The sequence below is a fragment of the Atractosteus spatula genome, chromosome 14 (genome assembly GCF_055471065.1).
Source record: "Atractosteus spatula isolate fAtrSpa1 chromosome 14, fAtrSpa1.hap1, whole genome shotgun sequence".
Taxonomy (NCBI): Eukaryota; Metazoa; Chordata; class Actinopteri; order Semionotiformes; family Lepisosteidae; genus Atractosteus; species Atractosteus spatula.
The window spans coordinates 35,365,423-35,437,511 of NC_142719.1; the positions used below are offsets into that span (position 1 = coordinate 35,365,423).

The 72,089-nt window shown below is 34.8% G+C and overlaps 1 protein-coding gene across 1 annotated transcript; it reads right to left on the bottom strand.

The window, feature by feature from the left end:
- Nucleotides 1-10,853: 10,853 nt before the first annotated feature.
- Nucleotides 10,854-40,488, bottom strand: trpc7b (transient receptor potential cation channel, subfamily C, member 7b). The gene is made up of 11 exons (XM_088932425.1): nucleotides 39,736-40,488; nucleotides 34,528-34,710; nucleotides 29,880-30,044; nucleotides 25,194-25,410; nucleotides 22,943-23,176; nucleotides 18,532-18,796; nucleotides 14,053-14,248; nucleotides 13,263-13,484; nucleotides 12,144-12,224; nucleotides 11,568-11,643; nucleotides 10,854-10,993 (listed from the first exon to the last, which is right to left on the bottom strand). The coding sequence occupies exons 1-11, from the start codon at nucleotides 40,486-40,488 to the stop codon at nucleotides 10,854-10,856; spliced, it is 2,532 nt and encodes an 843-aa protein (XP_088788551.1).
- Nucleotides 40,489-72,089: the final 31,601 nt, after the last annotated feature.

Genomic DNA, 72,089 nt, shown 5'->3' on the forward strand with positions numbered 1-72,089 from the left:
GCTATGCGTTATCGTTGCCTATGCTGAGAAATGTTACTTAATCCCAAAGGAAACGATTGCGATTGCTTTAAATTGTCGACGTTCACAGAATATAATTAAGAGTATTCAATTCTTAAAACAATAACAAAATACAAATTACATTTCCTTCCTGTCTCCTACTGCGTTGCTGTTATTTCAATAGTTTTTCGAAGACTGGAGAAAGTCCCTCAAACGTTTTCCGTGTAGCAGCACGAACAAATCCAGAATCGACTTTGTTGTAATAAAGTGTTATCATGAATATCGTTCTTTCTTTGCAGTAAAACATGTAGAACGAGAAAGCACTCTGGTATCCTGTTCGGTCCTCTTCTCATCTTTGTTGCACAGATCGAAGTCCGATGCCATTCAGTGAATTTCATTCCTGAAAGTCCTTGTTTTTTATTCAGTGTATGCAGTCACAACAGACCAACCTAAAGACTTTAAAATATATGTCCCTTAACTGTCTCTGTTTGCGGACCACTGGCTAATTTGAACTCTGTATGACAGATATCAAGGGAAACATGAACTGTTCATCCAAACAGAGAGCCTTCTAGGAACACCGATGTGTGAAAGCATGTGACGACATTGTTTTTTACAGCATCTCCTCATTTGAAACAAAGTGACTGGAACAATATCAAGGCTGTGCGGAATGTCTCAGGGAGATGAAAAAGGCGGATTTTCCTTTAAACTGTTCAGTTAAAGGGACCGTTTCATGGGCGAACTCACATTTCCGATTAATATGCAAACCAAAAGCTTTTAAGTTTCGTTTAAAAAATATACAGTAGCTAGCCTATTTTAAGATGATCACAGAGGTACGGTAACCCTCAAAAGAAAGAATCAGTACCAGTACTATCCAGAAGCTAATCTTCAGAAATATTATGGAAACTTTTGTGAATAGTATGTTTTATTTTACCGCATTGATGAACAGAGATACAGTTTGGAGGTTAATATTTTAGCGATTTTTTTCTTTTTTTTGCATTACACTGTTTTCAGTATGCATTTGCATTGTATTACCTCTTCTTTCACGAGTCTAACTACAGTACTATCTCTAAAGACCAAACCGTTGAGTTTGATATATTCTACGACTTGAGGGCATAACGGCATCACACACTGAGTTCTGTATTTCAAAAATTACAATTACTGACATGGGACCATACCAATTCATTGCCCTTGTGGCAGCTGAAATAATTGTTGTTAGTACTTTGGAGAAACAATGGTTTCTTAATTTCAGTAACAAAAAAAAAAGGAATTTAATTTGTGCTAGAATATTTTTTTTTCCTGTGATGCCGGATATACAGTTTATGCTGTATGTAAACATGCTCGAATACAGTATATCACCATTCTATTTTTAATTGTTTATTGCTTTTCTATTTTAGGTCATACTGTACGTATCAAATATAACTTCTGGAGGTAGTTAATAAAGGATTAACCTCACCTCAGTACTTTTTTAGGCTCTTTGTATAAATATGCTCAAGGTGTTATCTATGAAATACATGCTGAAATCCACATCATTTGTGAAAGTTTTAGGAGTCATCTGGGATTTTTTAGAGCTTGGATATTAGGTCTGCCATGAGAATGTTGCCAAATTCTCCCACAAATTGAGGCTTATAGCCTTCTCATTTAAAATATTGTAGAATTTGCACATTCCTCGATTTGAATTATACATTTTAATTATATACTGTATCTTAACATTTTGTTTGTTAGACACTATTAAATTGAATTATTACAAGTCTAGTTATAACTTCTTGTTACCCGAAAGTTCTTTTAAATCCTTTTAGCTTTCTGTCAATGTCTCCATTTCCAGACTGAACAGATGTTTAATAAAGTTAATTAATTTTGTGGTCTTATTCAGCAATGTTTACCTCTGTCTTATCTCAAACTACAATGCAAGAAGATAATTACTAGAGACAACAGACAAATTCCAGTTCTGCATATAAGCATTTCTTATTGGCAAAAAAAAAGCATTCCCATATATGACTTCAATACTTTAACTTCATCTCTGTGGGTATTGCAAATTTATTCTCCCTTCAGGGAAATAATGTCTTGCAATTATCTCACTACCAGGCAGAGAGGGTGATCTGGGATTAGCATCCTCCTTCATTTACTGTGGACAATTGAAGGTGAACATGAAGGCAATCCACTTATAAATCTGAAGATAATGGCATATGACTATTTTTGTATAGATTTGTGATCTAATTTATTGTGTGTAGATTGATTTTTCCCAATTTTTCTTCTTTGCTTCTCTTTATCGTAGTCCCCATATCATGTATAGGGGACATAGCAGCGGGATACTCCAAATATACTCGAAATCAACATGCCACTCATAAGTTTTTGTAATGATATTCGTTTCATATATATACTGCATATATATGGAAAGGCTATTGAGTTGATATAATTTAAAATGAATATAGGCATTGTAAAAATATTTTATTGAGCAATGGTGTCATGATAATTCAGCCTGTCTCCTGGAAAAAGTACAATACCCTTAGGTTTGATGTAAACTTATGTGCAGTGTTGACATTTAGCTTGTCATCTGCTCAATATAAAAATGTATCTTAGAGCTGATCTAATTTTTATCTTTTAAAGGTTAAACACAAAATATTGGATTTCTTATAGGTGTAGAGAACAGAGACTTAACCTTGTATATCAAGGTTTTTGTCGCAACAACAATAATAATGATGTATTTCTTATCATTTGTCATAATGTAAATAATTCATGCAAATAGCTAACTTGGCACCATAACCTAGAAAATAGTATCATAAAATGAATGACTTTAAGTAAAATGAATAACTGGAATGAATGACCTTCAGTAAAATGTAATGGACTTGAGGAGCATTTGAATTGACCTCAAAGCTGTCCGTGAATATTACTTTTTCAAAAGGTGGCTGGTAAATATGTAACTAGGGCTCTTAGCATAGCTATTTCCTCCTTGAATAGATGAAGCCGTCTAATGAAATTAGGTCCTGCCAACCAACCTTTGGTTTAATTTATAAGGAGGATTCCAGCTACTTCAACTACATGACCAGGTTGTCATTTCTCAAGTCAAGTGAGTAAAGCAATCTGTAATGCAATATTGTTGGGGTTTGTCGAACTACATAAAAAAAGAGAACTAGAAAGAAAAAATGTAGTTCGAGTAAGATTTTTTATGAGTTATGATATTTTTTAAACAAAATAATTTGGAGATTTTTGATTTACCGAATCAAAAATAATTCAAATGACTGTTTCAGTGATACTGCATTACTGCTGAAAGGTCATAGAAATAAATTTGACTTATTCAAATAATTATCATCCACACCAGGTGGACAATGTTGTAAGGAAAGCTCAAACAATGCTTGTGTTTAACTTGCCTTCTCTTATTTTTGCATGTATTATATTTGATTTGTATAGGTCTGAGGTAAACATAAAATTATTAATTACAAACACTGCAGTGTGATATTTCTTTGGTTATATGAAATTAACTTAAGAGGCAATAGTATAACCAGGCAAAAAACATTATTCCATTGTTAAAAAATGGAATAGGTTTGAAAACATAACAGGTGGCAAATGGCACTAGACAGTTTATACAGCAACAGGCCAACAGATAAATAATAGAAAGACTTGCTGTAAAGGTTATCCCAGTCTGCCATGTTAGTTGTACCAGCTAGCAGAGTGTCAGCTGTACAGTATATGGAATTGAACATGTGGAAATATTTCAACCATAATTTTAAGGCTCATAAATAAAAAAAATAAACTTGAATTGGCCCCACTGGCCACTGTATCTATGATACATGGGGAATAGGCCAATGCTGTTGTGTTGGTCATAACTACTAGAATGTTTCTCAGGAGAAACAGATCCATATAAACAGCCAGCTCATATATCATCTTCAACAGACTTCAGAGGTGTTCTGACAGTCATCAGCTTGAAAATGCCTTTGTAGCCTAAACAAAGACAGCAGTGTTTCTGTCATAGCAGCAAGCTATAGGGCTCTTAGACTTCTTCTATAAATGTATTTTTTATTTAACAAGTCCTTCTGAGTATAATTTTAAAATGGGTAGCAGAGTTCACTTTATTATCATCATCATTAAGCAGTACTCTGTGTTGTTCTTTGTTTTGGTGTTTGGTTAGAAAATCATTTGTCATTGTCACAAAGAATTCCAGGAAGAATACATTCAGTAAAAATGCCTTGGAGCTAAATGTCAGGGACAATAAAAGAGGAAATAATTAATTCTACTCCAAACTGAAAAGTCCAATGGTAAGAATCAAGACTTTGTGCTGGTGTATCACTAATATATCATTGCAATTCAATGTTCTAGTCTTGTCTCTGCTGAGAAATAGTAATTTGCTTCTGAAATAGATATCCTTGTATTTCAAAGAGTAAATTGCAGATGTAAGCAGATATTCCTGGGCGATTAACTTTAGGAATGAAAAATAACACTGAAAGCAAAAGAACAAGAAAGAGTGGGAATGTAAAACATAACATGCATAAATAAGAAATATTATCTGTAAACTGTAAAACAGTAGTCTAAACTGCTGCAAGGCATTCAGTGGGAATCCTTAAAATCCCTATGCGACAAATTTACAACCCTCACAGTAAGGCTCACTTCGACAATATCCTCTTTAAGGAGATAAAGTTTGAGGAGGAATTACTCTTGCCTGGAGGTCTACTTATACGATTCTGTCACCTCAAATGAAGAGTTGTTCAGTCTCGTTTAACATAGGCAGCACTGCACTGACCTCATTCAGGACCAAAAGTCTAGATTTCTCAAGGTGTTGAGTTCAATTATATTTTAAGATTGGTGTAGGGAGTCTACTGAAGAATGAGTTGAAAAAAACACCGTTCTATATTTTTCAATTTAGTGTGAAGTTGTAATTTCACAATATACTTACTGAATCGAATCAACCTTCAATTTGACGGCGATTTGGAGAATCTGTTATAAAAAAGTTTGAAGAAGGTAAAAAAAAACATTTTAATCATTAATGCCATTAGTATTAAGCGACAACTAACCATTTTCAGGATTTTTACCGCTTCGGCAATCTCACCTAGACACTTTTTATACCTGCAACAGTCTTGTGATTATATTTTCACACATATTTGAGGTTGTGGATTTTGCATGACAATACTTTATTCAGTGCTTTTTATTGTAGTGTGCCCAGGATTGAAAGGTTGACAGTCTCCAGTGGAGCATGCCAAATCCCTTGCCTTCCGAGGAAATTAAACTGAAAGAAGAAATGTAAGTGAAATATTAATGACATTTTCACTAGTTTACGAGACAGTAAAATGTTTTGTTTGGAAAGAAGCAAATCTGTAGAGTTATTGATAATACACACTTTGTACACACTTATTATTATTATTTGGAAAGATAAATAAAGATTCTTCTTGTATTAATGGTTAAATCATGTATATAGTGTTGTGAGAACAAATTGGTTTGCTTTTCAATTTTCAGATGTTTTACAACATGAAGAATATAGGGTGCAAAGGCATCTTTTCTTTAAAATAAAATCCAAGAATTGTCTCACATACATTTTTATCAAGCTTTAGATGCTGAAGGTGCTTCAGAATTGTAACTGCATTATTTGCTTCTGTGGATGGGTATGAAGAAAATGCTATGCATCGACTTAGAAATCAATAACAGAGAATCTAATAGCTTTATGTTTCATTTTCAGCAATTTGTATGTTGTGCATAAGCCATTAATGGAAAAAGACTTGCTCAGGAATGGCAATAGAACTGATCATGCATTAGGAGCATAAGCCTTTTGCAAAGTTATAAAATACAGTTTTAACATCTTTGAGTCAATATATTTTAATGCTTTAAATATAAATAAATGCACCAGGAAGACACCTGGGGATATCAAGAAAGCTATTAAGTATACATCAAACTCCCTTTTGTTTCATATACAGTAGGTGTCCTGAGATTTTTCTGCATGATTCACACCAACAAAATTGGATCAATCACCATGGTGAATGTTTGAGAACAATTTCCACCTTTTATTGAAAGTGTAAAACTATTCAATTATGTAATATTATTCTTTGTAGCCATGTAGATTTGTAATATAATAATTTGTATAGTAAAAAGTATCATAAGTGTTTTTTTATTCATAAGGTATTTAATAAAAATAGTGGCCTATCACGGAAACGGTAGCTGTGTCTGAATTAAAAAGAGCTCTTTTTTGTCCCCTCTACATTTTAAAACACAGACAACACACATTTAGGTATAGTTTCCCAAAGGGAAAGAAGGAACAGCTTCAATGGAATATTTAAAAATTTGCTATAAGCGATAGGTGACACAGCAGAACTGCAGCTCTTTGTTCTGTCTTCACACTGTTTAATACGTATAGAAATAACCGTCACTGGGTATAGCAGATTTTCATGTTCATCAGCTTCATTTTATTGTATATAATATCAATCTTGGAAAATGATATAAAAACATTATCAACATCACTTTTGTTCAAAAATTACAAGCAACATGTTTTTGTAATCTTTCCACAGCAGGAGTTAAATGTTCAGGTGCAGTTCTTCATAGAATCCTTATCATTCAATTTAAATTTCTTTTGTTTTGAAGTGGAGCAATAATGGAATATGTCAACACCTCGAATTTTGTATCATATCATTATCATTTTGTATCATAAAATGTTGCGGACATCCGCACAGCAGAACAAAAGAAAATATTTAAGTCTGGGCCAAATCAGGAAAGAAAATATAATATATTTCTAAATGCTTTTCTTATTTATTGATTGTAATTGGACTCTACCTATTTACAGACAACTAAAGAGGCCTGACAAACCAAATGATGATTTAGAGGTATTTTTAAATATTGTAGGATACCGAAAGGAATCTAAATATGAAAGATTTAGCAGAATGTTAATATAACCTAAATAATTTAATTGCTATTTTAAAATAATTAATACATATGTTGAAATGTTTTTACAAAAGATATCTCTGGCGCTCCTGCCTTGAGCCCATTGATGACTGTATTTGACTGTACCTCAGCTGGACCATTGCTTTAGTCTACAAAACTTGTAAGAGTTCTCTGAACAAGCAACAGCGGCATACGAACAGATCATAAGATTTGATAAATTCGTCATAAAAGATTAATTCTCAAATTACATAGAGTCAAAGTAACAATCTATTTAATTCTCAAAGTACAGTAAGTACTTAATCAAAGTGCTGTAAGTACTTTGATTATGAATTGGCTAATGGACTGGAAACAAAGGGTAGAGAAAAGAAACAAATGCTTAAAATGTACCCAAGGGCACTGTATTCAGACAACTGTTCTTCCTAATTTATATAGTATCAATGATCAAGATTCTGGTATAGATTGCGAACTTTTCATGCTTGTAAAATTATATTTAGCTATGAGGGTTAAAACTCTTACAAGCTCCTAGAGGGTTAAATCTAAAAAAATAAAATCCTAGAAGTTACAGATTCAGGACTGAGCAAACCCATGTCAGGTGATATTTAATTTACAGTACAGTAAATAGGTGCAGGTAGTAAAAACAAATGACAAATAGAAGGTGGGAAACACTAGGATTGAATAAGCTATTTATGAGAAAGACTATGTTTAAATCACTTTTAACTTGTAGGCAATGTTGAGAAGCAATAAAAAAGGCAGACAAAGTTAGGCTATATAGTTAAAAGCATAGAACTGATATTAAGGGACCTTGTTTTAACATTGTGTACAAATTTGATCTCAAAGGTACAAGATAATACTGTTTCTCTGGAGTTCAGAAAAGAGAAACAGGGTGCATTCCTGGACTTAAAGGGAATGTCTTACACTGACAGGCTAAATAGATTTGAACATCCTCTGTCTTGAATAAAAAGGACTGTAAGAGGACCAGACTCAAGTATTCGTAATATCCAAAGGTTTTGAGAAAGTCAACCGCACAGACGGTAAAGATGATACAAGTGAAAACTGTGTTGAAGTACAAAAGGCACTTCTTTATACCAGGGGAAGTGGGGAAGTATAAACAAGCTGCCCAGTTGTGGTTCTGATGCTGATACAAATGCTTCCTTCAAAAGATGGCTGGAAACTATGAAACCCAACAATTGCGTTGTCTAGCAAGCAAATTCTTGTGTTTTAGGAACGTATGCAGTCAATTATCACCATATAACTAGTAAACCACCGTGGCTAAACAAAGAGCTCTCCTCATGACATAAACTGCTGTTCTTTTTATCAGCTATGAATATTTAAATATCCCCTTGCACATATTAGTATCAATGTGCTTTAGAGCATGTTGTTTCTTTTCTTAAAAGAGAACTACACCACAAGACATTCCTGAAACAGGCAAGTGAAATGTGAAGAGATAGTAGTGACAGTGACAGTAGTAGACAGCATTGTTTCCATGGTTGTACAGTATATGAAGTCGTTTTAACTCTTAACACTAAAGTACACTTAAACTACAGAGGATGTTATAATTCTGCAATTAAAAAGAAGGTCTATTATCCATCTATCTGTTGTCTAACCTCTTTATCTAATTCAGTGTTGCAGGGAGTCAAACTCGATCCTGGCAAGCAATGGGCACAAGGCAGGATACAGACTGAACAGGACACCAGTCCATCGTGGGCACACTCAGAAACAAATACGCACACCCTCATACCAGGGCCAATGTTCCCAGAAGCCAATAAACATACCAGTATGTCTTCAAATTGTGGGAGAAAACCAGAGGAAATCCACACAAACACAGAGAGAACATATAAACTCTAAGCAGATAGCATCCCGGGTCCAGACTTGAACCCAGGCTCCCAGTGTTGTGAGGCAGCAATGCTAGCCAATGAAACATTGTGTCGCCCAACGTTTATTATGTGATTTTAAACTTTTGGTTAGAAATATCACAGGTACTAGAAACAGCATATTATTTTTATCTAAGAGAAAAATACAGCATCAGAAAATAGTCTGTTTAATCTCGGTCTGAGTATATGATATATATTTTACAAATATGTCTGCTAGCAAATACCATCTTCTACAATTTTTTGGGGAAAGATAGTATACACATAGAAACATAAATACTCACACACAACCTCTACTGAGTACCCAAAATGACATGAAGAATGCTGCAAAACAAAGAGAGACTGCTGAAGAAAACGTTACTTTTTGACATTCTGTACTTTGGAAGCATCCTGGAAGAATGAACACTCTCCCAGATGAGTAATTCTCTGAAATAAAACAAATTCTTGGCAGAAACCTAAAATATCTCACATAAGATGTGTTACTATTTTGTTGGAACTCATATTTATCCTGTGAAGAATCAAATAAATGCAAATCTGCAAAATGAAGATTTACTATCTTTTCATTCTGTTTGCTGTCCCATGTGAACAAAAGATAAAAGTAAATGAGACACACCTTGAATAAAGAATAAAAAATCATTTTTTTGTGTTCCACCTTCTGCTGTTTACAAGTAAAAATGAAATTGGACAACTGGTCTTATTAGAGATGAGTTTCAAACAAAGCTAAATAATTAATTTACAGAGTGATTTGAATTTGCTGTTAAAAATTATTACAGACAACGTCTGCTAGAAACCTCAGCTTTTTTATTATACAGGAGCAAAAGTGGGTAAAAGTGGCTTCAAGCAAACCTCAATTCATGGTACATATTTCATATTAAAAAAGCAATCACGCGTTTGAGAGAAATAAACTGACAGCCATGGACAAATCCATATTCAAACACAGACATGTGCAAAAAGACTGACATTAAGAAGATTTTCAACAACACCAAATGTGCGGAAATGAGGTCAAGGGAACAGTACAGATTATACTTTAGAAAGATAATAAGGAACAATGATAAAACATCTTTGTAGATCGGCAAAAAGAAGAAACGTTATCTTGGCACATAAGGTAATGTGTTAATTAGACTGCCGATTTGGAGGCTGGTGTCCATACACTGGTATACTGTATGTTAAATTCTTAAAACTTCTCACCTTCCATAGTTATTCAGAGCTTTACAATTTTGTACAAATTGAGCTATCACAGTGTTTGTCTCACTCTCTCTTTCTTCTGTTTCTCAAAGACTTGATTTTTATGATAAAACAGTTAGAATTATTCTTTCACATCCTGGACATCAAAATCAGGCAATTTAAACAAGCAGCAGCTTAATTATTCATTATGGATCAGCCTTTTATGATTCTTCCACGAACCTTCTAACAACTGGATTTTTGTTGGAATTTTGGATGGTTTTTTCCTGTGCATCTTAATTCTGTTCTAGTGAGAAAACTATATTGGAATATAGAAAAAGTGTCCTTGCTGTATATTTACTATTTTTCAGTGGCATCAGATGATGTATGAGAGAGTTATCACAATAGAAATGTATGTTCCGAAGAAATCTAAACTGAACTTTCAAGGTGAGTGTCTCCTCAAAATGATCTTGTTGTTTTTATTTTCTCATTGGGTGACACTTATTTCCTTGGTTATGTGATCAGTCATGGTATGAATGAAGGTATAATTTAAACTATATTCAAAATATTTTATTAACCCTATTTTTGTGCTCACTCTGCTTACATGTTTTTAGAGAATATATGCTGGATTTTACCAGCTCCTACTAAAATGTTAAAAAAATGAAACTGACACCATTTTTGCCCGGTATCAATCTCTCATTGATAGACAATTTCCCAACAGCCCCTTCAATGTGGTTCAGGCTCCTCAGAAAAAAAAGGTGCGAAGTCTTTATAACCCTTTCCTTTTTTAATCACACACACATCCAATCTCAGAATCCATTCAGACAAAAGGGTTTTCGTAAGGCGCATCAGAATGTCTGTTTTTTGATGTCATGTTTGGCACTTATGAGTGCTGTACCTGCAGATCGGATATGGTTATGTTTTAAAGGTCTGTTGTACAGTATTTCCTTTAAAACCTGGAGCTGATTCCAGTCAAGGTTTCTTCATGTTCTTTCCAAATTTGTCACTAAGCTGTTGGATGAGATCTGCGAGTTCACCAGTGGCTTGGGATTTTTCCTCCAGCAGCTCATAGCGAAGGCTTGAGATGTCCTGCTTTATCTCCTTCAGCTCACCTGCAATGCAACAACATATTCTGTGGTGGCAGGAACACTTCACTTTTATTTCAGACTTGAATTCAGAGAGACATCTCACATTGCTGTCACAGATTTTGAATGCGTTTTTTTTACTACATATTAACTTTAGATTATAATGCATTCATGTAATATTTTTGCATATTTTAGTAATCCTTTAGTAAATATACAAGACAGAAATGACTACTTCTGTTGTTTCCTTGTGTCTAATAGTCAGAATTATTATAGGCAAGCTTTAACTGAATGATCAATCCCACTAAATTAGATTTAACTGCATGAATTTATGAAAAAAAACAAAGCTATACTGATTGTTTCTCGTTATCAAACAAGAAATTACATTAATTTTCTCACAATAACATAACAACAGCTGTAGGCAGAAGGGATTTTCTCAAAATTCATAGAGTACCCGGAATAAAATGACAGCGTTTCATATAATCGAAACATAAGCCAAAGACAAATTTGTATTTCAAGCATGCACGTGTTCAGCTTTAAATATGCCCCTGAGATAAAGTCATGTAAATGCAAATTTTACATAGAACTAATGGGATGATTTTACCTTCATTGACTTCATCATTCTCTCTATCAACCTGAGCCTTCAGAACATAACGTTTAATGAGCCGCTTCATTATTTTCTGCCGAGGAGGAAATAAGTTAGATGCACCAAGATAGACAGACCATTTGAAGGAAAACAGCATTACATGGCTGGAGTCTAACCTCACGCCATCTTGAACAAGACACACACTTTGACAATCCATTCTCTTCTGCTCTTCTCTAGTCTGTGCTTGTAAAACTTAAAAGCTTTTAAAGGCAGTAAGTAAAATCGAATGTCAAAAATGTTTTCTTCAAGGGATTAAGCTGACACTCCCAGAATGATGCTTTTTTCTAGACAAAATACAGTTTTTGCAGCAAATACTACCTACAGTACATAATTTCTTTATAGTACATTCAAAGCAGTGAAGTGCAAAGCTTTGTTAACTCATCGATATAATTATTAGTAGTTTTAGCATCATATAACCTTTGTTTCCAAGGGCCAAAAAGTACATGTATACAAGTACATGTATAAAATATTCCTGTTTACAGTCAAAATATGGATAACAGATTCATTCCTGCCTAAAATGGCAGAATTACTCACCTGATACCTGGTTGGGTTTTTAATAGGCTTTCTCACACCAAAGCTATCCAATGTCCTCGAGCTGGATTTGTATCGATCTGGCTGATATATGATAAAAAATAAAAACAATTGCTGAAAAAATGTATTATTGCCTTAAAAAAGAACAAGGAAAATGAAATATCTTGTGTTTTCTTAAAATTACCATACTGTAGCTATCCACTTAGGGTACATACAGTAAATTACCAGAGTGAAGTTTGTACAAGGTATCCCTGAGGGATTCATCACTCTTCATTTTAACTTTTTAAAATAAAGTTTTTGAATTGTAATCCCAAGAACATACAAATATTTTTTTAAGTAACGTCTTTATCATTAGAATGAGAGCCTAACCGAGCCACAGAACTACAAGGACATCATCCTAGATTATACTGTAGGTACCAATCCATTGCAGAGTTAATTTTGAGAACCAGTTACCCTGGACAGCATGTCTTCAGACTGAGGTAGAAAAGCGCAGTATACCCAGACAAACAAGGGGGGACCATGCAAATAGCAAACAGAGAGCCAGATTTGAACCTAGAAATTGCAGTATTTCCCACAATTGCTTACAGTTACATAGCGCTTTTCTGGACACACCACTCAAAATGCTTTACAGGTAATGGGAACTCCCCTCCACCACCACCAATATGCAGCACCCACCTGGATTATGCAATGGCAGCTGTAGTGCGCCAGTACACTCACCACACATCAGCTTTCAGTGGGAAGGAGAACAGAGTGATGAAGCTAATTCATAAATGGGGATTATTAGGATGCCATATTTGGGGTAACACCCCTACTCTTTTTGAGAAATGCCCTGGGATTTTGTTACGACCATAGAGAGCCAGGAACTCAGTTTTACGTGTCATCCGAAGAATTGCACAATTTTGCAGTATAGTGTCCCCATCACTATAATGGGGCGTTAGGACCCACAAAGACTGCAGGGTAAGGGCTCCCTACTGGCCCTGCTAACACCACTTCCAGCAGCAACCTTAGGAGGTCTCCTATGCAGGTACTGACCAGGCACACACCTCTTTAGCTTCAATGGGTTGCCATTTGTGAGTTGCAGGGTGATATAGCTGCTGGCATTACAGTCTGCTGTATTCTTACCTTTGGTTTGGAGTTGAGCATTCCCATTTCCACATCACTGTCAGACTTCTTGGCTTTAGCCTTACAGAGACGGATGAGGCAGGACTTGGTGTGGAGGATGAGATAGTAGAATGATTTTGGACTGGGCACTAGGTTAAAAGGGGCAGGCAAAGTCCTGCCTTCATCAAAGTATGATAGCCAAAGTTTTGCACGAGCAAACTTCCATTCCACATCGGCATCTTCCTGTGAACAGGGAAACTGTAACCAGCTTCTATTTCTAAGCAAAAAGACAGCCTTCTGGACAGGGAGCTACACGATTACTTGTGGAAACCCCAGTAATAACTTAATTTAGGACAGTGTGGGACCACAAAGCTTATAACAATACATACTGTTTAATGGTGCAGACAGTGTTTATGAAAACCAAATGCATGAAAAAATGAATTATAATTCATACAATTTTCATACAGTATATACAAAGAATCTGTAATTACAAATTGATTGACAGTTGCTTTTACTGCAAAATAAATCATTCAACAGAATGATTCATTCAGAATAGCTCAGGCCCCAGGTAGAAAATTACTGTTCCTAGCAATTATTTACTTCAATAAGTTGCAGAATTGGAGCAAAATTTCTACTGAAAGAAAGCATTAGACACAAACCTATATTTTGCAATTCCCTTTCATCCCACAAAAATCATAGCTTAAGTGCAGTTTATTCTTGATTTAATTAAAAAACAATAGGAAAGCAGTTTATATGTCAATTCAATAAGAAACTTAATATTTAGAAGCAGTACGCTTGGTATCTGTCTCACCTCAATCTCCTGGTAGGAATTATTGATCATGGCAATCAACATGTTGAGGAGCACCACCACCATAGTAACATTGTAGACACCATAAAGAACATAGCCTATGTTCTCTATGAATTTGTGGTCATACTTAAGGACTACAGAGATCACCTCAGACAAACCGAAGATGGACCAGAAAAGAGTCTTAAAGCTTTCTTCGACACTGCAAATAAAACAAAGAATCTGATGAAAAATAAGTTGTGAAAACCACAAGAAAATGAATTCTATTCTTTGTATGGCTGCTACCTAAAAAAGTTAAATTGCAACATTTGTTTGAAATTAAAGCATACAATGAGTTAATGATGATGACGGAAAAATTGCACTGTTTGAAAAACCTGATCATATACTGTACTTACATTCTTCATAGAATAATGTTTTCAAGCCAATCTGAACACTAAATTTACATTTAAGGTTTTATGCTTGGGCTGACTTTGAAAAAAGGTAACAGATCTTATTACAGACTTAAGCTCCTTATCATTTGATTAGTTCCTGTATCTAGCCTTTATGTGAGATTCAAACACATATAAATGAGCTTATATACGCAGGCAATTTTTCAGGAATTTAAAAACTTTAACTACTAAGTTCTAATAACTTGTCGTCATCATCATCATTGTTAATTTCTATGATATACAGTATAATTATACAGGATTTAATTACAAGGAAGCACTTCATTTGTATTAGAAGTATCACATTTTATGTTGAATTAGAGTTTTAAACAAATTGAACAAATAGATCTAATACTAAAAATACAACTAATAAACCTCTCTTTAAATGTTTTACCATGAGAAAGTATGTGTAAATTTGTTTTTTAATCATAAGCTAACTGTGATCACCTGCCTTCTAAACATTCACAGGCACTTAAAAAGTGTTCAGGGTAAGGCTGCCATCTTTTCCCCCATGTTTTTGAGATGTTATTCTCTTACAGTGTTGTTTAACAAACATTGAATGACAATTAAGACTTTTTTTTATACAATAACAATAATAATAATAAATAACAATAATTATAACAATAATTATAATAACAAAAATAGTTTAGGTTACCCTAAGTGTGGGTACTTATATGCAGACAGATCTGAGGTCCTGATGTATTTCTGTGTTGTTCATGAGATGTAATGTGCAGAATAGAAAAAAAAAACATCAAGACTTGGATTAGGGAAGGAAACTGGCTATAATGATAATTAAAGTTATTGGCTATAACACTTTTAAAGCCTTGCATTGGAATGGTCGTGTGCAGTGGTGTAGGTCATTGCAGGTCATTTTTCTATCGTCAAAACAAAATACAAACTAAATCCAAAATTATTATGTTTAAATCGGCACACAAAACTATTCCCTTTTATGTTTTATTTAACAACACAATATTTTGACACTAGCAGGGCATCATTTTTGGCCTGGTGATCAAAATGTTTGCGCATCATCAAGAAAGTTCTAAGTGTTCTTGGTTTGGGCACTGTCACAGTTAAGGAATATATGTTCAGCAATTTCTTTTCAAATTGGGCCTGTCACACACAAAGTACTGAAGCCAAAACCCCTGAGAGTAGATTATGACTCACCTCTTTTGTTCCAGATTTTGAAATGAGCAAACTAAATTATATCTGTACTGCCTAAAAGGCGAGAAAAGACTCATCTTTTTATTTCATACACTGGTATTGGCCAATCTATAAAATATTAAAACATTGAATTTTTCAGTACCTCTACAGGGTTCCATCATAGGGATTTTATTTTAAATGTTAATCTCCAATTTAACGTCTGCACTGCACTATTGCTCCTAACCAATAAAATTGTACATCAGGCATTTAAAATATAGGAGTAATTATGGTCCCCTGAAAGTACTTTTGACCCATTCAAGTTAAAATTAGAAACAAGTAAAAATGATACTTATCCCTATAGAATCACTGTTACCACATTGTTAACAATACTGCACTAACAATTATTCATTATTATACCAACACAGGGTATTTCAAATGGGTTCAGTAACAGGAGTAGAAGACGATTGCAATAATGATTTGAATACTTTATAAACCAAGTTCTCTATTAGGGATTTTCCACCAATAATACTGCTGGTATCTTTGTATAGCCACAGACAAATTAATTGATACAGTAAATCACCATTGTTTTTGTTTTGTTATTTGATCTTTCTTTGTATTGATATTCGTAATTTTTTAGTCATTATTCTATGTTACTATCAACAAGTTGGAAATTCCTGAGTCTTCTCTCAAGACAGAAATAAAAGTCAGAAATAAAACTGAGGGTTAAATGTATAGAGGAGAATCAAGAATATTGCATGGACATCAAGAAAAAATCCAACATGCACGATTCATGTTCAATTCCAATTTCATTTCTCAATACAAAAAATCTCTTATTACCAAACTTTATACCAGCCAAAGATCTTTGGAAATAAGATCCAGTTTTTGTTAAACTCAATTATTCAACGCACATAACCTTCATATCCTGATTAGGTAGGAGAGATTCCATAATCATATCACATATTGCTCATTCTCCTTGTACTAACAATATCTGATTAAAAACAAACAGATATAAAATACCCTTTTTACTTAATCTAATTTTAGAGATTTCTTATATTCCTAAAACATTACCTTATTATATCTCTCAATATTGCTCAAAGGATTTTCATTTGCATTCAAAGATTTGCACTCACTTTTAAATTACACTGCTCTTCCTATGAAATATTTCTTTCTCATAATAAAGGATCTAAGTGCCAATTGATAGCTAAGAGCTTCTGTCACAGCCTATATACAATAGATACAAGTTATGGAGATAGATGATGCAATGAGAAAACAACATTATGCAGAAAACATCCATTTTTACAAATTCCCAGGAACTGATGATACAAAGGATCAGAAGCATTAATTGATTTTTTTCTCATTATGTATCATTAATCAGAGTCCTTAGCTATATATTCCCATTGGATATTAAGAATTCTAAATTCTTGAACTATTGTAATTAGTTTCCTACAGTAGGTCCACACAAGACAGGACTAGAGACTGTTTTGTTGCCTCTGTCTTCTGATTTTCATAATGATCAATGTCTTGATTCTCTAATTTAACCAATTATTATTTTTGTCTGTTGACACCTATAAACTCTGCAGAACTGCAGAATGTGAGATCCAGGAATAGCCATCCCTGTCTTAGACTGTCATGCAATGCTGGGTTTCACTCCACCTTCCCTGAAGAGCTAATTATTTGCTGCAATCTGTTCAAATATTGCCAAGCTATATCTTGCTTTTGATAAGAAGCCAGCATAAGTGAGAACTGAGAATTGATTTATGATTGTATTTTTTAATGAATAAATTAAAATATTTGTTACATTTTGAGGCAATTGACACCCATCTTTTTTCTCAATGTTATTTTTAGTTCACAGCTAAAAAAATCTGTAATCAACAAAATCAGGAGCACAAATGCTTGCTGATTGTCAAACTTTAAGTACTACACTGTCCTCTACTGGAAGTACCGTGAAAACACCACAAATTGTCAAAGAGTTTCTAATCCATTTTTTCTCTGTAAATAAAATATCCCACTAATGTAGATGAGCACTTAAATAATCATTTTAAATTTACTATTCACCAATTAACATCCTTAAGAACTCACTAAGCACTAAGGCATCTTAGGAGTGTGTGCCAGATGTAAAGGGAAACCACAATTAGGCTCCCTGCCAGGGAAACATTTCCTGGCTCTTGACATTGCTTCAGCAGTTGAAATAAATGCATGGATACATATGTCTCCACAAGATGAATCAAAGACAAAATTAGAGCTAACAAAAACACTCATTTCAGGAATAGTCACAATCTACTGTTTGCTTGTGTATAAGCTTCTCTGTCTAATTCTGGAATTAAAATATGTGCATTATTCCCCTCCAATTTAAAATCAGATATTGCCAATCAATGTAAATCAACATTTTAACACTTATAGTCCTCAGGTTTTACTTGTTTTTAGGCTCTGCAATAACCACATTAATATATTTTACCCTAAAATTGTGTTCTCTAACATAATCACAGAGTGTTAATTTTTCAATGGACTTTTAAAAGTTTCATGTTCTACTATTTTGGGTGAGAGTATCATAAACCCTTAAAAGCTGCTATGAAAGTCATTACAGATTCTAAGGTTTCTTTTGTTTTCAAAAGCGATAGGCTTGATGAGTATATGGCTTCTGATGCATTTTACAACAGGTTCTACTGCAGAGATAATTAAGAGATTCCTAAATAATTACCCATGCTATATGTTAACATTTATTGTACTTCATCAAATTCATTAAAACAAGATGATCAAACAGAGGTATTTGAAATAGGGTAGGTATAAGAGGGTTGGTCATTTTAAATACTATATAAAAACCACAGGCTTTGTCTTAAACTACCACTTTCCTGCATCAGGACCTGTTCTTAACCAAAAGCCTCCCAGCTCTTATTGTGAAGAGTAGGTCAAGCTAACTCACGTTGTGAAGGCAGGATTGTATTTTGCACCCAGGTAGTAGGAGTACAGATTAAACATTCCGATCATGAAGGCCACAAACACCATGATGAAGATGACCATGAATTTGAAGATGTCCTTCACTGTCCGGCCAAGAGAGATCTGCAGGGGGCCAAAGCTCTCATTCGCTGGCAGGATATAAGCTATTCTGGAGAAGCTAAGGACTACTGCGATGGCATACAGCCCCTCTGATATGATCTGTGGGTCTGAAGGAAGCCACTTGTTTCTCGCTGAAAGAAAGAGAAAGGACACTTTAAGGTGGAAGAAAAGGTAAATTATATGCTGCATCCAATGGAAAAACATACAAAACAAAACTAAATACAAACTAAAGCACACACCATAGATTTTATTTTGCTTTGGCACTAAAGCTTTAGCATAAGTGATGAACGATATACTTCCAAAGGTAAAACATGTTAATAATCACTTCTGTTTACAAAAAAAATGGAGTAAGAATAATTCCTTAAAAAATATTTTTTTTCACAAATGGGAACAAGAAGTAGAGATGAATATAGAATGAAATATAAAAATTACAAATACTGTACAGCAATGAGACAGCTCACTGGTGCTGCTTTGAAGAACATATTCTGCAAACTGAACTAAATCTCTTTTTTATTTTTCATCTGCAACAGATCAAAGTATCTTGTTTGTTGGTTTCCATCAATACCATGTAGAGTTAGCACCTGAGAGTATAGAGCTCATCTAAAAGCTTTCATAAATATGTCTCCTAGACATTACATCACTAAATCTATCTGAGTTACTGATTTAGGATGAGTCACTCACATCAACATGTAACTCTGCATGAGAGTGGAAACCTCTTCCTCATGAACAATAAGTTGCTCTACAAGAACATATAGCACAATAAATCTTATTTCAAAGGTTCAAGATCTCATCATCTAGTTTTGATTGAAATTTACTCCACAAATTCTTAAGGACTGAGGGAGAGCAGGACATTACATACTCCTTGTATTTATTTTAAACAGGACTAAGCACGTGTCATGGAAAATCCTAAATAGGAAAAAAAAAAACACATAATATTGTGTAAGCTAACCCCAAAATACTAAAAAGGTCCCAGTTCATTCATCCATCCATTTTCTAAGAGAGCCAGAGCCTATCCCGGTAAGCAACAGGTACAAGGCAGGATACACCCTGGATGGGACGCAAGTCCATCGAAGGGCAGAAAGACACCAAGCACAAACAAGTAAAATGTTTATTCCATGCTGAAAAGAGAAGAAAGGAAACAACCTTTCGGCTGTGGAATCTTCTTCAGTTAGACACCCGAAGAAGGCTCCACACCCGAAAAGTTGTGTTTCCTTTCTTCTCTTCAGCATGGAGTAAACCCTTACTTGTTCCTTTGCAGCTGACGCATGCTGACGCAGCTACCTACAGTACTTGAACTACAAGAACAAACATGCACACACTCACACAAGACCAATTTTCCCTCAAGACAAACTTTTCATATGTTTTTGGACTATGGGAGAAAACTGAAACACCCAGAGGAAACCCACGTAAACATTTGGAGAACATACAAACTCCATGCAGATAACACCCCAGTTCCAGAATTGAATCCTGGGCCCCAGTGCTGCATGGCAGCAATGCTAATCACTGTACAGTACCACTGTGCAGCCCAGGTCACTGTTTAGTCATTTTTTAATTTTGAATGTTTATGACATATGAAATGTTTTCTAGATTACTTTGTCTAAGGGCAGTGAAGCTCCAAATGTTACCTGGAATGTAGTGGACTGTGAAAAGATGACAATTTTAATTGGCCTCCAAGGTATATTGTGTCCTATGCACTGTTCTGAAGAGCTGAAATGATGCCGTAAAGCTGTGCACCCTAAAGAAGTCCAAGCTCCCAAACCAGATGTTAATAGCCAAAAATAGGCAATTAAAAATTCAGTTTTACAGTTGCTTTTCCTAATTCAGGCAACCCAAAAATAATTAATTCTGAAGCAACTACTACTTCGGCTTTTCTACTTATTTGCAGAGTACATCCATCATTCCCTAGATCTCATATTTCAATGTCATACATTGTATGTTGTAAAAATAATTACTACTAGTCCAGAGTCTGAATTGCTAAGAAGTTCTTTTGAAGTTGATGAATAACAGTTTCATGCAAACTTCTGGAAATTGAAATGAAATCATTGTGCTTTACAGCAAATCTCTGATAGATTAAAACCTAACTGAAAAAAACAAAAACATTTACTAGGAGTTAGTCCACAGCTCAAGAGTTATATTACTAGCAGACACTTTTGTGGGTTTGCCTTTGTCATAGATAAATTTGCCCCACTGTAATGTTTGGTGTTAAGATCCATCTGGGTCTCACACTGTCTTAAGTATGGAAAAGACTATCATAACACTAACTGAAGTAAAAGTTTATTCATATTTACAACCCTATCTCTATCTCTGCCAAAACCTTAACTCTTGTCTCACTGTGGTATTAACCCTATAAATCAATACAGAACTGACCTTTGAGTGACAAATGTGACTCAAAGGAAGAACCCAAAATAGAGTAGGTCAGTTGTGAAAATGGAGGTTAAAATTAATCTCTTAACTTCGGCTTTTAAAACACAACCATAGCACGAAATGAACACAATTCTAACTCCAAGGTTTTCTAAATCCAAGTTTTACATAAACCTGAAACTCCTGTTTTAATGCTGTTTTAATACAACTTCTTTTTCAAGTACTATAAGTAGAATTGGTACATTAAAGACCAACACATTACTTCGGAGTAAAACATAGTGGTATCTATTTTGAGTTAACATTTTAATCGTTTAATTGAATTATTTATATAGCTTGAGTGATCATTTATTCTTACCTTACATTTTTTTAATTAACCTGTATTTGAAGTAGATTTGGTAGTAGGCCTAAGTGTCAGTACCTCAAAGCGCCAAAGTTTGAAGCTAGCAATCCAAATAATATCCACTATGTTCTAGTGCTAACTTAATGCAAGGTTTATTGATATTTCTAACTTTAGCCTTAGATCCACCAGAGCCCCAACTCCTGTGTTAATTACAGCCCAGTGTTATGTAGAATGAGAAAATAGGCTTTACAAGAAAAAAAAGCTAAATTTGGTGTTAAGTTGACGTCTCAGATATTGTTACAACCAATTTTAATTGCAATAAAGATTCAGATAGCCTATGGATTTGGGGTATTGTTAAGATGAAAATTCCATTTAGAGTAGAATAAGCTTTAAAGCAAAATTGAAAGAATTACAAAGTAATTGTTTTCTTTTTTTATCTGCAATAAAATATAGTATAAATGAAATCTGTCATTTTTTTATAATATTTTCTATTTTTCTATTACGTTTGTTTTTATTAAAATACCATTTAAATTAGATTCGGAACTTGCTTTTCATCTGAAGATTACCAGAAAATAAATTATTGTGCTGTGGTATATCAGCCACAAGATGGCGCCCTCTATAAAGTCTTACATTCTGGAGACAAAGTCAGCTGAGTTCTGAAGATACAGATATACTGTAGAATACATAAATATTAATAATGTTTCAGTTGCATATGTTATAAATTCCCTTCCTTCATCTGCACACATAGATACATATGGAAACATCAAAACTACCTTTACTATTAATATGCCAACTTTGTATATTTAATAGTCTCCAAGCAACAACAAAGAGACAACACCAACAGTTTACAACAACAATCAATTTTTTCCCCCCTAGACTGCTTTCTTGGACACAAATTGCAGCTAATAGATATTTTTCCACTCTCACCATTAATTTGTACATAGCAGGTGCTCCTCTGTTCATTTCAGTAAAATGGCCAATTACAGTAAAAGCTGGAGAACGTCTTATCCTTGCTATCTTGCATTAGAATATCTGTGATTTGTTTCTGTTGGTGATGCAATTTTAAGTTTCAGAAGGTATAATGTCATATCAATACTTCTACTTTTCCTTCTGGTAAACTCAATGCTATTTCAAGCATTCTTTCACAGCAGCTAAGTGAGGCAGCCTGCATTCTGCATTTCCATGCTAAGCTTTATTGCATGTTAGATCTCAAGAGCACAGCAGAATGTGCTCTCCAGAACCAGATACTGATCTCTGACCAGCTCCAGTACTTTCAAGTACAGGCTATCGATTCAGCATTACCATACCACAACACTTATTTTAAAGCAAGCGTTACCTCTGCATACTGTACATGCTACCAGTGTGGCTCCCTGAAGCACACTTAAAATGCTATTCTCAAAGTCAAGGAGTTTTTTTTTTTAAGTTTTACTCATCCTACTGTAGTTTTGAAAACAAAACATGCCACAACAGGGCACACAGAAAGGAGGGAGTCACATAAAGTTGTTGCTAAGCAAGAGCAGAGCAAAACCTTTATCATGAGGTCTCATGCCTAGTTAATCCCTCACGGCCATCTTACCATAAGTGAAATACGCCACCTCAGCTGGCAAAGAGGCATTGCTGAGGTCGTTGTTGGGCACGTGAAGATCGACGTAAAGCTGTGCCTTCGAGGCCTTCAGAAAGGCCATCAGCCTGGCGGTGAATGAGGCCACAAAAATTGACAGCATCCCGAAATCCAAAACATTCCACAGGTGCATGACATACTCTCGTGGACCGTCAGCCCAGATCTCCTTACACTCTGACCAGATCATCCCTGCAGGCAAGAACAGATTCATAGACATAGGCGGGCATTAGTAATGGGAGAGGCAAATAGCGATTACGTTTCTGACATAAAAATAAATGTCACGGGCTTACGAAAAGTTGCATTGAGCAGGTGGAACAAAATGTGACACGTTGCTTCTTGACATCAGTGACAAAATGCTATTGTTCTTTGACAAAGTGCACTCAAATGGCAGAGTATTCTTACACACACAACAAATAAAATTCATTTAAATGAACAGAGTGCAGTGAAAAAAAACTTGTACAAAACATTACTGTTCTGCTTTTTTATTCTATGATCATCAGGCCAGGCCTCATCTCGATTAGCATTGAAGGCATGTGCATCCTTTTATGGATCAAATGCTAGTCCATCACGGAGATTATCTCTAGCAATGCCAGACCCCACTTATACAGCTGGGCAGACTGGAACCACTGGTATACAGTACCTTATTCCAGAGTAGAGAGATTCCTCTTTCTGTAGCAGGGACTTAAACCCAAAACATAACAGTTATGAATCCAGAGGCATACCCACTATACTATACTGTCTCCAGCTTTATACAGTAGATACTATCACTGTTTAATTTGAATACACACAAATAAACATACAAGAAAAAATACTTTATTACAGACTATTACAAATTTTTGTCTTGAAATTTAAAGAGCTTCCCTCTGTTGACGTTAACAAAACACTAATTTTCAAGCTATGCTTAGTTATTGTTCATTTCATGTTGTGCAATGATTTTGTGCCTTTGTATTTTGAGTGATAAACATTTGCATCATAAACAAGAAATGCGCTGGGGAAATTAAGAAATGAAGCCACTCTCAGTTTTCTCTTTGTCTCATGATAACTCAGAAAACATTGTCCATACATCATTTTCATTATCATCTCCTCTTCACCATCTTCTGCAGCAGCACACCTGATATTCCCCATGATGATTCCTAGTTGATTCAGCTCAGGAATTTTTAGTGCTCCAGATACAAGTACAGTATCATTTATAGTTCTCATTCAGCCACTTGTTAGATATAGCCTCTGATTCAATTCAAAGCCAGTTATTACATGTCATGGTCAGAGCTGGAATTCTCTGAAATTGAGAAAATCACCCTTACTGAAATGTGTTTCTAATCGGGCTCCCAGCTGCACAATAATCATCCCGGCTTCAAAGGACAGGATTTAGAATATGAATGAGATTATCTCTGGCCTTTTCACTGTCATTCAAAAAGGGCTTTACAGTCTTAACAAGAGTTTGAATGCCTTTAACTTATACTGATCAGTATGCCATGATATGAATGACCAAAATCGTGGACTAAATAACAGTTCTTATATTTCACAAATTAAAAAAAAAACACGGTAGTGCAGTGGTTAGCATTGGGCTCAATTCTGGACCCAGGGCACCTGGGGAGTTTGTATGTTTTCCTTGTGTTCACATGCGTTTTCTGCAGGTTCTCCAGTTTGTTCTCACAGTCCAAAGACATAATGGTAGGTTAATTGCTTCTCAGAAACCTGGCTGTAGTGTGAGTGTACATGTTTGTGTGTGCCTTGTAACAGACTGGCATCTTGTCCAGGGTATATCTCATCTTGTGCCTTTTGCTTTCTGGGAAAAGCTCTGGCTCATCTTTGACCCTGAATTGGATGAGGTGGTTGAAAAGGAATGGATGAAAAAGACAAAAAAAGCAGTTTTTGCAATACAGAGCTAAATTAATTGAACACAGCTCACATGCTCCAAAATAGCGCCTAAAATGTCTGTATTAAGGCTATGGATGCATCATTATCATAATAAGCACAGTTTGTAGTAATAAATATTGAACGTTTACCTCCTCAGTGGTAGCCAGCTTAAAATGGACACTTTTGTCATATTGTACATAATAACAGAGGTATGAAATCCATGACAAATTCATACTGTGCTGTTTGTGGGAGGCTACATCATATGGAACACCATGTTCAATGGCAGTATTCTGTCTTGTGAGCTCTGGAATAATGAACTTCTACTCAGGTTACAAAAATGCCCACTTACCCAATACCCACTTCATGATCAACATCTCTGTCCAGGAGAACTGAGTGGTCTTCACTCTGAAAATCTGGCGAGGATGGTCAGTAATGGTCTCATTAGGTAGGTTCTTCACCCCTTCAAAACGGTCAGAAGCATTGATAACCAACAGGCCCAGGAAGATAGTGAAGGAAACTGCATGTGCAACAAACTTCATAAAGGGACTACGGAGTATCTGACCCAGCTGCAAGAAACAATTCATAGTGAAAAGTGTTAAATGAGCTTTTTAATGCAACAGTGTTGGGTTAATCAAGGTTTCAACCACTATTGCTTTCAGTCTAGTTTCAAAATGTCAAATGTTAATGCTGTAAGTCAGCCATGGAATATAGACTTTCAAAACTCAGAAAGAAAACTCAGTACAAAACCTGACAATCTATTATCTGAAACAGATGAAGCCTTGCACTGAATCACTCTGATTTGAATCAGATTATTAGACAATAGGCAATTTAAATTCCTTTTGTGCAGTATTACCCTGCATGGTGAATATTTTAGTCCAGCTTGATTACCTTAGGAGTTTCACATTTAATTAGGTCCGAAATATTCTCTACAATAAAAATGCAGTCAACCCAAAATAAAAAAAATAACCCTAAAAAATACTAAATGGTTGCTTTTGGGGAGAAAAACAAACAAAACAATTCATAGAAATATGTAAGCTATCGGAACTCTTGATGTACTCTTTAAGTACAAAATAGCTTGGATTTCTTTTGAGGAAGAAACTGTACTTGTGCATTTAAGTATCAGTGACAGCAATAATCAGCAATAATCAATAATGTAATCAAGTGTTTCTTACCCATTTATCAAGTTATAAGAAAAATATCATCAAAAATAAATAAATATTTAAATATAAGAAAAATACCCCAAAAGAATTTAACCGTTTAAGAATTTAAAACAGGATGCAAACACACAACATGTTGTGGTGAATAAATAAATATGGACTCTCTTTCAAACATGTTGCCTTTGGCCCTATATCTTTCTCATTTTCTCACATTGTGTAATGTATCTTAAACTCAAATGCTGAGTATCCTCTTTCTTTTGGATTTTGGATTGTTAAAAAACTTCTTAGAATTACAATAATGCCTTAATAATAACATATTATGTTGTATAATGAAGTACAAATATTTAAGAAAAGGAATTTTCTGGGTCTTCCAGGAATGCTGCAATATGCTTGTGTTTGCTAATGAGCTGTGCAGTCATGCTACAAAAGGAGCAATCAGGGAACAAGTAATCAGGGAATAAACTGGCCACCATATTTTCATCAAAGAAAAAGGTAATTCTAATCTTAAATAACTGTAAAACATCAATGTGTTCCATTTGTATATGCAATACTTCAAAGTTGATAAACCAGTCTTGACAAACAGAGGAAAGTGAGATTGATGGTGCATGCCCAGGTAATAAATATGAATGAGACTGTTAACTTTACTTTGGGCTCTTTAATTTCATGCATAATGACAGAAACCGTTTTTCTTTTTTGCTCACAATTCATTTTTGTCACCCTATGATTTAACATTAGTGGCGTGGCTTTGCTATGATAGGAATGCTGTGAAGGACAATTCAAGGTCAGCAAATTTTTCACTTTGCTCATCTCATACTCCTTTTTACACTTATTCTTCACTATCTCCTACAGCACACCTGAAATTTCAGTTAGAAATGCACAGATGCAGTTTACTTCTTTTATCGAATATCTGAGTGTGAAGTTGAGCTGAAATAAACCCAAAAGGCTGTAAAGTGTTTTAATTTAGCTGCATTTCTTATTTTTTTGTCTTGGTTTCATTTATCTGAATGAATAATCTTTCATAAGAAATGTTCCTAATAGGATAAATGTAATGCCCTTATTCTGGTGTGAGAAAACCTAGCAGAAGTGAATTTGTCATGAAAAAGAATTTGAAGCTTAGTCACAGAACACGGCAGAAGCATTTTTACAGCATCAATCAGGTAATCCTTTCCATTTGGTAAGTGTGCTATTCAGAAACTGTGTTTAATACCTGCATTTTAATTATGGAAGCAAGGCAATATTTGGAGCTGTAATTAGGGAAGGCAATGAAGCATTTATCTAATTAATCCCACTGTCTTTCCATCCATTTTCTTCTGTAAGAAGACTTTGTTCTCATTGTTTCACTGGATATGTCAAAGTACCATACAAGTAAAATTTAACTGTCTTTAATGAGGTGTGATTATAAAAGCACACAGAACACTAAGTCTGGTAAGTACATCTAAAAATCTTGTTAGTAAAAAAAAATCTGATTTTTAAGACTGATTGAGAATAGAGTTGCCACCTGTTTAATAATTATCTCAAGTTATCTTTCAGAAGGTCAAATTTGGCTAATTGTCTCCTGTAAAACATACGTGTAATTATATTATACAAATAATTTCCTTTACTGGATATCAACTAATTGTATCTAGTCTAAGGGAGAATGTTTTCTCCTCCATCAGTTTCTACATTCCTTAACTCAGTAGTTATTTTTGTCAGTTGAAATGACACAGAAACGTTGATCTTCTACACTGGAACCGTTCTAGAATGACAATCACTAGGAGAAATTTTAATTAAGACGGACTTGCAATTCAATGGAGATCCACCTTGAAAGTGAAACAAAAGAGCACAACTTCTATTTTCTTGACACAAACATTAGTCACAGTTTTTGTGTAATAAAACCGAAACAAAAACAGTGACATCATGAGATTCCATTTCATTCGTATCAAACATTTTAAATCCTTTCCTTTTTACAAAAGAATGTGTATTGTTCTCCTTGACTCTGGAACCCAAGATGTTCTGAATACAATAGCAATGCACATAATGTTGCAGACAGTTCCAAAAGCCACAGACCAAATCAGCATATTTAAAACAACTTTTTTAATCCCCTGTAAAACTTGACCCCACATATGAATTTCATCGACACACAAAGAGTAGAGCGACATGGAAATCTTAAAACGCATATGCTGAACATACAAGTCTTAAAATCGCATCGAGGGGATCGAAATTTATGCCAATAAAAATTCCTGAGTTTGAAGTTTGTCTGACAAATTATAAAATTAATTTGCCCTTTTTATATAACTATATTCCTTTCCATAAATAATAAAAAGGAAAGATAAAAATAAATAGTGAGTCAGCCGGTAATATATGTAGGATTTGACTTCAATATCTTTTGAGGGCAAACAATGTCATGGCTCACCAACTCCTTCAGTAAAGAGGCCTCTTTCCTCCTCTGGATCAGATCAGGAGCAAACACCATGACAAACATATGTAACAAGGGGATTTTGACAAAAATGTAGACCTTCTTTCGGCATTTTTTCCCAAATCATTTTAAAATACCCCTTGGCAGCATTTATGAATAATAATTAAAAGAAACAATTTACCTTAGGCTATACAAGAGGTAAAGGTTTAAAGAAAATAAAGAAAACAAGATGAGTGAATTGGTTCAGTACCATGAATATATCTGAAAATGAAATATACCAAAACTAAACAAATATATACCAAACGAATTCTAAGGACACCGCATTTTGTTATAAAACACACCATTGATGAGGATGATGGTGAAATACAACTGAGAGAAAAGTCATAGGAAAGTATCAATTTATCCTGAGCTAGGAGTTGCAAATGTAAACTCGTGTAGGATTTACAATGATAAAAGAATGAAACAGGTGTTCCTCCTTAACATTACCCAAAGCCAAGCTAATAACCCTCATACCCCAGATGGAAAAATATGTCCAGAGATAAAATCTCTTTACTGGGAACAAAGGTACGAAGTTTGTATTTAATACTTTATAGACATCAACTTGGTTGGCTGAGGAAATGACATTGCTGGCTGAAGGTCCGCACTGTCACAATCTCCCTCTTTTATGAGGAATGAACCAGACAGGTGGCAGAACTATAGTGGAAGTGCAAGATTAGAATTAGACGTCCTCCTGAACGTTTGTTAAAAAACACCAATTACCCGCTGTATTTTGAAAAACTCAAATTTCCCGTCATCTGTGTTTTAACCTACAACTGAAGCAAGACAACAAGTGTAGAGAAAAACAGTGTTTAGAGTAATTTAGGACACATTCACAATTTGGTCAATATTACATCCAGGGTTTATTGTCAAAATAATTGTTCTGGAATATTTAAGGGCAAAGGGTAGTATCTGGTTCAACGTAACTATTGATGACAGAAAACTGGAAAGACATCTCATGTTGTCAATGTTGATTAAGCTACAAAAAATGTCCCATTTCATTGAAAACATTATAATTAGAATGGTAATTAGACCTGCAAAGAAAAAAGAATAACAGCATTTTCTTCCATGCATTTCTATTCATTTATGCAGCTATTGAGACAGGATGTAGAAATATGTTAATTTATGTAATACACATTTTTTGCATTCCTTTTTGTCAAACAACAAAAATGACAAGAATGAAATAATTTGCAAATTAGGAACTGAAAAACACTTTTAATTGCAGGCCAACCAGTGGCTCTTTATGGCTTGTTGACTGCTACCAGCAAGTTTTATCAGAAGAGTACCAGACAGGAACAATAACAAGAGCCATGAATGTACCCTAGACCTTCTATCATTAAGAAAGTAAGAAAACTGGCAGATTCTGCTTTAACAATGTGGAATTTTGATATTAGTGTTTGAAGTCATAATAATCAATTGTATATTTATGCACCTGAGGAGCCTGTACCTTGCTGCAGGGCATGATCCAGTAGGCAATGGCCAGAAATGGAAGGCCAATGGTGACTCCCAGGACTGTCAAGCACTTCACTCCTATTGACTGCTGACGCAGCCCAGACAGGTTCTCATACCAGATTGTGAGTAGCTGCTGCTGGCAGTTTGGATGGGCAACAAACTATAGCCAAAGAGAAAGAAAGCAAATCAGTGCAATACGTGCAGCTCTTAAATTTAGGATAGCAACCTACTGTAGCTTTTCCACATGAACCTACTAATCTCTCTTCATGGATCATCCTTTTTCCATAAACATCTGCATGTAGAACTTTTAACCCAGCTTAAAGACAGAGGAAAATATTTATCCAGTCAAAAGTTTAGCAAATGCATAAATATCACAACCTTACTACTGTACAAATCTTGAAGAATGTGGTGCTAGTGGTGGCTGTCAGCTGAGCAATGTTTATGCGTGGAGGAATTAACATCCCTCTTGGAAACACTTGGAAATCAACACTTTTAGCAAATATGTGATGCCAGAATCCTATGTAGGTGTTCCCACCTCATCACCCACCACAAACATACAGTTAATTAACATTTCAAACATTGTGGAATTACCATTAGTTTTAGATCATCTCGACATAAACATTAATGTTTCACACCCAACAGGAGTGGGGAAGATAAGAAGCTTATAATCTGAAAAACAAAGCACACAGTTGTTCTACGTCTGGAAGCATTAGCTGTCTCAGCTGAATTTTTGAATAGCTTCAGGGTTTAGCGAGGAAACAATAAAAAAACATTAAAATGTTCCCTGTGTTAGTGTTTTGGATAGTCTTTTGATTGGCATTTCTACTTTTCAATTCATCATACAACATAACCAAAGGAGTAATGATACAGAGCACATTTCTCTTTACAATGATCTCTGAAGTACAAGGGCACTACAAGGACACTAAATCTGACAATGAGTCAGGGCAGCTTGTAGAGATTTCAGCATCAGCATCAGCATTGTTGTCATTCAGATGTTATACTTGATTGATCTAAAACACCTCAATGCCAAATGTATAAATTGTGCATGCCACCACAGTAGATTAATTCAACAGATGCACAGAAACCTATAAAGCAATTTTTTGAGTGTTCTTCAAAACACTTTCACTTCTGCGATAAAAATAACACGAGGTATGCACTATGTGTTTTAAACAACTCAATAAAGATTTCTAATTGAATATACTGTAAGATCTTCTCAAATACCTCTGTATAGGCAACTGACCCGAAAAGGGACAGAATATGAATAATGTAACGCTACAGGGTTCACGTGGGCACCCTCACTGCTGCCGCATCAGGTCAGCCCCCCACCATCAGGGACTCGAACCCAGGCCTCCCGCATCACTCAACAGGGACCCAGCCTCTTGAGCCAAAGGGATATCTCCCTTCAGCCCAGTGGCTGCAGTCCCTGCTATTCACAGGGAAGGGCGGTGACGTCACCGCTCTGGTAAGCCAGCTCTCACAAGCAATGGAGGCCATATGTGTTACAATAAACAAGTTATACTTCTTGGGGAGATGATTCAGCAGGTCACTAGTTGAACTAACACTAGTTGAAAAGGCGAGATTGCTGCCAACTAGGTACTAAAGGGTACTTTTCACAGAAACTATTTTCAAGAAATGTTTTTATTCAGACAGTGGCTGGGAAAGGCTTCATTTGCTTCTAGGGAGTCATTTTTATAACCCTTCATCTTAATTTCTCAACTGTTCCCAATGTGATGCCAAGACTCTGGCCCATATAATCACCTTTGTTTTCCCACATCACCTACTTTAGCAGTTATCTATTTGGGACAGTGCAGCTCATTGACTTCTACAAGAAAAAAAGCAAATAATTGTAAGCAAGTAAGGCATGTATGCTTTGCTCGGACATATCCAGAGCTCCAGCTGAGGAGGAATAGAGGCCTTGTTAAAAAGAAATACATTTAAGCATTTCTCTTGTTACAAGAAGTATAAGCTAAGCATTCCTAAGACACAATCCCATTTACATATATATTGTGTTTCCTTCTTAAAACATCTGCTGAGATACTGTTCTTTCTAAAGAAAGGCAGATAATAATATGCTCAAAAACCCTTTGCCAGTTTCGCTTCATCTTTTCAAAAAAGTAATTTCAAGAAAGTTCTTTTACCTTTCCCAATTAGATATATTTTTATACCTCAAAAGCTTTCAATTTATTGTCTGTACCTTTTCTATAAATTTAATGAGAGCCATCTACTCACTCCCAAAACCTATTCTCAGCCAATATTCTTGAGTTAAACTTTTTATACCTGTGTTCAGAATCTGATTTTTGGAGAAACTATTAATAAAAGGATGCAAGATTTAATTAATTGATTTGCAGTACAATCACAGCAAACAATATTTTGTCTCCTTCAACAACATAAAGCTTTAGAAGGCAAATGAATCACGTTCCTGACATTTGAAGATAAGCACCTCAAAATATTTCACCAATTATCTCTACAGCAAAGTCACAGTTCATTTGCGACTCATTTATCTGAAAGTTGAGGATGTCAGCTCAGCCTGGAGGGTACATTTTCTTTTCACATAAAATAACCATACTATGAGCATCAATTAAAGTACAACCTGACAATCCACAATAAGTAATTTAATTGTTTTATATGGAGCACATTTGCTTGCGCATACATTTCGAACAGTGTGAATGATGTAGAAAAAGAACATCTGTAGAAAAATAATCCAAACGTGCTGAAAAAGTTAAATGCAGCACTAAGTCAACTTTACTTTGTGTGAGATACTATAAGTCATGAAGGAGTGTCGGTATGGGATATCTACCATTTACTGTAAAAGTAAACTAAAATCTGATGCTGTCTTATTGTTTTTTCATTTCATTAAAGAATTATATCATAGGAACTATAATATGTATACTATCAAGATTTTTAATGCTTAATGAAAGTTGTTTCCCATTGTTTCCCAAACGCTATAAAGAATGTAAGGAAACTTATTTTTTTACATTTGTTTTATATATTCCTCCTCCAATCCCATCTCCACCTTTGCATCTACTGCTTGTCTAACTCCTCACTCTGCACTGGAATCCTAACTTCCTCATCCTATGGTCAGAGGACTATCCCTCAACCTAGAAGGTTTAGCCAAATCTCATTCCCAACATTCCCAAACACATTTTATTCTTGGGTGCTACGAATCCTCATAAAGGTAATATTGTATTTCATTTTAGCTGGATTTTGTAGGCATTGTATGACTCATATCCACAACCATAGAATAGAAAAGAGAATTTTCGTTTACTCTTTTCAAGATCAGGAGCCAATTTCACTATTGTATCCGTGGGAGTGTTGTGAGATTTACCTTTTCTCCAAAGTCAAAGAACGTTTTAACAGGTTCAAATTCCATTGACCGCTCATGTGTTATTTGAGCTAACCGCAATACAGATGTCAACAGTCTCTTTTCTGATGTCAAAGCTGAATACGACACATAGAAAACAATAACAATTGTATCAACATAACACAAACACTTGGTATCCCTGTTAAACACTCTCATTCGATGAGTGGGAAGTCATTATTAATGCTAATTTGCTTGCTAGAAGTAACACTGACATGTTGGACACTTGTTAACAAATTGTTTAGAATGTGCTGTTCATATTGACGTGGTGACACTTTAGAACAAGGTAAGCAAATGTAAATTATAAATGCTAATTGGATTAAATTAATAAAGATTAATTGGGTGGAAGTAACAAATCCTTATCCTGATAAGACCCTGAAACATACTGTATTTGTCACAGAGTGACAAAAATGGGGCAGCAGGTACTGTATCATAAACCCTGTTGAAATTTAAGTTTGCATTGAAATTTATGTACAGGTGTGGTGTAGACTACGGTAAGGAAGACACTGTTTTCTTGCATTAATAATCTCAGTAGAAACTGTGGCTCCATTGTGGGAATTCTGTCTTCTTTCATATATTCTGTAAGAAGGTCCTGTTATTCTTTAAAAAAATGTGTAAATGGGGAAACATTAAATCACACAAAACTCAATTTAAATGACAGCTGCCCTCCCTCCTCCCAATTTACTTCAGCTTCTGTCTTTGCCTGGGAGCCTTTTCTTTTTCTTTTACTGAGGTGATCTCAGCTCTGAATCCTTTTCTTCTAATATGTCCATTTTAGACAGAAACTAATGAATATTGTTAACCCATGACTACCAGACAAATCTGATATCTAGACTCATCTATCTTCCCATGCCTCTGCCTCCTACGCACAAGATCATTCCAGGACACAATTAGCAATTCAGTTTTTACCCACTTAGCATTTTGATACATTGCCTTATGCTAAAGACTATAAATATGAATCCGTGGTGGAATACAAAATGATGATGGGATTACTTTTCAGATTTTAATAGTAATACAATTAAAATATGTAGCTAGATAGTAAGTTGCAATAGCCAAGGTGTTTAAATTCTGGTAAAGTAGAGATGTCAACATCTTCCATAACTCTTGACATTTGACATAATTTGGATGGACAGTTTTCCATTGGTCTTTAGTATCCATTTCAATACAGAACAATAAGGTCACCAACTTTGACCTGCTGCCATGCAACACAAATGACAGGTGTTATATCCCCAAAAATGATTTCTCTACTTAATGAACCCAACACAGGTAAATGAATGTAGCTGCACCTTTTTCACTTCATATTTGATGGCCAGTTTCACACGACTGAGGCAGGGCCTGTGGTGATCCCCCTGAGGTACCTGGTCCACGTCTCCATTTAGAATGGCTTCCACTTCCTCGGTGTCTCGGCAAAGGTCTAGCACCCCGACAACGAAATCCTTACATTGCATAGATAACTTCCGGTAATCATTCTGCAAGGGGAGGCAAACACAGAGAATCTGCTTACTTACAAACATAGAGAACACATGTTTACTGTGTTTGAAACAGAGGTAAAAAGTGTTCAATCAAAAATGTCTTTCATACAATTTGTAAAACTACACCAATTGGTTCTGTCATAGACCTTTCCTGGCATGTGACTAGTGACTAATGGGTTAAATCTAATTCTGCTTGTTAAAGCCTCCATCATGATTTCAGACTATTGAAACAAACAAAAAAAATGCCTTCTAGTATAGTTGAATTTTAGTGAAGATTTTTGTAATGGTTATAGCAGTTGAAAATGTCATAGGCATGTGGAGAGGCCAAGTTTCAAAGGGTGCATTGGAAACTCCAAAATTCAACAGCTGAAAATTATTTGTGATAATAAAAGCAAAATCTATTTTTATCATTACAAAGCAGTAGTTATTTTGCTTTTATTTACTTTTTGTGGCATTTGTGTTTGCCAGGCTGTTGCGTTAATAGATTATAATAGATAATAGTTCCAGTACTTTAAAGCATACAATGGTATAACTAATTTGTTGGGCAACTTTCGGTTTCATCCATTGTTAGCTGAATATTTGCATAGCATATTGACTGATTTAAAGTAGTGAAAAATATTTTCCATACCAATTTCTGCCCTATATTTTGAGCAATCATATTGCATTGATATTGTGAGCCCAATCAAGAAGCACTTCCACAAGAAAATGTACTATATCAAATAACAATACACAAAATAGGACATTTTAAGCTTAACCTTTTTACAATATGGCAATTGCAATCAGATCTCATCTGATGTATTATTCTATGACACCCAAGAATAATAAAAATAAATCAATTCAATACTAGGAATTAGAGTACTAATGAAAATGTGAGGCTTTCATTCTTTCATAACCATAATATGTTAGATTTCTTCACGAATTACTCATGTAGACATGACAAAATAAGTACTATGTGCATATGACTGGTGAAAAAAGAAAATATTTATTTCCTAATGTATTCCAGAAATGATGGAGGGTAATGCAGATTTTCAGCCACTGTGGTGTGCACATCTGTTTCTTTAACACATGAGTACACAGCCTTAAGGTGGAGCAGAAGATTAGACTTTATGCTTGAATGCAGGGAAAATTCAAAGGATCATTTTAATTTCAACATACTTCCAATCCTAAATTGTAAATTAGTGACACAAAAAGGAAAAGCAATTATTAAGGCGTCAAAAAGAGAACAGAAAGATATTTTGATGCTCTAATAAATACCATGTGAAGAGAGATCCTTAATGTATGGCATATTTATTTCCAAAACATTCTCATAAAACGACTCTACGTACAACATATTACATCAACACTATTATATAGAGTGTCACCATCAACAAATAGATGCCCGTGATGGTAAAAAAAACACCAACAAACTTTTTCTAAAACCATATACAGTAGATCATAATCTGCAGCGACTATGTGGATGTCAGGATGAAACCATAAATATCAGTCAGTGGCATGAATCTGCATGAGAGAGTTCTAGAATCTTTATGCATCGAAAATGGATTTCAAAGGGATTCATACCCAATGACTGGTCTACAGTGACTATAATAAATCGTGTATTACACTGCACTAAGCCTGCAGTGGAGTGCTAAAGTCTCTTTTGTGTAGGGTGAAAATTGAGCCCCTAGACAGGTACAGCTGCCTACCCATCCCTCTCAATTGTAGACACTTCTATTTGTCTACATCAGTAGACATCAGTTCATTGAGCATCATGCATTCGATGAAATGACTATTGAAAATACATGGATGGAAAAATTCAGTTGTAATTTGGTGATTATTGAAACTACTGAATATTGTTTTTTTTCCAGGCTGAATACTGGTTCTGGAATGGTTGGATTCAATGTTTTAATAACAACTGATCTAGAGGCCTCTCTGATTGTGTCACAGTGGGAAAAGACAAGATAAATTCTGTAAACCGTGGATAGAAAAACAGGGAATGTTTGAGTTCTATAAAGGAATTACCTTTTCCCAGAAAGCAAAACCTAAAAAAATGATCTCAAAGATAGAGTGGAAGGTTTACAAACTGAAGCAATGAAGTAAAGCACCTTTCATGGAAACATGTTTTTGTAAGATGTTGAAAGCCTGAAGGGTATAAATTGCCTCTTCACTACATGAAAAAATATTCCATGCACGCCACAAGCAAGATTAGCTATTTCTTATCTTAGGTAGCACATTCCAGAGTATAATTGTAACTACCTTTCCAGTAAAAACTGTTTTCGATTCATGCATGCTTTTGAGGGATACACAACAGCCTTTTTGTACAGGCAGATAAAAGCAACGTCTTTTTGGCTGAAAAAAAACTGCAAATAATGAGTAAAGTAAGACTTTATTTTAATTTAAAGTAACCTTTCCTGTCAATAACTTCAAAAAGCTGTATCCTCTGGGAAAGGACCTTTAGAGAAAGAGTTTGCCTTTCAAAAAGAGAGTGGGGTTTATCTCTGATTTTATCAGTCTCAAAATCACATGTACTAATCCTTGCGCTGAAAAACAGCTCCTCTGGAGATTTCGTGCATGATCCCATTTATAGCCTTTGCTGCTCTGTATTTTGAAACTCACATACTGCTGTATTGTTCAAACAGAATGTGTTTCACTTGTGAAGCTGATGGGGTGGAAGTAAATGCATTTAAAACAGTAACTCTTAATGGACAGAGCAGTTCTAGGGTTCCAGTGGGTAATATTATATCATCAGGTGGGTAGCTGCGTCAGCATGTGTAGGCTGCAAAGGAACAAGTAATAGGTTTATTCCATGCGGAAAAAAAGAAGAAAGAGAACACAACGTTTCGGCCGTGGAGCCTTCTTCAGGTGTGAGAGAGACAGGGCAGTAGGCAAAGGTAAAGTAGCAGGAGAGCAAAGGTTGGGAGGGAGGAGGAGTGAGAGGTGGGAGAAGGGGACAGAATATTATATCATCTGTGTTTGTGTGTAAATATGTGGATGGTACACACTTCTTTTAGGCTGGTCTCATCAGATCTCAGGAGCAAAGCAAGGCTGGGACTATTGAGCACTGCGATCACAGATCTTCAAGAAATAACGGGTTGCTGCTACAAATGGTGTTAGTGGGCCAGTATGTATCTCTACTCCCTTTGTGCCAGAAAGTCTAAAACAATGTCCCAGTACAGTGGCAGTGGACAGGGTGGTGTTCAAACTGCTGTCCTTTAAATGAGACATTAAACAGAGGTTCTACTTGGAGGTTAATGTCCGTAATAGCAGCTAAATTCCACTGTGGCTTACTTAGTCAGTCTTGTATGACGTGCTGTGCAGTGACTCTGCTGATGCATAATGGCTCTGGCATGTCACCTTAGGTGGGTGCTACACTTTGGTAGTGAATGAACTTGAAATCAGGCTGTATTAGAATATGGGAATGGATGAGTTGGAGAATTTGTAGCTGTTTTGTGAAATAGGGGTTTGGAATGATTATGTTTACAAAAGATAAAAAACATAATGTTTGTGAGAAGTCGACTTATTTTATTATAAAGGACAGAAATGTACTTGCACTACATATAATAAAACTACTAAGTAGGTTTATTGGAATAAATGAAGCAAATAGTTTTCAAACACGAGAAATTAAGAAATGTAACTTAATTGGGTTTTTTTTGGACCTTACATTTTTCGTTGCATATGCTGTAAAGGTTTAATTTAGAACAGACATATTTTTGTTTAACCCTATTTGAAGGTGAATTGGCCACAGCCCCAAAATAGTATAATTATACAGATGTCAGGCTATTAATAGTACAGTTAATAATTTCATGGAAAAGAAATTAAATATGCGGCCTCAACTGTATCCACAAAAACATTAGGGATGTTATATAATTAGGAAATAATAACATTTTGATTGCTGGCAATTAAATACTGTCCTTTAAAAGGACCTTTCCCATGTATATCTTCTTCATAACAGAAAAAGACATCTGGGTCATTATAGAAAGCTTGATTACTTGTTCCTCGTGAATAGAGTAATACATTTAAAAATCTATCTGGCTTCTGGTATTTACTATATCCCAATTTCAATCTTTACCTCAGAAATAAAAAATAACAGAATATGTACATTACTGTGCAAATGTCTTACACATTGTTAGGTCAGTGTTTTTCACTTCACACAGAAACACAATTCTATGAAGATCTTCTACTGAAATCCCAGTAGTTAATCCTGACAGATCTGCATTATATGGCAAAAAATATGCCTTTTATCTCTATGGATGTGGAGAGAGAGATACAAATGGTGTTAAAGTTGAGCAATACCTTATGAGCCTATTGGATTTGATTGGTGAGTGTGATGGATTGGCTAGTACTAAATGGCATGTTGGCTGCTCATGCATAGCTTACCTTGAGCTGTTGTGATCAAGTTCTTGAGGATCCAGATGGATATGGATGGAGCTAAAGATGGCTAAGTTTGGTTTCTTCTTAACAAAACTAAGATGCATCTCTCCCCCAAAAAATCAAAGTCTATTTTTCAGCAATATGCTTTACAAATGTTTTAAGAAGAGTTGTAGATTTTCCATATAGTAGTAAAGTACTACTAGTATAGTAGTAAAGTACTCCTCCTCCCTCCCAACCTTTGTTCTCCCGCTACTTTACCTTTGCCTACTGCCCTGTCTCTCTCACACCTGAAGAAGGCCTCACGGCCGAAACGTTGTGTTCTCTTTCTTCTTTTTCAGCATGGAATAAACCTATTACTTGTAGTAAAGGGATTACTACATGAAAATTTTCATTTAAAAGGAAACATATAAGAAAAAATAAACACTGTAGTGAGTTTGAGCTAAACATGAAAAACATGTACCTGTAAAAATACTCAAGAACTCATTACTCCAAAATACTCAAATATAAATATCCTCATCCAAGGATTCCAGATTTTTAAATAACCCCTGAATTTATACTCTGGGTACTAGAAGACAAAAGGATGAGAAACAGAAAAGCAGCAATGGACACAAAATCCACTATACAGTATCATGATGCCACCTTACCAGGACATCTACACCACCTTCAATTTCTCACCTTAAACTCTGTCTCTATGTTTGCAAGTCTTGCCAGCTCATTGCTGAGCTCTAAGGCAGTAAGTACAGGGTCTTCGCTGGAAAGGGATAAGTAGGCGGCACTGGCCAGCCCCTTGTACGCATTCATCCTTGAGCGCGAATGGCTGAAGGAGTCTTTCCTCTGTTTCTCAGTGCACTCGTGGCACTTGCAGAAATAGTCGTGTGGCTTCTCAATGCGAGCCCCCTTCATCAGGAGGATGTGTACGATCTCGTATTCCTGGCAGTGGGCAGCCAGGATGACGGGGGTGATGTCGTGGGAGAAGCGGGTGCCGTCCTCATCGTAGGCGTAGAAGTCGTCGTCCCGCAGCTCCTGTTCCAGGGGGCTGAGGGTAAGCCTGAGGCCGCCGGCAAAGGCAGGGTGACTGAGGATGGCCTCCACAATCCGCACATAGCCCTTGCTGATGGCCAGCAGGAGAGCATCCCCCACTCGCGCCAAGTTGTCCTTTTTCAGGAGCAGCTCCGTCACCTCCAGGTGCTCGTTCCCCACTGCCAGCTGCAAGGCATTCTGGCCCATGTAGTCCACACAGTTAAAGTTCAGGGTCTTGGACTCTTCCAGCATCTTCCTCACGACGGGGATGTTACCGTATTCAGCGGCATCGAGGAAGCGTTCCTCTTCCGCTGTTAGGCTAGTCCCTTTCTCATTGAACATGTACGCTGGCCCGCGGATGGCCTGCCGCCTGCCCTTCTCCCGGAGTGTGGTGTGGCGGCGATGCATGACTTCACTACCACTTCTCTGTAGCCTGCGATGCATGAGAGAGGAATCCTTATCAGTATTAGATTGTTCACATGGGATACAACCATGTTTGGTAACTTATTACTTTTTAAAGTAAGATTAACTTACCATGTAACATAAGTGGGACCATTTTCATGATTAACTTACCATGTAACACAAAGAGGAACATATTTATTTACATCTTTATTTTTCATTAACAACATAGTGCAATAAAGTTGAATCACATCACTGAAAATGGCTATTTAGGCTTTTTGAATGCTGTCTGTGATTTCCAAAATTCAGTTAATTTTTTTTAAAGAAGTGTGTGTGCTGGTGTGCATTTTATAAAATTGACACCTAGTTGTTTAAACTACAGCATAAGAAGCTGCAACCAAAGTTAAGCTGAAATTAGGCTTGACCTTTACCAGTTCATCAAAGTAAATCTGGTTACTGGTTTTGATTGGTTAATTAATTGAATGATTATTTGACTGATTTGGGGGTAGAAGAAGCTTGTTTCCTGAAATGTAGTGGCAGCATTTATTTGTTCATCAACTTCACTACTAATTTTCACTACTAAATCCTTGTTCACTTCTCAGGCACTACAGTTTATTGTTCTAAACAACATCTTAATAAATTGACCCTTTTTGTTTGACTTTGTGTGACTGGAGAGATGTCATGGGCCATGCAGAATTAAAGGCACTCAACTATAAGGCCTCGATAACACAAAGAAATTTTAAACAGAAATACATTTTATAAAAGTGTTATTTTCACCACACAGCCCTGCTTTTATGTCTGCTATTATTGTAGAGAAGTTACTTCTGAATCTAAAAAGGACCTTTATGTAAAAGCTTTATCATTTGCAAAAATTATGCAGCATCTGCTCTGCCAGATGATGATCTGTTCGTTTTCCCTACAATGCCTGTGACTACACTGCCTTATAATTGAACTGATTTTGGTGTTATACAGTACATAGCAAGATGTGGTGTTTTCATCACATCTATTTCATCACATCTATTTTATTAAATAAATGGATTCCACCAAGAGTCTTAATTTTCTAGACCTTTTCCATAGGTAAATTGTTTTCACTATAATACACAGTACACACAGTATATATTTCCACAATTCTCTTGCAAATTGAATGCTCCAGTGCTTCTTTTTCATGTTTATTTCTGCAGGCAAATCAGCTGCGACTCTTAGCAAGATCTAACACAGATGGCAAGACTTTCAGGTAAGTGCTGGAAATTCCATTTTTAAACAGAACACACGGAAACATATTTACTCTCAGATAAAAGCAGGGCATATCTCCCACGTAGTCACTACAAATACTGTAGTCCTCTTCAAAAAACAGAACTGCTCTTCAGGGGGTTATTTTCTACTGCATATTAAGCCATCTCACAAATTTGTATAATCTTGTGTGTTCTCTATTAACTGTTCTGTTTCCATTTCGGTTTGAACCTACAATATTTAAAATCCCTGAATGATACAGGATGGTAACATAAGCAATGCAACAAATCAGAATAACAGGGTTATATTCTGCTGCTTTGAGAACCTCTTGAATTTCTTCACACTCAGAGCATATTTCCAATTCTCAATTAATTTGTACCTTAGACAGTATCTGGTGAATTCCAGTGAACCGAAATGATATAATTACTAAAATTCACTGATACGACCTGCTATTATTTTGCTCAAGTCACCACACCCTCTTATTACAATTTTCAAAACCCACTATTTAAAATAAGCTTATTTTCACTCATATTCCAGTTTTCTCCACTGTATTAAATCTTTATCCTGCAGCTTCCCTCTGTTGGCATTTTTTAACCATCGTTGCATTTTAAATATGTGTCATGTTGATGAGGTTATTCATTATCTCCCCCATTCATTTACCCCTCATTTACATACCTCTTTTTAGGGCTACTTTCAACCGTGAATGCTGCTCATACAGTAATCATGCAAAGAGCAGGGCAATGTTATGATGTAGCAAAGCCTTAATGTTTTAACAGAAATTATTGTAGTCTACCAGGACTTTTTAAATATCCTATGTCTTTTTCACATAAGACATTTTAAGATAAAGACAGGCATAGCATAAATGAAAAAAAAGCTTTCTATCTGATACTGTTTATCTGAAGAGTTAGGAGTCTTAAACCTCCTTATCTTGTCTTTCCATGATTTCAGACCCCTGTTTTTTTTGCTTGGATGGCACAGGCTACCCCTCCCAACCAGAAAATAGATAACACTTCCACACTTTTGTTAAAGAATTGTGACTGACAAGGGGTCATGGTAAGTTAAAGGAAGCAGCAGAATCACTCACAGATGTATGGAAGTAAATCTGACACTTTTCCACATTAGACCTTAAGCTCTTTGTGTATGATTCATAAAAAAGCATTGAGCTTTGTCATTTTTTGTCTTCACAAAATAAAAATGTAAGAACTGCATTCAAACATTCATATTAAAGAAACCAAAAAATAAGGAGGTTATATTTTGTTTGATGTAAATATTACTCAAGACTTGCAAGTAGGTGTTGATCATATTGTTCTTATATGCACAGCTGGTGGCAGAGAAAACTCTCAATGTTCTCTGTTTTGCATTTTATCTCTTATATTTAAGGCACTCTTTTTGAAGAGCCTTAGATAGACAGGACCTGGTGCCAATGTACACAGAAAGAGGATGTATATTACTAGATAAAGATTTAAAGATATTGGATACATCTCACTAGGACAACTATAATAGACTATAATAAAATGATGCAGGAATATCCTGACTCTCCTTTGCAAATAGTCATTGTGGTCCACCACATACAAAAATAGAGCAGCATTGTCCTTCTGTGCTTCTGTGTCATTTCAGAAGGTCATAGTTGACTTAATGATTAATCTGCTATGTGTACCACTATCTATCAGGTGGGCTCCCTGTTGCTGTGACCCTTATTAGGAATAAACACCTTTCTTATAATGAATGGATAGATGAATATAAATATAAGAGTATAAAATTAAATCTTGATTTTGAAAAACCTTGACTGAGCATTTCATTAAACATAAGACAACTTCATAATTCTACCTTGTCAGAATCAATGTTTCTGCATTGTCTTCTACCTTATACTTGTAAACCCTGGATAAGGTTGTCAACCTTGCAAATAAATGATTAATCATTGTTAATACAGTACAATATGTATTTATAAGTGATTATAGATTTGACATGTAATTTATGTGAACTAATTTATAAGAAATTCACCCTCCACACATTGAAATGTAGATGCAATGTTAATATAACAACTATTCAGTTGTATTTCTAATATTATTGAGTTTATTGTGGCAGTCCGTCTGAGCTGCACAAGAATAAAATGCATTTAATAAATCATATAAATGCCAGATTATTCTCTTGGATGATGACAAATTTCTCTTATACAGTTGTTGACTAAGTATGAGAAGTAAAAGCCCTGTGATGGTCAGGACGTTTTGGACAATTTGTTCAGTAGCAACCTCAAGACTTATTTTTAAAGCTATTCAAAACTGAGTTTACTAAACTATTGTCTATGAGAATCCTTGGCTAATACAGTACAGCTGTCTGTTACTGTATATCACATGCTCACTATAATAGCATTGCTGTTTTGGAATTTCTCCACACTGTCTTTAAACTTAAACATTTAAACTAACTCTTTACATAGATTTTGTTCATTACAAGAACCAACATCCTAATGAAGTTAAATTTGGGCAACGGATTAAGATCATACAGACATTAACAACAATAGGAGGACATTCACCCCTTCTGTATTTGCATGCTAGTTGGTAATTGATCAGAGTAATCAGAGGACCTTTCACACTCATTTCTTGAAGGAAGCCAGTATATCAGCTTCAGTAACATGGCAGCTAGCTTGTACCACACTCCCACAGCCTTTTGCATAAAGACCTGCCTTCTAATGCCCATTCCTTTCATTTTCACTCGTGTCTTACATTCGTACAGTAATATGTATGTTGGAGTATGAGCTGCAACTCAGTCGTACTATTTGCAGTTATACTGTATATACAGACAATAGTATTTTGTTAACACAATAATTCTCTCCAAAAGATACTTTAAAAACTGTAGTATTATTTAGAGTAATATCCTTTTCTAATCGATCTTGTAAAGCTAAAATCAGCACCTAGAGGGAATGGGAATTTAAGATAATGACTTACCCATAACAGTATGCCCTGCTGTATATATAGTGTTGTGCGGAGATGTAACCAGGCCTTAAGACATCTCATCACTAGCTGCACACAGGAGTAGAACAATATGGTTTAAGAGATCATAATGATCAAAATAAAATTAAATCTAATGGAAATGTAATTGATATTGCTTCTAGATTTTTTTTGAAAATTGCATTAAAAACATAAAGGGCAATAATCATAGTGAATTAAATCATAGTAATGGTTCTAATTCAAAATCTTTATAGAAAAAAAAACTTCCTGTATAATTGTAAAGCACTAAAAGTATTATTCTGGAACAGATTTGAAGATTATTAAGTACTGTTTTTTGTTTGTCAAAAACGTAAACAACTCAAGTCTTGTTTGTTGCGACTGTGAAGAAATGGACCTAACAAAGAATTTTGAGATTTTTGTCATCAATCACTGCTGAAGATAAACTACAGGGCAATAAAACCCTGTATGAAAGCATCTACAAAATTAATCCATTACACAAACAAATTTAAAAGACGAAAGAAGTTTTCAAAGTGGTGATGCATTCAGTAAGAATATGTGGCTTTTTTAAAAGTAATTTTTATATTAATTTCAGAGTTGCAGAAGGAAGAAGTTTTGCTGAGGTGTGTTTTGTGCAATGCAAGAGGAAGCCGTTAGGATTCAGCTGGGGAAGTGGTGAGACTTATAAATGGGCAGGTATGTGAGAGGATGGATAGACATGGATCTTTCATATGCAAGAAAATAGACTACAAGTGAGAGGAGGCCCTTTTGTCTATTAGGCTCATTTGGTTGCTAGTAGCTAAGTGATCCAAACCTCTCCTTCAAGTACTTCCTCAAAATAAACAGGCTGTCACCTTCCACAGCACAGATGGGTAGCTTGTTCCAGAATCCCACAACCATTTGTATAAAAAAGTACATCCTGTTCTTGGCACTGAATGCAGAACAACAGTAGAGTATTAGTGGAGAGAATACCCTTGTTTAGAATACTGGAAGAGCAAAACAAAACTACATTGGGACAACCAAAAATGTGGAAAATGTAATCAATACTTCAATCATTAGGACCAAATAATCAACCACAGACTTTTATACCAAATGTATGGTAATATAAGAGAACCTACTCAAGTTAGTAACTTGCTTAGCATATGCCCTTATCCAGGGTGACTTACAATATAGAAAACATACATTAAATGTAAGTACAAGAAGAACTGAGAAGGAACAATAAACTAACAATACACTGAATTAAAAAAAGACAATGAGGCTTGTACAAACTGCAAGAGCAATGCATGTGCTGCACACACAAAATGAAATAGAACTGGAAAAAAAATGGAAAGTTGTAATATGAGAATAAATCTAAGATTTTAACATTACTTCCCACATACTGTATAATCATACATCTTGAAACTAATAAAACAGACTGACAAGACTTACTACAAATCTATTATTCAGCAAGTCAGATGGACATGAAATAAGGACATGAAATCTTACATGTTGTGTTACCTCATCTCCCTTGCATTTTGCTTTATGTTATTGATTTCCCAATTATTAATTTATCCATAAAACCTGAAAACATATGTCACATTTATTTGGAAAAAGTCAGAGCTAAAATACAGACCTGTACACCTACAGGAATATCTGATAAAAGCACATTCAACACAGCCCATACCCACAAACATATTGTGGAGCGTTGGAAAATATCATGCTGCCAAAGAGCATGAATACAGGTAACCTTCATAGGATAGCAGGTGTAAAGGAGGAGTTTCAAGGATCTTTCAAGGTAAAAGAGCCTATTAAAAAATCACAGATTTAGCAAACAGCTGTCCTGTGTGGAATGACATATCACAAACAGGAATAATGAAATTACAGGTCAGTGCAAATACTACAACATGATGCTGTCACCTCTCTGTAATGCCAACAGACACCTGAGGTGGAGGAATACCAACAAATGGAATGAACAGCACAGAAAAAAATGATGTGGAAATCAATACAAATAATGAAAAGCCTGTTAAATTAATTACAGGTGGAAGGACCTTGAGTAATGTGAGACGCAGATATCCTTTCTCATCTTCGAAAGCAGCCACATTCACATTTCCCCAGGTAGGAAAATGTGCTCCATCGCATGACCTAGCATTAATACTGCAGATTTTCTACAATGATTAAAATCTGAAGTGAAGCTAAAAACAGCATCATAGGAAAAAGAAAGAATTTTGCTGTCCTCTGAGACATTTAGCATTTTTCATAGGTTTCATATGTTAATGTATGTTAATTGTTTTTTTTTAATTTCAGAAGGAGTGTTCTCTTGTCTCATTTTAAATGCACAGCCTCTCAAAGCACAAACAGTGATTACGAAAAAAATAACAATGTCTGGAAAGAAGCCAAGTTCATTTTAGTTGATAAGTGTGAAGGAGTTTTAAAGGTTGCCTGTTTCTGTTTGATCAATTGTCTTTTTTTAAAAGGAAACATTTTTCACCTTCCTAATTTGAAATGTCCAATCATAAATCACCATCAGTAGGTTCTCCACTAACAAGCTGCCTGTATAGCAAAAAGGTGTATTAGCACTTCTTCTCAGCATTTTCTTTTTGCTTTTCTTCCTATCAGTGCCCTCTAGAGTTGCATCATCACATTAAATCACTGCATAGTTGGGGTAATATTGTGAACATGCTTAGTTTACACTTGTCTCTTCTGTTTGAAAATAATGAACTCATGGTCATTAGCACAAGCAGTACCTGAACACAGATACCGTGCCAGCATGTGACAAGGGAAATCCTTTCCGCATGGATCATCTCCACACCACTGTACACTGTCACCTCCTTTTGCTTATGGAAGTATTAAAAATGGGTTTTATTCTGTTAAGGGGAAAAGTAATTTATTCTCTGAACTAAGAAGGTTTTGTTACATTTATCATTTCTACGAACTAAACAAACTGGAATATGAATTAATATTTTAGCATAAATGTGAAAGGCACAACTACATTTTGAGGAAAGGGAGACCTAAACCTTTTTAGCATTCTCAGGTAAACATACCCTACTCATCTGCAACCATGGAAAAATTAAAAAGGCCAGCATAAGAGCGAGAGAAATACACGGGGCAAGCTCTGCCACATCGTTTGAATTGTAAGATGAAATGAGGGAAGACAACCATTTCATTCTGAAAAAATACTAAAAAAAAATCAGAGCTCTGACAAGCGTCAGTATTCATGTAATCAAATATGGCTCAAGACCTCGAACCCGCTAAAAGACAGGCAGCATTCTAGTGTGACTGCTACAACAACCATGCGCCTCACAGGGAATTCTTAAGACTTTTCTGAACGTAAGTATCCTGGTGCTGAATTCGGATAAATCCCGAAAGGCCAAGAGTACAAAGAGTAGGCATTTCTCTACAATGTAAAGATAAAAGCAATTGTGTAAAGTGGCAGACTTGGTGAGTAGGAGATACTGTATCGTTCGTGTATAAATTAAAAATGTAAAATGGAGATTTTGGGTGGGGGTGGGGATGGATTTGAAACGGAATACACTAGAAAATTCGGGATTTCCTCTCATCCCCTCCCACGCCAAAAAAAAAAAGAGGTAAAACACCATCTAAAGACGTCACAGCAATCTCTCTGTGGTCATGGGTCGTGTTGGATTTCAAATGAAGTGAATCTATCACACTACCCAGCTGAACTTTAAACGGAATGGACATTGTTCCGTAGAATACTTAACGTCACAGAATCACAAGGTTACAAAATGTCAACTGTTTAGATACATATAGCAGTAAAGCAGTCGTGTTTTCTAATACATGCAAATAGCGAAAGTTCGATACTGCTTGTTTAATGGATGTGTATATTATAATGCTACGTTTTGAATCTCTCATAAGTTAAATTTCTATGACCTAGTTTACAGTGTAAACCCGCGTTGCAATAATTTAAATGAGACAGTTCTGAATATTTTAATAATATAATCAATAATGGTAATGTGCATTTGGAATAATCCAGATATTACCACGCTGTCTAATACCCCCATTCTAAGCCCATAGAGAATACTTGCAATATCTTGTTTAAGAAGGGGATTTATTTTGCACAATAATAGCTGGAAACCATTACGCCCCAACAAGCTAAAGGCAGCTGTCTCTGATTTGAAAATCAAATCACGAATTAATTTGTTAGCTACATGTCATTTGTTAACGTTATTTAGAAAGAAATTGTATACCAATTCTTTCACGTGTGCAAATGTGTGTAAGCACATTAATGTATAAAATTAATATATGATTTTGAAAACATTTATATTATTGTGCTCACTTGAGTATGCAGGTTTAAATATGATTATTTCTCTTACATCGTTCGGATTAACGTCACTGAATATGAAGATGTACTGTAAGCTCAAAGAGCAAGATAAATTCCCATTTAACCTTTGTTAATAAATAATCACAAGTACTACTATTACTATTCGAGAAACCAATTCCTACTGTATTTATGTAGTGTACTTTACGGAGACAAGTTTCTTATAGAATACTTTACTCTCCTAGTCTTGTATTCCGAACAGTCACAGTTCTGTGACGGGACGTATATAGAGGTCGCCACTCAGAGGTCAAAGGCATGCAATCTTGCATTTTAGGGTCGGGTCTAAATCCTCGTTTTTATTCACTATTACCATTTTAAGGTTAAAGATTAGAGCCCACTACTTATAATTGGTATTATACCTCTTTTACTTTGTTACTTATCTTATACCGTCAAGACACTACCTTCAATTGTGCGATATAGTAAATACAATTGTTATGAAAAGGATTCTGACACCTCTCACTGTGAAGTGAATTAGTGCATAAACACTAATTTATTATTTAATATTAATATTAAGAAAAAGAAGTGTTGCTGCCCTTTGTTAATGAAGACATTCTGGAATTGTATCAGTTCACAAATTGACAGAAATGTGTAATAACGTTTTTAAGCTTCAGCTCCATAATATTGGTGTAAAAACGTCTCGTTATAGCATTATAGTGCTATATTTCCCAGTATTTAAAGTTACAAATGCTTCACCTTTGTTTAATACACGTCAAGGAATTGTTCAATAGGTGTCGCTGCTATGCTCTTACGTCACAGAGTTACTGATAAAAAAAAACTTTATATTAGTGGAAGCCTGAAAATATATCCAGAAATAAGTCAAGCCTGGATGATGATTATGAGGACATTATTATTACTATTAATATATATCTTTAGTGGATTGCCTAATATTTGCTCCGTATCAAGAGTAAAGAAAAGGAAAACACATTTTACAATCAATAGACTGATATTAAACAGTTATTGATTTCTAAAAAATTGAAAAATTACTTGTTTGAAAATTTAAATATATTACTACCATTAGAAACAAAAATCATAGTACAGTACTTACATCCGGTGTGCAGCGCGTTGTTTTGCTTTCTTCCCTAAATGAGACAGATATTCCTAACACCAATTGCCATAATCCACTGTGTCACGGTTTCAATGAAAACGCTGTCCAAGGTCCTGAAATGCACTGCAGTTTTCCTTATAAGCATGTCTGTTAGTTCTGATGTCCATGGTACAAAAGAAAAAACACGTTTTTTCCATTTGCTTCACCTAAGCGCGCATTCTGCCTTTGCATTGATAAAGTGCGAGGTGTCTTACAATTGGGGGTTAACTCGGACTGCTAAAAGTGCGAGACGTCCTCCCCATATACTGAGTTAAGTGCGAGATCCGCCGCGCCTTTGGGTGAAATGAGAATCTCCGCTGTTCATATTACCGCGAGGTGCCCCTGTTGCTGAGAGGCTTCCTCTGGTCTGTGTGGAAGAGATGAGACGCGCTCTGTGGCGAGTTCGGTGGCGGCGATCGAGTCCAGCTCTACAGTTCTTCTTCCCCCCAGAAACTAGAGATGACAAAAAGATAACATTATTAGTACTACTGACGTAATAACTAGATACATCTAGCTGATTTAAACACTAACAGACGCTAAATGAGACTAAGCAAATTGACAGAGTCGGGAGGAGAGAAAAAAAGAAACGTTCGTGCAAGAACGACCTCCCATTTGGTTCTGTTAAAGCACTGTTCTGCCTTGGTGTTCTGTGTTAGGTCAACATTATGCCTCCCCAAAAAAACATACAGAACAATGGTACATGTACTTCAAAGTCTCCCCCACCACCCGCCTTCCCGTGTATACAGTGTATAAAGTAAATACATTATCATATACACTTGTATGTAATGTACATACCCTACATTTCACTGAGGAATGTTCATAACCCATTATTTTAGACCTGTTATTATGTAAATTTTATTATGTTTCTTAAAACAAAAATAAGACAATAGACAGATAGTTTAAAATACTTTAAAGCCCAACTTTACACTTAAATAACTACACTAAACACATTAGCATAGCAAACAAAAAAGTAAGAATTTCCTTTTAGCCTGTGGATTTGCTTTTAAGAACATTTATGGTTTTTTTTTGTAAAGACCAAGGGTCCACAGTAGAACTGTCTTGAAATGTGGTTAGAGGTACTGTATATATTTTTAATTTGGTAGGATTTTATAGTAGGATGCTATAATCTTATTTTAAAAACAGAATAAGTGTTGAGAAAAAACAAAGTAACAGTGCAAAGCCCAAGTTTGCAATTTCAGTCTTCATTATTCAAAGTAATACACTTGGTTTCAGAGTTATTTGTGTTTATTTCTTCTAAAAATAAATGATCTTTCCTGTGTTACACAGAACTGCAGCATGTGAAAGAAGACTCGATGTTTTCCACACATTCTTGCAATATTTTTCATTTTATTTTGTGAGGTTTTACAAAACTATGTTATCATGAAATAATTGGAAAACTATTTCCCCAAATACCAAACACTAAGTTACAGAATAGACTGAAAGATGAAAATGGTCTGATTTCATCCATCAATTAAAATAATTTCTTTTGGAAAAAAATGCAATTGCAAAAAAAAATGCAATTGCAATTTACTTTTAAAGTCTTCATCATGGAAATTAAGTTGCCATTTAAAAAAAAATCCTAGGTGCTCAAGAGTTTCTATATATTTTTGAAAGCAACAAATGCAATGAGTCTAAAGTCTTTTTAGGAAAACCGTAAAAAAAGCTGCTTCTCAAACACTGTCACACTTCTTTTGAAACAATAAAACTCTGCCTTAAATAGTTCTATATTTAATTTTATATAAACATTCAAATATTACAAAACATATTCAACTGTACGCACAAAAGAAGAGTTTCAATCATTTCACTGTTATCCCAAAGAAACTGCCTTGGAACTATTAACAGCTCACAACAATCATTTTATTTTGTGCAACTAAAGCAGTTTTTTATGTTGACAAAAAGTCTCCTTTTCATGATCTTTCATGGTTGCACACATTAGGTATGGGATATACTTATTATATGTAATATGTCATTTCAGAAATACAATGTAATATTTTCTGTTTTTCAATGCACTTACACAAAGTGAGTAAACCTATCTGACAGAATTCTGGTCTCAAGATGATGCTGTAGACTTCAAGTGGTCCTCAAGGCTTTACAAATTATGCCAATTTTTGACCATGACAGAAATTTCACCTCCAGATATCCCGGCTTTCTGCATCCTTCAAATATTAAGAGCTTTTACATGATGGTCTCCTCATTTTCAGACTTTTGGCAATTTTAACATCGATCATCTGCAACATTAAGGGAACTGCTCACTGTTACCTGTCATGTCATATTGTCTGAAGACAGCTTAGAAACTGATCTAAAGTGTCACCTCTGGCAAAATATAACCATTGATAAACAAACAAATAACAAAAAAGCAAAACCATACAGTAGTCTTTCATCTTGGGAGACAGGTGTGGGGGCAGTTTGTACACTAAGTGCTTATAATAGCTTTCTCTTCCCTTTCATTTCACAGCACTGTGTGAATTTATGTACCAAACTCAATCTCGCTGCTGCTCTTTTCAAGTTTGATTCCTTTGAAGCTAGACCTCAGTGTAAATCACTTTATTCAAAAGACAAAAATGCTGTTCTTACTTGATCCATAGCATATAGTTCTAATCTACACAGAGCCTGCCCATGCAATTGAAGAGTTTAAAGTTGTATTTTTCAGTAGTACCACACCTCAACAAGTGATCCAACTTATTAATTTAGATGATAAAGGAAATGCGTCAGCTCTGCACATAACTGTCTTTCGTTTACACCAATCTGCACTGAATGGATGCAACATAAAACAAAAGAATTAATACTCAGCAGGTAGAACATCCTATCTTGCAATGCCAGAGATCTTTAACATACTCCTCTAAAGTATATGTTCAGGAGGAGAGGATAGTTCCATCTTCACACTATCCAGATCTTGACTTAATGTATACCACTGCTTATTTTTCTAATTCATCTCTATTGGAAGCACAGCTTGTGACACTAAACCCAGATATAGAAATTATAAAGATTTTTTACTGTACTGTTTTTTCATCTTCAGATATCAACTGAATATAATAATGAGCAGGTGTTGATTTTTTTATATTTAGACTTAAAGTCTTATATCAACAATTAATTTTCATTGATGGGAAAACCAGTCTTACACCTTACTGCACACAAGAGAAACTTGGCTTTCCGTGCCTCTTAAGATTAAAAAACTTAACGACAAAAAACAGAGTTTTCACTTTGATATATACCAGACCCACAATGTCATCAAAATGATGAAATTAACAGAGCATCTGCCCATTCTTTCAAATGAATGAAAATGTGTTTCTTGTTGCCCACCATGGGATCAAAGAAGACCGATTGCTTCTTGTAAATACAGCTTTTTATTCTCTGCTTAAAATGAATAATGGATAAAATTGATACACATGTACTGTATACCTCCTTTGAACCCTATGGAAAAAAATGTACTGCACTATCACAGCCTTCTCTTTCTCTTTTAGAATCATTTTATATCCAGTTTTCTCACCTTGAAACCTTGAAGTGTTTTATCCAAACCATGCATTCAATCCTGGAATTTGTTTGGACATAGACATAATGACTATAGTGCTGTTCTCTGGCAGGATTTTTCTTGGAGTGAATCTGTGCAAAATCATACGAGGGCTTGAAGATATGTATTGGTGTTAAAGTGTTGCATCTTGGTAGACAGGTGTCAGAAGTCCTGCCTTCCAAGAATGTGTTTAGGTTTTATTTATTTCTGCTGAGAAGACATACAGTATTTTTCACTGCACAATTAAGTCTTATCTAAAATGAAACTTGCCATAGCTCAAACTGATATAGTTTATGGCTTATTGAAAAAATGCCACTGTACTGTATAGAACCATATGGTGCCTTGTGATTCTATTGACACTTTGTATGTGTTGCCAGGATTGGTCCTTTCTGTTAATGTGCTTGGGTTTATTTTCTTGTCTTATGATTCTATGAGGAATTTAATAAAAGACATAATAAAAGAATCACCTGTACCTCTCAAGACAGTATCAGCAGAGGGCTTTAATAAAGAATATTTTGACACAGGGGAATACTCCTGGTCTGGCTAAAGACAGCAATCTTGAGATAAAACTAGATGCAAGTTTATCTAGGAAAATCAAGCTTTTACTTAATCACCTTGTTGAAGAATAATTTTCGCAGACATGATACTGGCCTGGTTCCAAATAATTCAATTTTTAAAATGTAATTTGAATTTTCAAAGTAATTCCCTAACAGAAGAATTAGTGTTTTGTTTGATTAATATTGTTTAAATTCACTTGAACTGGTAATGCAGATGGTTTAATCCGATACTGTAGGAAAGAAATGCAAAATAGAACCATAAGCTTATCCATTTCCTGGTACCAGAAGCAAGAGAAGACATTTTTCAATCAGTGTGCACTGTTAAGATATTAATGAAGTGAAGCAAAGTGGCTGGTGTGTTACTTAAACCACTGTAGCAACAAGTGGAGTATTATAACAGTTTATTGTCTGGAAGTCTGCTACTTGCTCTATAAATAATCTGTTGAATCTTACTAGACAGGAAATCTGACATCAATTTGCTTGTCTTTTCCATGATGAACATAGATGTTGAGTTCCTGGCACAGCACAGCAAGAGAACATGTATTAATGACCTGCAGCTCCCAATTAGTCACGTTCACCTTTTGTTACCATTTACTTTCAAAACTGTATTGAGGAAAAAAATCTACAGCCCCAGACAATGACTGACAACTGCTAAGCAAGCACTGGATACATACTGTACATTGGCACTTGGTCAATGCATCAAAACCCAAGTAAAAACAAATGTTTCCAATGGTTACATAAAAATATTTACTAGTATCTTGTGTTGTATACTGAATGTACTGTATATAAGAACACACAAATGAGTCAATAAACAATAAATAAAACCATAAAGACAGGAATAGTATCTGGCAACAGAACATTTTTTAATAGCCTTCCATCGCCCATGTGCACACGTTCTTAAAACAAATAACACTGAATCTCAGTTCTATTTAGTAGATTTAGAACATCTAACCTGAATAGCATGCTTTTATGGATATAGTTCAGAAGAATAATGGTCCAATTTTCTTAATATACTGTATGATGTTTGCTACCTTGTAATAGTACTGGTTTTCCCAATGAATGCATTACATAAATATCTGGACTACAGTTCTTTTGTATTTATTATCTTAATTGTTCTGTACTCTAATAAATGTTTTACCATTTCTTTTGCAATCTATTTTATAAAACTTCTACAAATCTGTAATAATGCAGGAATCTTATAATTCTTCAAAGTAAAATAATCCAGCTTCCTTTATCACAGACAATGCCTATTTCTGTGAAAAACAGTTGTTGTCAGTGTAAAAAATAACTTTATTCTGTAAACTTTAGAACTACTACAAAGATAGAGACCAGAAGTGTTATGATAGAAAGACTGTCATCTTTAGGTTCATTAAAGCAATGTATGATTTTATTGAGGAAAATGTAGATTTTATGATGTATGTAGAAAAATATTATCTTATAAATGCCATTACTTGTGGCATCCAATTATAACAAAAAACTAAAGAGCCTCTTTTGATTTCTTAATCTATATTTCTGAAGTGAAACTTCTCTGTTCAAAGAAAGTCATGCCTTTGAAGATTGGAAAATCAAATAGCACTTGCGCTACTGAACAGTCAGACTTAATTTAGGCTTTCTTATACAACAGAGGCTTTATACTGTTATCTTTTATTTGTATTTTTTAAATACATACTCTCTGCCCAGAGTATATTTGGTTTAGTACACAATTTAGTTTGGTTTAGTAGACACGAGTTTGATGGTGGTGATACTACTGATTTTCAACTCAGTTTTATAGTAAATGTCCTGTCTGTAGGTAGGGTTTTTGATTTACATAATTTCCTTAATAGCTTTTTTAACATTTTTATTTTATTTAAATATTTATTCTCACACACTGTGTTGTGAATCAAAGAAAAGCCCGTGGTATACGACCTGTTAAAATGAATGGACCTCCCCATTTAAAAGAGAGAATGTACTTAATTTGACATAGTTTGTCTCCATGGTAGCTAAGAGGATGCTGACCCAGTCACTGCCCTGTTCACTGTCTCCTGGGGACGTGCTGTCTCATACACAAAATGGATGTCATTTAACTCCCTGAGGAAGATTCAGTTAATACTCTTATTTTCAGTCTGGCTCATTTGTATCTGAAAATGTTAATGAAATATTTTCGTTCAGTTCAGAATAGTAACAGCCATTCATTATTGAATTTGTGGAATGCAGGAAAAGTCCCAAAATCACATTGCAGAAATGGACAATGGAATCCCCAAAATAATAGGCACAATAATTTTAGATTGTGATTTGATTAGGATGGTTCTTAATTGAGAGATTAATTTTACAGGAACAATTGGAAATCATTCTAAGTATTTAATTCAAAGGAGGTCACATTTAGATGTCATTTGGAACAATGGATGCCAAGAAAAAAACATTCACTGTCTAGAGAAATTGATTTATATCACAACATGGAACTGTGGCTTTTTGAGATCTCTCAACCCCCACTTGAAAATCAGCTTGTCTTTCACTGAGGTCAAGCTTCTGTTAAGGCAGTTCACCTGTTGAATCATTTTCATGAATAATTTTGTGGCTATTGACTCTTGCCCTGAAGGTGAGAAGGCTAAGCAATGTTTGAATAGACAGCAAATAATATACCTCACACTTTTCAGCAAGGCTACCAGGCTGGGAGAGTAATATTTTGATACCATAAGTACAAGATTTCTTATAACTAAAGATAATTTTCAAAATACAAAACAGCAATAATTTAGCATTGAGAGCAGGAAGGAACATTCTGAAATGACAGAAAATGAATTTGAAATGATAGAAGTAACTGCGATATTCTTTGACAGTGGACAATATCTTCAAGATTTCTAAAGATATCTGTCAGTGGCTTACAAGAGGTGTGAAACACAATATACTATACTATACACATCCATTTATTTTTAAAATGGGAAAAATGTAAGCCAATGTGAGACTTTACCCCTACATGTTATTTTATGTTCAATCTAGCCATGTCCAGGAACATTTTGTTCCATCTACCATAAGCCTTGAAAAGAAAAAGATTAGGGTTTTGGAAAGTATTTGTAGTTATCAAAGGAAGAAGTGCTCAGAGACAATTTCCCGTACTCCTTCATTTACTCCTTTTGTGAATTGATTAGACAGGATTTGCAGGCTTCAGAAAAAGAAGAAAATATTAAATGTATGTTTTTTTTTATTAGAGCGCATAAATTACCATGATCATATTTCTTTTTCCTATCTATTGCTTCTCAAAGAGGGAAAGAGAAATTTGCTGGGCAATTAAACATTATTTTCAGTACTTGGTCTCCAGACATGCTCAAAAATGATTATGGAAAGTAGACTTGTTATTACAACAGGATAAGCAGCGTGAAACTTTAAAAAAATACTGTATAAGCTTGCATAATTGCAGCAACAACAACAACACTAATAATAATACACAGCTTTGGAAATACACTCATACGGCGATTATATATTTTTTAAGATACTTGTGAAGGTTTTATTAAATCATTTAATAATACTGAATGCATATATTTATATAAAGGTGTCAATTTCTGTTAATACTGAGAGTAGAAAATTAATTGTAAAAGGTCTTTGATCCACATTTTAATATAATATAATTTAACGATGCCTAACAGTAGAATTGTTCATAGCTTTCAAGGCCTGGAGAATGGAAAAATTACTCTTGATCACCTAAACACTTCTGTTTTATGAGGAAAATCAATCAATCAAGACCCCATCACAGCTACAAGTCTAGAGCTGGCCAACATTTGGATAATGACTCTTTCCAAGGTAATATAAACCTATTTATGAAAAGATTTCTTACATATGCATTTAAGTATCTTGAATTTAAATGTAGAGGGTTTCTACATTCACTAAGCTGAGAAAAGATGGAATTTATATTGAGTATACATCTATTCATATATATTTTGTAGGTTAGTCCCTTAATTGCGTAAAATATTTTTTCCAAAGCAATCAAAAAAATGCAGACAGCATCTTATTGTGACTGACAATGATGACTTTGCAAGAATCATTTTCATATCTGTCAGTTTCATTCACTAGTGCTTTCTAACTTATTTGAAGATTGTGGCGCCTATCACCAAAATTCATAACAAATGATGAAATAAAAATCATCACACTCTCATCAGATATAACCTGAATATAATTTTACCATATTTCATAAGATAGTATTCACCCTGTCTCCCACCTTAAGAAGGATATTTTACATTAAATATTTTTCAGTGTAGTAGTGTTTTTAAGAACAAGCAATCACTGTGAATCATAAGATAATCAGATCAGTTCTCATCACTAGAAAGAAGAACAGACTGAAGAGATTTCTAAATCTACTTAGTATATACAGTATAATAAAATAAAGGATGCAGCCATAGATGGCTGTTTTATTCCTTTATTTGGGCATACCTACACCTTAACCAGAGAAATATGTATATATGACATCTATATGTCTAACAAAGAACACCTTTCAGGTTTAAACCATTTTTAAAGGCAGGAGATTCCTCTGAATAATGGGAAATATGAATATGAACTAGTTCTGATGATTTAGATAAGTAGTGAATATGAATGTTAATTAGCTCTGCATATTTCATTACACAAGAAAGATGAATCATCTACAGAGAAATCCAATTATTCTTGGTAGCTCTGAATGATATTTCTTGTAAGATACATATATACAACTGTGTCACTGGTCAAAGTTAGCTGTGTTGTGCTTGTGAGTCCTAATAAGGGTTTAATAAGTTTGACTTTATATGTGCTTATCACAATTGGATGTCTGTTTAGATAGTTCCCTTTTCTAACTTTGTAAAGCATCTTCCATTTCAGGCTTGTCTTGTAATTTGTAGTGTTCTTCATTTTCAAGAAGAAAACCACCTAAAAAATGTTGTTTTTTTATCTCAATTGGTTGCCAAAAAGAGAACTTGACTGGAAACACTCTCCTTGCCTGTATGGAAACAATCAGTATTAGAAAATATACATCTTAAAATATTTAACTGGAATTATAAGCTTGACCATTTTCATACATATCATTTATCTTACACATCTCACTTCACTAGGAATAGCACTACCTACAGTAAATGTTGTGAACGATTTATTCAGTGTTTTAGTCACAGTAAGTTTTCCTTGATCAGTTTGACTGGGGGCTAGCCTCCAGGCCACAAGACGAGGTAGCTGGAACCCCCAGAGTGAGGAGTGATTGAGGGGCAGCTGCAGAGGTGGAGATGGGGTGGAGGTCAGATGCAAAAGATGAATGGAAGGGAGAGAAAGGGATTACATATTGTATTATGTGAGGAAATGCCGTCAGCAATAATTTACTGACAGCTGAGGTTGATTGAACATGGCTGTTGTCATCTCTCTTGAACATCTTTTATAAATTCCATTAATGCTGACCTTCATTAATAAGTTATTGATTACATGCTCTGTTTATGTGTACTGTCTTTTACAATGGATTGTACTACATTTAAGTTATACATTTTGTTAATTCAAATGGATGTAATAATGTAACATTATTGTGATTATTTGCAGTTATGTACACTGAAGTATACACACATTCACTGAATTTAATATTTCATTGTATGTAGTCCTTGACATTATAAAAACAAAAAATGCTCAAAGATGTTTGTACAGTACATTCTTTTATTCCAAAAGTTATACAGTTTTCTAACTCGAATGAAAGAACAAATCATTGTGTAATTCTAATAAAAAGCACTACTGTCTTTATCACACATTTCAAGATGACCAACATTATGGTAGGGCTTCTGCAATTAAAGAGCTTTATTCAATGAAAAGAACAACCTCCTGATTTTCATTATTAATGAATCCCTACAGCTGTGCCTTTCTCATCCACCTGTCCCTGTCTCTTCTTGATACTCAAAGAGCAGGATCCTCTGCAGTAATATATTCTACCTATGGTCAACTTCCTACCTTCTTCCTTTGCTATACCCACAATAAGAGATTCTATTTTGTATTGTAGGGCTCTGTAGGTTTCATAATGCAAAGGATCTTCTACATTGTCTCTTGAAGTATGTAATGTTTTACATTTTCATTGCATATTCTGCGAGCAATCGTAAATTTGTGCACTGTAACATTGTAGATTTTCTTTATATGGGATCATTAAATACGATAGTGTCTTGACACTTCACATCTTTCACAAAAACTTTCTTTCAGTAACTCCTACACTCATGCAGAGCCTTGAATAAATCCTATATTCCTATAGAATTAAATAACTCCTATATGATTACCTGTTACCTGTATGAATCTCCTCAGGGCAACATATTTTAGTATGTTTTAATGAAATGCTGCACATTATCTCTATTTAGTAAACACTGACAACAAAGGCTAAACATTAAATAGAATACTACTGCACTACTTCATGTGCAGAGGTTTAGAGAAAAGCTATGTACATGCACAGAGGTTAAGAGAAGAAAATTCTAGCTCAAATTGGCTTCTGGCAATCAGTCATCAAAAGTTCCAAGTTTATTACAATCTCTGGAGCTCTTTTTGTGTCTTATAGGATCAGATGACAGCTCATGAAGACAGTCCATTAATAGAAAAAATACTATCTCATTTATAGTTTTGACACTTATTCACTGTGCCCACAGGAAGATATATTTCTTTCATGGGAGTGTTAAGATCTGTCATTGTAAAAAATGCAATGTTTGTTTGATTTTAAAAAAGACACTAGTCTTATAGTTACCCTAATTTTCTCTTTGGTCTGAGTACTATGCATGTGTACAGCACAAAAGCTTCTATTTCTCAATAATGCAATAAACCAATAAAACAAAAGAACTCCCAATCTTGCAAGTACCAAAATATTGAGTCAATATTTAAAGCTGGAGGCTGACTGAAGTGCAAAGAACAACATTTTTGCATTGTAAAGCTGTAAAGCTTTTAGACATTTTTTTGCATGTTACATGTAAAGCCTCTATACATTATTAACAAGAGCAAACTGAGAGTTTCCATATAGCATATGACTTCAGTAAGGTTTTAGGTTGTGATTTGTGATAATAAGTCTTCAACTGGGATACCATTTAAAGAAAACAAACCCAAAATATTAATATTGAGTCACCACAAAGCAGACATGTGGCACAAGTCCATTACCTGACTATGTCAAGTGTTTACAATGGCTCATCTCTTATTAAAACTATCATTCCCCCTCAATTTCTGAAGCTGCCTCACTCACAGTTTCATCAGAAACTGTCACCTTTTTTGCCAACAACATGTTCTAGTCCTCTTGCAGCTTTACAGTGCCTGACTTAGCAGGATCAAAGCGGAGGGATGACGCTCAGGGACACTTCAGTAGATCCCTGGAGAGGGTCAAGGTGTTCTGGGAATGGCTGCACCTCAGCTGTTTGTTCAGCTGAAGTATCTCATTGGATCGCTGCATTATGAAAACAGACTTTTTTCAAGGTACAGTACAGGATTTTATATAATTATTTAAAGAAAAAACACTGAGCCATTAGGTGTCAAAGTTCAAGATGAATGAACTCTGTTCAAGCTGCGTGCCATTTATAACTCATATGGCAACAGAAACATTTCAGATGAATAAATAATGTTAACAGGAAGCAGCTGCCTCTATCTGATCGAGGTGGAAGGTTTAGCGGCACGTACACAGACCTACACTGATGTATAGCTGACTTTTTGTACAATTCTCTTCTGTAACTGTTAGCACGGGAAAGAACCCCATTGAGATGCTTGGATTATTTGCACATAGAGTAATTTATATCTTTATTTAGGAGCCAATGCTGTTAATTCCAGTCATTAAAATTCTGAAAAGGTATCAAACATTTCTAATTGCTAAGAAGAAGTAAAGTGAGGACTTTTTTCTATTATGTAATTTGTTATAATAACTTGAAGACAACTGAAGTCAACACAGATCAGCAAGATGAAGATGTGCATGTTATTGAAGTAAATGTTTGACTAGTTTGATATTTATACTATTCTGAGCCAACAAACTGAATTTCCTCTCTCTAGTACCTCAATAGAAGTGTCAACCTGACATTACATTTTGTTCAAAAATCTTCCATAATTCAGGTTCCAAGTTGCACAATGAAATATTCGTTCTTGATGTCTGCAGCTCTCAATTGCACCTTTAGACAACCACACAGTACTACCTTATTCTTTTGCCTTGGGCTCTTTGAATAGCTCCAAAATAAAGCAGTTCATTATTACAAAACTGGCACCTGCAAAATGACATTGTACCTTGAAATGCAATGCAGGCTACATCAAGCTCAATACAATTACACACTAAAGTCTGTGCTAAATCAAATCAGAATGCAATAGAAAAAGCTTTGCCTGATGGGAACATTATGGACTGTTTGAAATCCACATTTAAAACAATGTAGACACATCTCCATGAAAAAAATGTGTTTCCTGTTTGCACAGGCTACATGCAATCCATGGCAGAGATTTTTTACAATTGGTAAACTGTGGAGTAATAAATTAAATGAAATATACACTGTAAAACATAACATATTAATTGTAAAGGTACAGTATAGCAAACCGCACTAAGGCCGACTGAACTAACAATCTGCGAAGGGTCAATTAAATTCAGTTGTTGCTTGTATGCTTGTAAAGGGTGACATTATTCAACTGCAATTATATGTTTTTACCTAGACAACTCTGACACCAAAGTATATATGTGTGAAACATGCAAAGGACAACATCAGACATGAAATGTGCTGAACCTGTGAAAATTGCTATCGGTGTATAAGTAGGTCTTTGATAAACAAAGGTCTGTCAGGTCAGTCATATGAAAGAAAAGAATCAGAAAAGTATAAGATAAGAACACTTCAAATGAAAACAAACATCTTAAGAGACTTATACAGCTCCCCAAGACTGGCAAAACTTAATCTGGACGGCCAGCATGCTTTTAAATCTATCAGACATATTATGCAATTTATGCATTGGTGTGTTCTTGTTGAGTATAATATCCAGAAAAGGTGTCCCCCTTTCAGATAGCTTTCCTACCTCTGGAGAAGAGCATGAGAACACATGGACTGCTAAAACTCTCGGTTCTTCTCGGTTGATTTTCTCACATGATACAACACAAAATGGTCTGTTATCTTGAGATCTGCAGAAATACTGACCTTAGCTCAGGTCAGTTATGGTATGTTTAAGCATGTATAATGATGTGTGTCAATTATGGTACTGTCCTACTGTAATGGTTAATGGTACATACAAGTAGGTTAATGTACTGTAGGTCTAGGGCATATAACAGCTGCAAAGCTTATACATTATGTGATGCTATTTTGATGCAATTCATAAGGGAAGATGTCCTTTCAACTTAATTGTTGTTATTAAAGACTGCATTATGTAACACACAGACTGCCAAATGTGTTTCAACCTGACTAAATGCATTTGAGGTACACTGCAGTTACAGATGTATGAACAATTTAACTGGAACATCCCTTGAGAATTCACATTTTTGGAAGTACAACAGCATCTCTAAGAAGCTGCCATTTAAAATTGAATTATTACTGTCCAGGATTGATTTCTGACCCCTTCAGAGGGAGGAAACATTGAAAAACATGCTTAAATCTGTTGAACCTAAATGAGTTGGTGGACTGTTTTTTCCTTCATTGATACATGAATGTAAAGTTATATGAGTGTTTGATAATTAAAGTGCTAATTGTAAGGTATGTTGCCTAAAAAGTCAAAGGTTACGCTGGAAAGCAGAGTGTTTATACCAATTTAATCATAAAATACATCTTGAGTGTACTGGACGCTATAAACATTGTAAAATGTAATGGAAGTTGCAAGTCTTATGGGCATCATCTGGGTAAAATTTTCATATCTATTTCCATTTACTATTTACAATGGAAAATAAATACTTTGGAAAAATGCTCCTAAAAAGCTCTGGTTTTAAGAACACTGGAGAGAATGAGAGGTCTGCAATCTGTTTATTCAAATATATACAGGAGCAACATACCTAAACTTAGTAGTGCAAAATATTTTTCTGAATATATTTTCTTTTCCTGGAAATAAGCAGCAGTAATTGCTTACCACTTCAGATAATATATAGACAGGGAAAAATATACAGAAAACATTACAGCAGATAATAAGTAAGACACTAAAAAATAATTCAGTACATGTATTACCTAAGTATCCCATGAAATAAATTATAGACCAGACAGCTTGTCTAGGCTTGACAGAACATAAAAGAATTTCAAGCAGTCAAATTACTGATTCATAATTGCAATGTGTAATTTTACTTTCATGCAGGGGGGATAGCATAAACATTAATTCCCTACTAATGCAATGACTCAGTGACATGGATATATTATATTTCAACAAAGATGCTTCAGGTCCAGTCAGCATACCCAAAGAGCAGCAGTTCCAGCGGCTCACTTAAATCTGCAAATTATTAGGCTCTAGCTCACCAGAGGACAATAGGAGATGATTTGAAGAATCACCGTTTTATTATTTGTCAAGACACTACCGAAACATGTTACGCACATTATAAAGAAAATAATTAACATTATAATACGCATTTTAATATCAAACTATAGCTAAAGATGATACAAGCACACATTTCGTGTTTCAAAATTAAAAATACAACAACTTAATCAACTACTTTGAAAAAAACTTAATTCTCAATTTCTAAATGGGCTTGGGTGACATTTAGCCTCTGTGCCTGAAAATGCTGAAAGCCGAAAGGAAGCTCACTTTTAGCTTTTTCCTTGTTTGAAACAGGGGAAACAGAATGGCTTTGCCAACGGGCACAGCGACCTAACGGCAAGGTCAGTTATGGCATGTTTAAGTATGTACTTTCCACTCCTAGAATGACATAAGCTTCATGCTGGCATTTACAAAACAGTGACATGATGTCACTTCACGGGAGGCCAGGTAGGAGCATGAAAGCCTATAGTGGAGAAGAGGATAAATCAAAAGGTAAGTTTTAGCTAGAAAGGAGTAACTGGTAAAACAGGATGTATCTCTCAAACTATATTTTTTTTTTCTTAAACACAAAGAAGTAATTTAACACTAGCTGGTCCCATGTGATTTCTACCCTGTCTGGTGTTTACAGTATGTGTATAATTGAGACACTGATTTAGCGGACATTACTGTATCAGCAAAAGGTACTATAGTATTTATAGTACTAAAGTTTTTATATTAGCTGGGGTAAAAAGTGTGAAGAGCAGTCTTCATGCTCTCAATATGCAAACATTTTAAATGAATTACAATCTAAATCTGGCCTCAGAAACCACACACCTGACCCATCTAGCAAATTGTGTCTCTGGGAAACGTGAACTCCAGACAAGCTGCTATTCCTATATTCATATAATTTTCCTAGGTGGTTGTTCTGAACCTGTCTTCCATCTCTTGCATATAATCTAAACCTTTCCCTTTCTTTATTTGAGTTCCCAGATTTTTGTTTCATTGCATGTTCTATTCTTAGTCTACTTGAAATGTGTGGGCTTGTTTTGTGTAATTGAAATATGCAAATATGCAACAGATTAAAGCACAAACGTTTCACAAATGCACCAACATGAATTATTCACTTCAATAAACCTCAGAAAGTTCATATTAAGCTAAAAATGGACATGGGGTTGCAAAATAGGCTTATTAAATGGATATGAAATAGATTTCTTAAATGCTCTGTTCCATAGCAAATTATACACGTTGCTCATCTAAAAACCTAAGTCAAGGATTTTATTTAAAATGACTAATGCCATCCTCCTACTAGGTTTTTTGCTAAGGTTATAATACGTCCCCTCCACTAGGACAATTCATTACAGTGCAGTAATAATAGGAAACTTCACACCCATGGAGGTAGTCTTCTGTACTTGAACATGCAGGTAGCATACTGAGGTTCCTTCTGATGCTTGGTGTGTGCTGATAAGCTTTTATAAATAATAATGCATTGGAAATACTCAATGTGTGAGCTATGTCTTTGTTTCGCCTGCAACATGTCAAACTATCACCACATTCACTTGTGGCCACTCTTGTTTCGATTATCTGATCTTTCTGTTTCTTTTTAGTTTGTAACTGGGGTCACTGTTTCTCAATAGGATTGATATCTGAAGTCTCTTCATTAATTTGAAAAGACCATCCTTAAAGGTCAATGTAAAGTCCACAGAGCTTCAGTCATGAATTTCTACGTCTTTGTATGTGTATGTGTTTATTCAGTCTTTTAGGCTTCGGTTTATTTTTCAGCTCAAAATGGGGCTTTAAAAATACAGTCAGATCACACCCCAAAAAAAGCTAATGATATCATTAAAATATCAGGAAATGAAAATAAATACAATTAATACCTACATCTGTTCATACAACACAAGTTCAAATTAATAAGTTTGCACAAATGGTGAGTATCATCAGTAAAAATGATTTGCCCTTTATTTTTATTAGCACAGAATACTGTAGAATTCCATTAATAAATCATTGTGAAGAGTGCAATTATACTCTATTGAAATCTCATTGGAACCGACGGGTCTGTTTTTACTTCTATTAAACCTATTGATGCATAATGAAGGTTAATTTACTACATACTGTAGCTTTCAAAAGGTTATTTTAGGCCTAGTTATTTCTCTTGGTTTTGATTCAGCGCTTTTTGGTGTGAATCGTCAACGAATACTCACATCCTTTACTTTATATTATGCATCTAATCCTTTATTTTAATTCATGAATCATCACAAATATATTTAGCACTTTGCACATTCCTGAAAAAGAATCCTTGGAATATACCTCTTTGCTTGCCAGTGATCCAGCTATTTTAATTAACAAGTTAATCTGAACATCCAGGCGTGACATTACTATATTAAAGCAAACTGTTTACTCATCAAACACATGCATTGGATTCTTCTTAAGACATATGTACAGTAGCTTTTATTACAGAACAACTAAAATATGATTCTTTCTTAGTTTATTGACAACACAAACAGACAATAGTACAGTAACATCACTGCAGATCACTGCAGAACTACAGATCTAGGTTTTTAAATCCTATGTCTCAACCAGGTATTTCACTGCTGAAAGTGTGCTGCTCCCTCACATACAGTATTAGTATATCACAGTAAAAAGGTCAAATGTGTAATTGGAATATCAGTAGGGGTTATGTTTAAATAACAAAAACCCGCACATACCTTTCAACCATAAAACTGCCAAGACCATGAATCTAGAAGCTTCAAAATGAAGAAAATGACAGGTTAGATTTGATTGGGAAAAACAGTAGTTATAGGTGGCTGATGAAGGAGTGAAATATTTACATTATCAAGCATCTGAATTTTTCAGAAATGTTTAACGTTTAAAGAACTGTGAAGAATAAAGTATTGGGCAATATTGGATGAAATTATTGGACAAATAATTTACGCATAATCATCAAACCATTATTTTAATTATTCGGTAGGTCTGACGTTATCTCATGTTAAAAAGCAGGTATTAATTAGCTAATGAGCAATGTTCTTTGCATTATCTTCTTTAATGTTTTAAAGTGTTATTATGATTGCTTATCTTGATTGAATATTGTAATTACTCTAGTTCAGAAAAAAAATCGATTTAGTTGATGCTTCATGTTATTTTTCATATATATATATCAGCTAATCATAAAATCAGGTATTCTATATTTTAGACTGATAATGACCGAGACAGCCAACTGACAAGGACACTTACAGTAAGTTATGATCAATTCCTACAGTGAGTTTTAACCTATAAATACTGTATAAACACACGTCTAATTAAACAAATAACAACTGGAATGAGACAACAACTAGATGGAAATGGAGAAAACAGACATTCAGAGCAATTTAAAGACAAATATTCCTGAAATACATAAATTCTTAACACCATTATGCACTGAATTAATCTGATCATCATGCTGTTGGTAAGAATGCAATTTATGTGTTTTACTCTTTTGAAAAAACCCAAATCCTCACTCTGGATAATATAAAATATGAAAGAATATAATGAAAATATAAATTGTTATATAATATTCTGTTATTTGTTCTATGTAACCTGGAACCTTATTATATGACTAGGTCATTGCTGATCAAACCATCATTCCCATTTGAGACAGATTAAAACACATCTGAGAAAGCTTTTCCATATTTCCAGAAATAAATAGGTGTTATTTTGTGAGTACTCTTTGTTAAATATGGTTTTCTGTTACCCTTACAGCATGTAAAAGCTTTTGCTGGAGATTGTATGCTAAATGTTGACAGGATAACCAAAATTGCCTCTAATGTTGTAAAACAAGATAGGTTTCAGTGTCCTATATAATACTGTGTGTAATTTTACATGATTAAAATTAGAAGCATAGCGACACATTGTTAGGAAATTTAAGAAAATGCACAATACAGCCATCCTTTCTAATAGTCAGCAAACTATATTAGGTTTGTTAGAGAAGGTCAGATTTGCATCTTCTTTGTTGAGTTTATCTGTCATATTTTTTAATCAAATAAGGCAGGATGTCATTTTTATTGTTGTTCTGTCTTGTTAGATTATGCAATATACTAATAAACCTACCCAGAAAATATAAAAATGCAAACAAAAAACTTGACAGAACCTCTTGAACTTGACTGAGAGGAAATGACTTTGGGGAATCAGTGGTTTCACTACTGAGCCTTTCCAAAGGTAAAAAGCCATCTGGCACTGTTAATTAACTTATCTTGAACACTCACACTCAATAAGCTTCAAAAAAGCATATTAGAACTTAAAAAAAGAAAGTTAACTTAAACAAAACTATGAAAGAACTAGGGAATATTATGCATAATAAATATTAATGACATGCAAAAGGTGTGAAACGAAATAATATGAAAACCCTAACAGAGTCTTAAATATACTCGACAATGGTGCTATGCTGCTGCTTTACTTCCACTCTTCACATAAAAACTTGAGTGTCCTCTAATGAAACAATAGGACATAACAGCTTTCAGGGGCCATTGATCTGTGGATATACTGAACTTACATGTTCCATAAATTCCTGAATGAAATAATTATGAAATAATTGAATGTTCTATTGCAGAATATTGTCAAAGCAGATAACGACCTAGCACTACAACTTTTTTTTTTAAGAAACCACATGCATACACCACTGTCATGTATTTGGATAACATCTAGGGCTATCTGTCAATTTTGTGTCTGGTTGTGGTGTTTGTAATTATTGGCATACAAAATGCTTTATATGTGCTTGTTAATCTTCCATTTGGAAATAAAATGTCAAAACGGGGACTAACTCTGCATGGTCTTTGCATATTTTTCTCCAGGAAAATAAAGCTGGTTTTCCTCTCTTCCAGTAGATCACGTGCCTAATAGCCAAGAAGGTGAAATGGCAGAAATTATAAAGTTCAAAGCTTGCATTATAAACAGTTATTTAATACCCTACAATATTACAAAATAAATAGCCATATAATGAGATTTAAGACACCTTTGAAAATAAAAACAACAAAACAAAAGTAAATTGAATAAAGAATATAAAGAATACTATTGTTCTTATGGTCAAAGGGAATTACTGAAGAGGTTCTTGAAGATCAAAGATATATAAAATGAGATTAAACCTGGCACATCTAGAAACTGTTATGTAGCACGCATAACCCATAACTGCAAAACAAGTTACAGTTCAGAGGGCCAGGCCCTAGCCAGAAGGGTAATAGAATCAGCCTGGCATCTGAACCTGTTAAGTATCACTCACTGGTCACAGTAGCATTACAAATGAGCAAAATATAATCAGCACCTTTCATGAAGGCATGGCTATGACAAACTAAATGTTGAATTTTTTTAGATGTTTAAAAGCAAGCTACTTTTTCCTTGAATATATCAGTTTCTGTCTTTTATTTACCTAGTGTTTTTTTTAATCAAATTTATCAAATACATAGTACTGCATGTACTATGTATACATGTATAGTTAATATGTTTAGCTAATGTGCAATGTATACATAAAGAGTATGATATGTGTACTATGTACAGTATGCATATAGAGAGTTATTGTAAATATGCATACTGAAACCACTTGTGTTTGCCACATCAATGTCTTGGGGCACATTTAAAAAGGTTTATAGAGTATATATAATTAAAAATTAAATAGTGCAACTCACAAATCTTTTTGGCCTTTTATATTTTGGTGTTTTGATACTCTGTAGAATTCCTGGTCTCTGTAACAGCTAGTGGCATATTTGTTGAAATGTATTTACAGTATGTATTATTTGGCAAGAGGGTTTCTTCTCTTTGAAGTTCCAATTATTTTAGCAATTATTAAATGGTCCAACACTTGTTACATTGTATATGTATTTCTGTGTTCTGAAATTCTTATATAGTAATATACTTTTATAGTATTTATGTTTTCATGAACGCTTATATTCATAATCTTTATTTTAAGCAATTGTTTAGAATATTTAAAAATCAGTATTTCATCCTTTACACTATTTATAGCCACCAGAGTTCTCTCAATAATTAGGCAAATGAAGTGGTGCTTTGAAATAAATTACCTGGATCTTTATTCAAAGTAAACCCACATCATAGTTCCATTGGGAGGTATTAATCTGTTTAATTAAATTATCTGATAATCATACTGAAACACTTTAACGGAGAGAACCACTCTGAAAAGAAAAGCACCAAACAGCTGCCAGAACAGACTTTTGCTTTATCCTTTTGTTAAGCATACAGAGAACAATATGAAAGAAATTCATACTTCTTACAGTATGCATTTTCCTTTTTATTTAGACTATGAAATTCTACCATAAGGAATTTCTGCCAAGAGAAGAAAATAAAGTGATAGAGCCAATTTAGCAAGCAGATTAAATTTCTGTTGCTCAGAAAAGAACCACTGTAACAGATAAGCTTTGCTCATGTATTTATATGCAGTGTGATCTGTATGATTAGACCATTAAGCAAAGTAATGCCTCAGCTATTTTTCCTTTGATATACACACAGGAGAACTTTACTTCCTTTACTTAATATAATACTACTACTACTACTACTAATAATAGTAATTGCTTACACTTATATAGTGCTTTTCCGAGCACTCTACTCAAAGCACTTTACAGGTAATGAGGACTCCCCTCCACCACCTCCAATATGCAGCATCCACCTGGATGAGCCATAGTGCACCAGAACGCTCACCACACATCAGCTATTAGTGGGGAGGAGAACAGAGTAATGAAGCCAATTCATAGAGGGGGATTATCAGGAGGCCATGATTGGTAAGGGCCAATGGGAAATTTGGCCAGAACACTGGGGTAACACCCCTACTCCTTTCTAGAAATGCCCTCGAATTTTTAATGACCACAGAGAGTCAGGACCTCGGTTTTACATCTCATCCGAAGGGCGGCGCCTTTTTACAGTATAATGTCCCCGTCACTGTACTGGGGCATTAGGACCCACATAGACCCAGGGTGAGCGCCCACTGTTGACCCCACTAACACCTCTTCCAGCAGCAACCTTAGTTTTTCCCCAGAGGTCTCCCATCCAGGTACTGACAAGGCTCATACCTGCTTAGGTTCAGTGGGTTGTCCGTTGTGAGTTGCAGGGTGATATGGCTGCCAATCGCTACTGTTATATACAGTATTTGATGACATTACCATACAAAATGTTGTTTCTAGTTATTACAAGAAAATTCAAGGGAACTATGAGAGCTGTTATTGTGATACCATACTAGTACAGATTTGAAAATTATTTGAAAATTAATCAAGAAGACAAACATTCAGTAAACAAGTTATATAAGTAAATTGTATTAGTATTTCAAATTCTATAGGCTGTTATTCTGCTGTATTAAAATTATTTTTGTTTAAATATATGGGTTTTTAGTCATTATTAACATTTACTTATGTTAACGTATGTAATGCTGTATAATGACTGTGCAATCTGATAAAAAGATTGGTAAAATAATAAAAGAGAACAATAAATACCTTTAAGAATTAAGAATTATGTTTTACCTGTAATACTTCTTTTGTTTTATTTTATTTTAAATATCCTTAATAGTACCAAATTAAATCACCGTTATACAGTAAAACTAGCTTTCATGAATAAAACTTTGAGTAATTATGATGTCAAA

What these genes read in the sequence shown, in the direction of transcription:
- trpc7b (XM_088932425.1), bottom strand. Translation starts at nt 40,488, where the DNA reads ATGCATCGCCGCCACACCACACTCCGGGAGAAGGGCAGGCGGCAGGCC. An exon ending in GGATCATGCCCTGCAGCAAG is followed by an intron (nt 25,411 to 29,879) that starts GTACAGGCTCCT and finishes TGTTTCTTGCAG; the next exon opens with CTGGGTCAGATACTCCGTAG. An exon ending in ATTCCTACCAGGAGATTGAG is followed by an intron (nt 13,485 to 14,052) that starts GTGAGACAGATA and finishes CCCTGTTCACAG; the next exon opens with GAAGATGCCGATGTGGAATG.